This window comes from Medicago sativa, chromosome 7, assembly GCF_051527215.1.
Source record: "Medicago sativa cultivar Bolivia chromosome 7, Bolivia_mono, whole genome shotgun sequence".
Classification (NCBI taxonomy): domain Eukaryota; kingdom Viridiplantae; phylum Streptophyta; class Magnoliopsida; order Fabales; family Fabaceae; genus Medicago; species Medicago sativa.
In genome coordinates, this window is record NC_140755.1 from 71,602,638 (window position 1) to 71,670,049 (window position 67,412).

The 67,412-nt window shown below is 32.9% G+C and overlaps 3 protein-coding genes, 4 long non-coding RNA genes and 1 pseudogene across 7 annotated transcripts; 6 read left to right on the plus strand and 2 right to left on the minus strand.

Annotated features, from left to right (window-relative positions):
• The first annotated feature begins 1,544 nt into the window (after positions 1-1,544).
• Positions 1,545-2,782, plus strand: LOC146908152 (uncharacterized). Its single transcript, XR_015017623.1, has 2 exons — positions 1,545-2,428; positions 2,518-2,782. It is a non-coding gene; the product is annotated as an uncharacterized LOC146908152 (long non-coding RNA).
• Positions 2,783-13,234: 10,452 nt separating this feature from the next.
• On the minus strand, positions 13,235-14,921 carry LOC146908153 (uncharacterized). The gene is made up of 2 exons (XM_085722946.1): positions 14,823-14,921; positions 13,235-14,619 (listed from the first exon to the last, which is right to left on the minus strand). Exon 2 carries the CDS (start codon positions 14,208-14,210, stop codon positions 13,392-13,394), a length of 819 nt encoding a protein of 272 aa, XP_085579072.1. The 5' UTR covers positions 14,211-14,619; positions 14,823-14,921; the 3' UTR covers positions 13,235-13,391.
• Positions 14,922-19,214: 4,293 nt separating this feature from the next.
• On the plus strand, positions 19,215-20,037 carry LOC146908154 (uncharacterized; annotated as a pseudogene).
• Positions 20,038-23,775: 3,738 nt separating this feature from the next.
• Positions 23,776-25,052, plus strand: LOC146908155 (uncharacterized). Its single transcript, XR_015017622.1, has 3 exons — positions 23,776-23,932; positions 24,042-24,727; positions 24,838-25,052. It is a non-coding gene; the product is annotated as an uncharacterized LOC146908155 (long non-coding RNA).
• A 1,055-nt stretch (positions 25,053-26,107) lies between these two features.
• LOC146908156 (uncharacterized) lies at positions 26,108-30,092 on the minus strand. The gene is made up of 2 exons (XM_085722945.1): positions 29,835-30,092; positions 26,108-29,216 (listed from the first exon to the last, which is right to left on the minus strand). Exon 2 carries the CDS (start codon positions 29,206-29,208, stop codon positions 28,156-28,158), a length of 1,053 nt encoding a protein of 350 aa, XP_085579071.1. The 5' UTR covers positions 29,209-29,216; positions 29,835-30,092; the 3' UTR covers positions 26,108-28,155.
• A 6,390-nt stretch (positions 30,093-36,482) lies between these two features.
• Positions 36,483-58,351, plus strand: LOC146908157 (uncharacterized). The gene is made up of 3 exons (XR_015017621.1): positions 36,483-36,642; positions 36,753-38,248; positions 58,051-58,351. It is a non-coding gene; the product is annotated as an uncharacterized LOC146908157 (long non-coding RNA).
• On the plus strand, positions 45,893-47,554 carry LOC146908158 (uncharacterized). Its single transcript, XR_015017620.1, has 6 exons — positions 45,893-46,050; positions 46,250-46,346; positions 46,444-46,490; positions 46,867-46,948; positions 47,052-47,076; positions 47,167-47,554. It is a non-coding gene; the product is annotated as an uncharacterized LOC146908158 (long non-coding RNA).
• Positions 48,985-51,784, plus strand: LOC146908159 (uncharacterized). Its single transcript, XM_085722948.1, has 5 exons — positions 48,985-49,381; positions 49,553-49,877; positions 51,020-51,149; positions 51,190-51,348; positions 51,426-51,784. The coding sequence occupies exons 2-5, from the start codon at positions 49,846-49,848 to the stop codon at positions 51,588-51,590; spliced, it is 486 nt and encodes a 161-aa protein (XP_085579074.1). The 5' UTR covers positions 48,985-49,381; positions 49,553-49,845; the 3' UTR covers positions 51,591-51,784.
• Positions 58,352-67,412: the final 9,061 nt, after the last annotated feature.

Sequence of the window (67,412 nt, forward strand, 5' to 3'; positions counted from 1 at the left end):
TCGATAAGGCTAGGCCACTTTATGACCTTTTTAGTGAAAGAAAAAGGTCAAAAACGAGTAAAATCCATAAATTAACAAGGAAATTCACTTAACCCCCATTTTGGCCTTTTTAAAAAATTCTAAAATAAACCATGGATGTCGTAGATATGCTAGTTAGATTTCCTAGGAACTATTACATGCTTCGATTCGATAAGGCTAGGCCACTTTATGACCTTTTTAGTGAAAGAAAAAGGGTCAAAAACGAGTAAAATCCGTAAATTAACAAGGAAATTCACTTAACCCTCATTTTGTCCATTTTCGAAAATGATAAAATCAACCTTGGAATTCGAATATATGCTTGTTAGATTTCACAGGAACTATTACATGCTTCGATTCGATAAGGCTAGGCCACTTTATGACCTTTTTAGTGAAAGATTATGGAGTCAGTGCCACATTTAATATGGCTAACTCAAGTTCCTACGATCCACTATTGATATTGAATATTTGAATTCATCTTGTACTTACCATATGATACCTTCCTTGGTCATTTGAAAAAAAGAACACACTTGATTTGTTTTTTCTCTCTCAAAAGAAGCTTGCACCACTCTTGTTACAAACAACACTTCCTTATTTTTCTTGTCTCTTTCACGCCATTATTAGTGGATCGTATCAGTGGGAGTTAATGATATGATGATCAAGCAAGCAATTCTTATGATAATGATGCACTTTGAATTATAAGATGAATAGTGGAGAGAAAATCAACGCCAAAATTTGCGTGTAATCTGACCTAGAATGGTCCTCCCCAACCCCTAGGGTTTTTGGTATCACCAAGGAAAAAAAAAATAGTTGCATAAAAATATGAAACGTATGATTGATGTGAATGAGAACGTTGACTAAATGATACCATGACACTTTTTAAATACTCATTTTGTTGAAACACATGAAATGTTATAGTGTGAGTTAAAAAAGAGTCTCATTTCAACTTTCTTAATTATTGCTCATTTATGAGATGAGGTCAAACCATCAATTTTGTAACGGTCAAATAATCTTAGTCGTTGGATCTAAAATTCATCTTTGGCTCCTCACCTATAAATAGAGCTCTCATTTCTCACTTCTACTTACACCAAAAGTTCTCTTGAGTTGTCAAAGAACTTTTATCTCATCTTCTTCATTTAACTTGTGTTGATGAGCTAATATTTTCTTCTCTCTCTTTTTGTGTACAATCAGATTTAAAGAGTGTTCTTAAAATCATAGTCCATTTGAGAAATAATGTTCCTTTGGAATTAAGAATAGTCTTAAGAACATAGTCACTTCGGTAAATTTTGTCCCTTCGAAAATAAGTGTATTCTTAAGATCATAGTCCCTTTCGAGATAAAGTGTCCCTTCGAAAAATAAGAATGATCTTAAGAATATAGTTTATTTTTATTTTTTATGTTTTATGCCTTTGGAGAAGTTATAGGTCAGAGTGGTGGAAACACCATATTAGAGTGGTCTTAGTACCATATAAGAGCGATCTTAGTACCATAATAGAGTGACATTAATATCATATTGGAGTGGTCTTAACATGTTAAATGTATATTTTGTAGTAGTGACACCATATTTGAAAGTGTATTTCTATAACAGATTCTATAGTGCAATATGACTCTGATACAGTTGTAGGTGGACTGTTTCTATAACATATTGGGCGTTTTATGAGTTTGGAGAGAGAGAGAGAGAGAGAGAGAGAGAGAGAGAGAGAGAGATATTATGTGAATAATGAAGAGTTGATGGCGTGTTGGTGGGTGTTTAAGGGAAGTTTGTAATGATTTCTCTAAATCGGCATGCACCACTAAATGGAGGGAAGAGAAAGTGTCTGTTGCATACCTCGTTTCCAATAGTGCAATAGGAGTCTAATACAGTTGTAACTGTGATGTTTTATCCTGCAGCCGTCGTGATTGATAGTCTGCTTGCACAATTTTAGACAGTGCCACGAAACGTCTTAAAGAGGGATACCTAGTTCGCGACTCAGCTTACTAATCTTTTTGGTGACATAAAATATTTTTTTAACTTATTTTACTATTGTTTCAACACTTGCTTTATGTTCTTATGCATTAACATGTTTTCACACCAATGGGGCATTATTATCTGGATAAATTTACCATGGCCCAAAAAAGTAATTTTTCCGTTTACTATCACGAAAGGTTAGAAATGTAATGAAAAGTCAATTAAAAAAGTATTCAATTATTATGATTATAAAATTTATTATATGATCTCCTTTTAAGCGTGTTAAAGAGACAAACACAACTCAATGATATATTACAATATTTTTATGACAACATGTCTTCTACATATCAAATTAAATCTTATTTTTTATGTGCGAGGAAGGAAAAAAATATGGCGGCAACTCAAAAGTTTATTTATGTTTTGAGTCTCTTTCTTTTCATATTTCTTGTCACCAAAATAACTGATGGTAAGTTATCAATTTTCAACCTTCTCAAATTTCATTCTTTGTTTTATGGTTAGTACACAAAAATGTTTCATTATCTTTTTTCATTGCAGCTAGATTATGTAAAACAGACAAAGATTGTAAAGATATAAAAATATACAGGTATATACTCAAGTGTCGTAATGGTGAGTGTCTAAAAATTAAAATATAAACATGTCAAACTAAGAAGAATTGCGTTAGCAAAAGAATTGTACAATAATTATATGTTATCTAAAAAGTATTTCTTTTTTCGAATTTCATGGACCTTATAATTATGATAATGTACTCTAAGATGATGGCCATGAAATAAAATAAAGTAACAAAAAGTTTTATTTATAATTTTTTCTTATCTCATAAATTTGGAGTATCACCATGACATGCAATCTAGACAAGACATATCACACCTTTTCACAAATGTTGTTTATGTTAGTTGATAAGTTCAAATAAGCCAATCTAAACAAACCGAATATGTGAAATCAATAGCACATAACAAACAAATTCAAATTTCAAAAGCTACAAACAACACCAAGTAAAATCACATAAATTGCACAAATCTATGCCAAGCAAAAGGAACCTACGAGAAATATAGAAGTAATACACAATCACTAAACTAGAAAATTTGAAAAACAAGGTGATAAAAATGAAAACTTGAACGAAATTTAGAAACCCAATTTCCACTATATCACACTACAATCTCAATCGCAAGTGTTTTTTTAACCCTAAACATAGAGAGAGTTACTAGAAGAGGGGAAAACGAAAACGGCGATTGAAGAGAGAAGTGAGTGTGTGTTGTTGAGGTTGAGAAGGTGGTTGCGTTGATACCTACATTACGCCTCGACAAATGCTAGCAATTACTTGTTTTTTTTTGTTTGTTGACAGAAGCAATTATTTGTTAAATTAATATTTACTCATCACCACTAACTTTTTATCTTTTTAACTCAAATTAGTTGAACCATCAAATCTCATAGAATTCCGATAAACATGAATACTAACTAAATTTAGAATTAACCGTTTTAAGTTAGAATTGGTTTTGTTTGTAGGAGGCATGTCAATCATCGCAGAACCCCATCAACATGAAAAATTATATAAATTTCTATTTTGTTAATTAATTAATTGATAAAAAAATAAAATTTAATCATCAAACAAATATAATATTACGAGATTATTTCAAACATCTATACTATATATAAAGAAAATAACCCCTTTCACCTCTTTTGGGCCGATTTTTTCTCTTTCCAAAAATGCCCTCAATTTTCAATACAAATAACATATGTAACACACATATAAGAATAAATTTAAATATTTAAAAAATGTAACAAACACGATATGAATATATATGTCTGGTTCTTTTTCCTTTATAATTTAAAAAGTGTAACAAATTAGATGAATATATTTATACTTACTTTTTCATTATCCCAGTTATTCCCTTAAACAACTTTTTCTATAATAAAAGTTGTTGTTGGTGTCATTAAAAAAGAATTTAGATTATATTTTTTTTTGTTATATTGTTGGTTTGTTATAACTTGAAAGCAACAAACATTTATATTTTTAGTTTTTCCTTCATTTTTTTTATATTTTTAGTTTTAATCAAAATCAAAATTTTATCAAAAAAACACCGTGCATAATTTTCAAACGTTAGCCCAATAAAAGAGCGGAAAGACGAGCACGTGAGTGTCCGTCTTTTCGCTAGTTATATATAAAAAAAACGTCTACACATATTATGTAAAAAGACAAATAATATTAAATATATGTATATAAAAATATAAAATGAATTTTATGGTATTTATCAGAGACGGGAGTATGAACCCGGTCCCCACCCCCGCACTAGCTTTCAAGGATAATTCCTGATTCATCCCCACAAGAGAAAAAAAAAAAAAAAATCGTCAAATGAAGTGGTCTCTAGTGGGACAATTCTACCTTAAAAAATAACTTTACGTGTCTAATTTTTTATGGTGTCTAAAATTAATTTTACATATCACAAAAAGGAATTCATCACATGTAGTTATTTATTATTTAAACAACCAATATTAATATATTAATCATTAATTTTTTTTTTGAAGAATACAAAATTATATATATTCACACTAAACCAAGGCGCCTCTTTAGCACAAGGCGTACCAAAGAGGGCGCACAATATACAACTAGTCTGACAACCAAAACATCAAAACAGACAAGCAGCTAGCCGATACCCAAACAAAACAAAGGGTCCGACCGCCACTGCCGACAACCAAAAACAAATGCGGCATTATTAGCATGCAACCACCAATAGGAGTGGAATTTAACCTTCTCAACAACCCTTATTATTGAACTAGATGGTGAGAATCGAACTCGAAACCACCCTTATTATTTCACTCCTTAACTCTTACCCTTAACACACTATCTCGCATGATTGTTGTTATGAAGCTATGAATCTAAAACCGATATCATCGATCAGCATGATTGTTGTTATGAAGCTATGAATCTAAAACCGATATCATCGATCAATAGTAGCCAAGGGTAGCACTTTGGTGCCATTAATGGCACTGTGCCATTAAATATGGGCCATTAATGGCACCAAGATAGATGTGTTGTGTGGCCCAGATGCAATGGCAATGTGTTTGTGTGACCCAGATTTAATGGCACGGTGCCATTAATGGCACCAAAGTGCTACCCGCCAATATATCATTGCAGCTTTCTATTGCAATTGAATACAGAATATTGCTTGCAAAATCCCTGACACCAATGCTACTTGATCTACGAATTCAACCAGATGTAATAAAATAAACCAAAAATGATAATTTCAGCTATTAAACACAAGTAGTGATAAAAAACATAAATGATATAAACCAGTCGACCGAATACATAATTTGAGCCATTCATTCAAACACCAAAGATAAATTTTATCAACTGAAAGTTACTCCTCAATACTACACAAAAGTTACGCCCAACCAAAAAAAATGGTTTATTTCTTAAAAGACGGAGAAATAGAAGCTGATGTACATCATCGTATTCAAGCTGAGTGGTTGAAATGGAGAAGAGTCTCAGGTGTTTTGTGCGATAAGAAAGTACCACTTAAGCTGAAAGGAAAGTTCTATCAGACAGCAGTCAGACCGGCAATGTTGTATGGTACCGAGTGTTGGGCGGTTAAGAGTCAACACGAGAGTAAAGTAAGCGTAGCGGAGATGAGGATGTTGCGTTGGATGAGTGGTAAGACTAGACATGATAGGATTAAGAATGACATCATTAGAGAGAGAGTGGGGGTAGCACCTATAGTAGAAAAGTTTGTAGAAAATAGGTTTAGATGGTTTGGACATGTAGAGAGAAGACCCGTAGATGCCGTTGTAAGAAGAGTAGATCAAATGGAGGAGAGTCAGGTTAAAAGAGGTAGAGGAAGACCTAAGAAAACCATTAGAGAAACCATTAGAAAAGACTTAGAGGTCAATGAGTTGGATCCAAATATGGTTTTTGATAGAACACTATGGCGTCATTTGATCCATGTAGCCGACCCCACTTAGTGGGATAAGGCTTGGTTGTTGTTGTTGTTGTATTTCTTAAAAGACATTTTATCAAAGAGATACAATTAGAGCAAAATTTTTAACCACTAGAAGAAAAACTTAAAATCACCATGGTTTACAAAGTAAAAATCAACAGAGAAGATGAGTGATGCAGGGAAGATGGAAAAGTAGTCAAGGGTAATGACAGAAATATACATTAAAGCTCGGAATCATAGGTCTGAAGTGAACTAACTTTTGAGGTTGGAATTGATTCATCTTCTATCTTAGCCCGACATCAAATTTTTTCACGCAACCAAACGAGCGGTTAGTTGGCCTCGCAATACACATGTTTGAGCTTGTAGCAAGACATCTTTGTGAAGAGAGCAGTGATTTGAGAGATCAAAACATAATCAGCCCACCTCCAAGTTGCCTTGCCTCATTGATCTCAGTAGAGCACCATCTCCAATTCATTTATAATTTAGTGAAGTGCTATTTCATTCAGTCTTTGATTGAAACTTTAGTTTGAAAACATAGCCGAGGTCTTCAATGAAATTATCAAACAACTTTAAAACTGACATTTCAATTAAACAACTTAATATTGAATCAAGACGTTTTGTTTAAAACTGTATAGTTCAATCGAATGACATTCTCAGTCTTAAAGTTTTAGAGCATATAGCAGATAAACCGGAATATTATCAAGTTCTTAACCATATAGCAGATAAACCGGAATTTTATCGAGTGTTTCTTTGGTGCCGTCTGTTATTAGGCTTTGTGTGTACTCTTTTTCCTACTATGCGGGTTAAGTGCACCTTGCACTAGCCTAGCTTAATAATATTTGCCGATTCAAAAAAAAAAAAAAACCATGTTTTATCTTGGTTTTCGGGTGTCAAACATTGATTACGTTCGAACCTTTTTAACCTTTGATATCTCATTTTTTCTTGGGAAGGGAAAAAATAAGCAAAACCCTTGAGAATCGAGGTCCGGGAGTTGTTTTCGCTACGGGAAGGTGTTAGGCACCCATAACGACTATAGTATCCTATAGGAACCGTCTTTATTTTCTACGCGCGCGCTTTATTTTTAAATGCTATTTTGAAAAGTGTTATTTACACCTAAGGGTTTACTAAGTCAAGAATTGGAGGGAGAAGAATGTTTGAATTTTTATTTTATTTGAATTGAAGGAATTTTGATTCCTTGCCTACGTACCCTTTTAAGGGATCAAATCCACCGTAGTTCTCTTCCAAAAAATGTTTTTGTTTTTGTTGGTTGATTTTAGGTTTGAAAATGGAATTTTGAAGAATGGAGATTGAGAGGCCTTAAAGGCATGAGACTTTGAGAAAGTGTGAGGTTGAATTAGTTATTTTGCAAAAAAGGTCAAGTATGATTAATTTTTATTGAAATTTGATTAAGAAAATAAAAGGGAAAATACAATGGGATTTTGATCCCAAGGTTTATTTAGAAAATGATTTGAGTGATATTGTTTATATTTATTTGGAAAATGATTTTTCTAAGTGTAAATCCTAGGCATTCATCTAAACATTCAATCCTAAACATACATCTAAACATGCATATCCTAGCCATACATCTAAAAATATCTATGTGATGTGTGTGCATGTGTCGGTGCTTGTGTCGGTGTACATCATTAGAGTCCATTGTCCTTTACATCATGCCCTAATTTACATTCTATGGTCTTGCAAGAATTTAAAATTGCATGAAGTAAAATACAAAATTCCTAAGTCTTTACATTCTAACTATTGGTAAAATTTAAAGTGCAAGAAACAAGATGAAGGAGGAGATGAAGTATGGAATTCTCATGATGTATGAAACATGAAATGAAATGGTTAGTAGGGCAAGATATAATGGCATGAAAGTTATAAGCAAAAGGAACATTAAACAAAGTGGCAAAAACTAAAAAAGTGACCAAACTCTTAGCAAAGTATGCTTAAAATTTATCATGATAACAAGACAAGTGTATGACCTATAATTCCCATATCATGACAATGTTCAAAGATTCTTATCACAATCAACAAAATGAGAATTATAAGAACACATTCAAGTCAAAGAATCATGCTATATTTTAGGCATATTTGGCATTTAATTTCCACAAACAATATTCACATAACTTGCAACACAAGAAAACAACAAATTGCATTAACCAATACTAGAAAGGAACACAAATCAGAGGCAAACACATCACAAAATTGTACACCAAGTAACAATATCAATTTGACAAAATATCACATCAAAAATATAGCAAGAGTTCACAAGAATTTTAACAAGAAAGACAAACAAATCACAAGTGCTAACATGTATAATCTTAACTCGTTTTTGACACTTATCTATCTTTCACATATGTATATTTTTTTAATATCTTGTTTTGTAATCACTTTTTTAATATGTACTAAATCTATCTTACACGGTTTCGATTCAAATCGTATTTGACTTCCGAAATTCAACACACAGATACTCTATGAACAGAACATGAAGGCGATCATATAAATGACTCATGCGCTGGATTTAGTGATATCCAATATCACGTTTCCTTTTTTTTTTTTTAAAAATGATTTGAAGATTCAAACATTTTAATTAAAATCAATGACTATTCATATGTTATATATGTTCTCTAGAAAACATGTTGTGACAGTCACAAAAGGCCTCGTAATTACTTGACATAGTGGACCAACTTTAATGAGAATTTAATCAACGACAACATCGGTACGAATTAATTGCTCTCTACGAATCCACATATCAGCGATTACAAAACAATCAATAGCAAATTCATGTATCGATTAAAAAACAAGAACTGCTAATCAATTTCAATCATATTAAAACCGAAGCATCAAATCTTGTTGCGGAACAACCATATTTGAATTCAATGATTTAATCAAAACCAAAAGCTCTGATACCACTGAAGGAATTTTAAGAGAGGTTTTTCAAAATTTTATAATCCTCTTAGCAGAACAAATCCCAATGAAACGGATCTTGATTAAATCATTAATCACAAATCAAACAGAACACATGCTTAAACACTTTAAGGATTCATGTGTTTACCTCTTGAAGCGCAGAACCTTTGTAGAAGAAATATTTCTGATCACGAGCAAAGCAAAGCAGCGATGCCTCTACTCAGTCCACACGAACAGAACTTCTCCGATGACCGGTGCTAGCCAATTCCAACGGAGATTCAGAGAGAACAAAGTTTAGAGAGCGGCGTCTAGGGTTTCACAACTTTTGTGAATTAGGTTAAGCAATCACAAAAAGTTAGTAATGCTTCAACACAAGGGTTCTATTTATAGAATCACTTGTGTGGTCAGCAAGACAAGCACTTAAGTACTCCATACCTTACGGTGCACCATATTTCACTTAAACACACCGTACCTTACGGTGGACCGCGTTTCTTTATTTTTCGTAAATTAAATAGTAAATCATATTTAATTATTTAATTACTAATAAGTCTTACTTATTATTTTATAAATAAGTCTTACTTATTCATTTTATAAATAAGTCTTACTTATTTATTTCTCTCATCTATCTGTCCTTTGTGTGTGACCCTATAGGTTCTCATAACGTTGGCAATAGTATTAAATCACATATTTAATATCATAAACAGTGAGCGGTATCTAGCAACACATCACTGCTACCCAAGTGACGAGAATGTCATGTGATCTGACGAAACCTTTCTGTGATAATGATCATGTGTATAATTACCCTTTTGCCCTCATGTCTATATTGAACACAAGGCATAGACCGTGTCATCCTTGTCTAGTTCAATATTGGGCCCGTAGACATTTCTCCTGTTATGTAGGAGGGGCAAATTCCATCTAGGTCACTCATGTCCCTCAGCATGATTCATGGAGTACCCATCAACCAACTTTATAGTCATCCTGTTACGGACAACGTTTGAATGGTGACAAAGCACTCGACTCCAACATCTAGGGTACATAGCGGTTTCAGGTCGAAGGGTGGAATACACCACTATCACTATGAGAATATCTTATGACACTTTTCATAACTTTTACTATGTAGTATTCTCATAGCGGGTCAATCCAATATAAATATTACTCCTAATATTTATATCTATGTGAAGACTTGATAACTCTTTTATCCATGATCTGTGAGATGTGATCATCAGTCTACCCACATAATAGTCTCTATGCTTTAATGATATCCCACTTCTCAATAAAGCTTGACTACGGATACTTTAAGAATAGTTTCCTTATGTTTAACGGGGTCTCACAATTAAGTTATACTTAATGTTCCATTAAACGGACTAACTATTCTAGGGACTTTATTTTTTTGAAACAGAACAAAATCAATAAAGAAATGCCTTATTATTATATATTCACAATATATACTTATATCAATATCATGATACAAAGCCAAACCCAATCAACATAGATTGGCTATTAGGGCTTACTCCAACAGCCCAAAGGTTGAAGCTGGATCTGGATCATCCAAATACCTCAGAGGCGTTGGATTGATCCAACTTCTAAAAACCCTAGATCTAATGGTGGATGCGCTGGTCCAAGGGTGAACCAGACTGGTTCATGTGAACCGGTCCGGTTCACGCCTTATATATGTGCTAAAACCAGTTTTTTCATTATTCATCCCTTTTCTCTTTCTCACGTTCTCTCGTTCTCTCTTCTCTCCCATCTTAGAAACCCTAACGGCGCTGGTGATGCAGAAGAACGGCGATGAACACCTTATAACCTTTAAAGAACGACGGATCCGTCGTCTTCTCTGGTGAGAAAGACGAACCCTGTCCATTCTTTCTTTATTTTTTACAGAAAACGAAGGTTTAATTGGTGTTCTCACTGTTCGTCTTTCTAAACCCTAGATCTACAAGATACGAAGCAAAACGAACATAAATCACATTCTGGAAATAGTTTTTTTGAGGATTTGTACTTACCAGTGTTTTAATCGGAGGAAAAGTTACAGAGGAACAACGGAAACTTCGATTGAACCACTTCGTATTCTTCTGGTAAGCTTCCACTGAAAATGAACCGGTTACTCTCCTTGTTTCCTTCACCGGTGTGATTTTGCCTCGTTTTCACTTCGCTCTTTCTTCTTCTCTTCTTCGATCTTCATCTCGTGATCGCCTTCGGCTTGAATTGCGAGAAGAGAAACCAACACAGTTCGATGATGATGATTCGTAACCAATCTCTGAGAATCTTGCAAATTCGTTGCAATTTTATGATTAATTGTGTTTGTTTATGGTGGAATTGATACGGATTTTTGTGGAATTGAATTTCTGGAAAACTAGGGTTTAGAAAGGGGACGAATCTTGATGCTGATGATTTCCAGAATTTGTTGAATGTTCTTGAGGATTTGTTGATTCTGTGATGTTGTTCTAGTATAGTTGATGAATTCTGGAACTTTTGAAATGTGTTATGTGTTACGGTTATGAAGTTGAAGATGAAGTTGTTGAAGTTCTTGATGATCTTCAACAATATTCATCCATTTTTGTGTTTTTGATCTGAGAGAAGAAGAGAGAGAATTGGTAAATCTGTTTGTGGTGACTTTGATGAGTGTGCAGAAAATGATTGGGGGTTGACCCTTTGACTGTGATGTGTCAGCTTTATAGCTGATGCAGTAATGCCTGGACCAATAGAATGATGCAATGTGGCATTTGGACAAATGAGAGACTGACATGTGTACTGGACTTGTAACAAACTTTGGACCAATCTGCAATTAACTGAAATAAAAGGACTTAAATGCAAAATGACAAAAAGGACTAAAAATGTAATTAAAATAAAATTGGTAAAAAATGTAATTTGGAAATAACGTAAAGTGAAACGATTAAAAATGACAAAACGGACTAAAACGAACCAATTACTTAAATGAGGTACTTTAAAGTAACCTCTCTCTGCCGAAATTTCGTGTGAAATGACCAAAATGCCCCTGGGGACTAAAACGACTCAAAATGACTCGGATGCAATTTTAAAATGGATTTTATCATGAAATTAAAGCAAGAGTTTATTTAAACCAATTGAAAAGACTCAGAGACAATTTTTAGAATTTAAACAGAGTTTTAACACATGAAAAGACTAAAATGCCCCTAGAGGCTAAACTGACTCAAAATGACTTCAAATGCAATTTTTGAAATGGATTTTGACATAGAATTGAAATAAAGACTTATTCAAACCAATTGAAAAGACTCAAACAATTTTTAAAGGACTAAAATACCTTTTTTCATGAATTTTGCAAGTAACATTGAAATAAGGTGCAGAGGAAGGTGCAATTGATCAGAGACATATCAAATGACTTGAAATACAAGGAAAAATGTTTTTGGATGACTTGAAATGCAAGAAAACAAGAATTGAGCTAGTATTTTTAGGTCCAAAATTAGGGTGTAACAAACCAGAGCAAATTATTGAATCTATAAACTTGACAAATTTTTTTCAGTATTTTTGTTGTTTCTAAACAAAGGCAGTGATGCCTTTTTTTATTTAATTAAAATAAAAAGAAGAAAAATTACAAATATTGGGGGGACTAGGCCAAAATCCAAAGTAAACTGTCAAGGGCATGAACAACATCTGTCTCGTTAAAAACCTTACTAGGGAAAAGAGAGCGCAGAGCAAACAAAACTTCAAACCCTAAAAAATTAAACATCAATAGATATGATAGTCAAAAAGCCCTAACCTATTTTGGTTAAATAAATCGGAAACACAAGAAGGGATAAAATCCCACCAAATAAAGCCATGATTCTAAGACCAAAGGGAAGCAATCTTGTCTACACAATGATTTCCTTCTCTGAAGATGTGCGAAATAGTGAAACACATATTCTTAGTTAACTCAACACAACTCAGCCGCCTGTTTTTAACTTCCAAGGAACAAGACCATGATTCTTGAAACCAAGAGTAATAATGTCCAGCACAAAGGTGACAAGCTTAACAATGTCCATTAAGCCAGATACTTGCCCAAAGAATAATCTACCTCATCCACCGGTTTCTTAACTTCCAAGGAACATGACCATGATTCTTGAAAGCAAGAGTAATAATGTCCAATCACAAAGGTCACAAGCTTAACAAAGTCTATTAAGCCGGCTACTTGACCAGAGAATAATCTACCTCATCATGTAAATGTGGAAAACACCAATCTAACCAGTAGAAGTTTGATCTACTAGGAGTTTGAAGACTACCAGAAGGCACAATGTGTTTTCGAAGTTTGTTATCATCCGCCGAATACACATGGCATTATGCAAATAAACAGATGCAATACATAGAATTGCTCTCATATCCCCACCTGCTCGGGTTGCTCAAAGCACGGAAGTTTGTCCACGAGGAATAAAAAAATGCGACATCACCCAAAGTTTCCAACTTGAGGGGTAACCTTGGCGCAACTGGTAAAGTTGTTGTCATGTGACCGTAAGGTCACGGGTTCAAGTCCTGGAAACAGCCTCTTGTGTAAAAACAGGGTAAGGCTGCGTACAATACACCAAATGGTGGGACCCCTTCCCGGACCCTGCATATGCGGGAGCTTCAGTGCACCGGGTTGCCCTTTTTACCCAAAGTTTCCAACTTCTCATAATTCATGGTTGAGAAGTCTATTTTGTACACATCAAATACTTTCTCAGGTACAAAATGAACCACTAGAAGCTGCTCATCACAACTAACCAACCTAAGGCACGAGAAAGTTACGGAGGGAGCATTGTTCAATTCTAGAAATTTTATATTTGTAGAATTTACATTGAGTATCCCTATGTCCGCCTTGTCAGTGATAAGGTGTATAGTGTTATGCAAAACCACAAAGTCCACAACATTCCATGGATTTCCCCCTATGGAATGAGTACGCCAACCAGAATCGCGAGATTGATAGACATGCAAACTTTGATAACTTGTACACGAAACTACTACGACAAACTCTTCAGAACCTTTGGCAAAAGCAAGTAAGGCACGACAGCCAGAACCAGAAAATTTACCTCGAAGCACTGAGGTATCAATTACCTTCTTTCTTCTTCTAAAAGGGTTTATAAGCAAAAGTGTATCATTATCACCGACCATAATTAGATAACCACTAGAAGACCCGGAATAGGAATATCCCCATAAGCTACCCATCTTCAAGCGGTAAGCTCTTTGGTTTGGTATGCTATAGAAAGAATAATCATCCTTAGAATATGAAGAAGTTTGGAAAATTAAAGGTGCTTGGGATGCCAAAATATTTCTGCAGTAAATTTTATAAAATGTCCTCCAGTTCTTGCACACACCGGCAAATTGAAAGAGATCATCAAAATCTAGATTCTTGGAAATTATATCTAGCATTTCCGGAGGAAGTTGACAGACCTGTGCTTCCATTATCATCTTTTCCCCTGTGTATCAATTCGCAACAATTACAACGTTAGGCGATTTCAGAACATAGGCTTTTTTGTATTTGATACCAATGCTTGGTATGATAAAATAACAATTTTAGATTGTAAATCTTTTTTTTTTGGAACAAATTAGATTTGAAAACACTATTTAGAAAAACAACAAAATGGAATTATTGTTTTACGATATACTATTTAGTACATAATAGTGGCGGCTATAGCAGCCCTATAAGGCCATTCCTTAGCAGTATTTGAAAACATCACTATTGTTCTACGATACACTATTTAGTACATAATAATGTGAAATAGCGGTTACAACGCGGTTGATCAGCCGAATTTGAGCAAACCTCTCTTTTCAATCATTCACAATTGATAATATTGTGAACGACAACAGACATAATATACTTGATCAACAAAACAATATTATATTAATAAATTCCATTAAAATTAATACAAAATACTATAAATTAAGAAGAAGAAGAAGAAGAAGAATAAGTAATTATAACAAAAGGGTTGCTCAAAAAACCAAGCTTGATTTAACACAAGTATACACAAAACAACGCACACATGAAAATCGAAATACTAAGTCAATGAAAAAGGGACGTACCTTGTTGTAGTGAAATTGCAATACAAGTTTTGACCTTGAAAGAAAATGATCAATTTGTATAAAAATATTCAGCGATGTTTGTCAACAATATATAAGAGATTATTTGATAAAATTTTATAAAATGGATCTGAATGCTAACATTGGGCTAATGAAATCAATACTGCTAATTTTGGTAAAGGGGATGAGATTAATTAGAAGAAAAAAGAGGCACTCGTGATTTTATCTAATTACTGAACATGCACACATAACAATAGTTACATACACATAAAAATATGCTTTGAAATTCATGGGGAAAGTTTTCCATAAAATAAGTTAAATATTCATAGGGAAGAATTATAATACCGTATTCATCAAGTAGAGCTTCAAAATCATGACGTCCCTCATGTGTGGCATCATCCTTTCTTTCTAAGTCATATTCAAAATCATGCTGGACATTAACTTGACTTGGAGCTTGGTTTAGATGCATTTCTCTAAGTTTTTCATCATCAATCTTTATATTCATCAATTATGAAAAATTGATTTTGGATAATACTGACTTTGAATCTTTTACTTTGATAATAACTTTTACTTTGCTTAGGTTGTTGAATTGGCAATATCTTCTTGCTTAGTTTGGTTTAACAATCATAATATTTTTTTGCAGGCATCAAATGTAGGAAGTGAATCTTCAACACCTAATGACATAACTAGATCATCAGATGCAAGCAATGCACATGGAGAGTCCCAATTTTAGTGTCAACAGTTGTCTAGTCATTTTTATGTTTTGAAACTTGTTATTTTGAGAATAGCTAAAGATGGTGGCAATGGTTTCTGTAACTTTATGTTTGGAGACTTGTTTATTTTGAGAATGGATATCTGTATCAAACTCCACTTGAGTTGAATTATAAATATCAATGACAATGTTCAAAATTTATTTGTCCTTTAATTTTGTTCAAAAAATAGAAATATAAAATTATTTATTCCTATGAAATACTAATATTATAGAAACATTTCATCTTTCTACCAATATACAAATATTATTTCAATTTTTTGAGCATTGTGGCGTTTTTTATGTCAATTGTGGCAGTTCAATTATTAAATATAAGAAGTAAATTGTGGCGGTTAGACCTGCCACAATTTGTGTAGGTCCTGGGAGTAATTTGTGGCGGTTGAAACCGCCGGTATTTTCTGTATGTTACGGCGGTCAAAAATGCCATAAACACCTATTCGTTTTCTCACAATAAAGTATATAATGACGTTTGAAACTGCCGTTTTAAACATTTAAATAACCGCCACTTTAAACCAGGTACAAAACGGCGGCTACCATGGCAGCTACCTAAAAACTGCCGCTTTAAACATTGTGGCAGACAAAATTTCGGCAGTTTTTAAAACGCCAGAATTGAACATAGTGGCGGCTAAAACCGCCGGAACATGCATTTTTTAGCCGCCGGAATAAACGCGTTTTTTTGTAGTGAACACAATCTACCTAACACCTTGTTTCACAACTTTGGTGTAGTACACAATCTACCTAGCTCCTTGCTTCACAGCTTCAGAGTAGTGAACACAGTAACCAGTTCTAGACTTGCATCACAAACGATACAAGAGAAGAACACACAGGGAAGACGACTCAAAACCCTAAAAATCTATTCTTTTACAAATCGATGGTTTTGATACATTACAACTCAACTAAAGGTCCATCTCGATGCATCAAGGTGATACAAAGAGAGGCTCACAAATAAAGCACGAGTTGAAACCCTAAAAGAATCAATCCAATATTGTTGAATTGGTGAATAAAACTAGGGTACAAGTCTTCCTTATATAGCCTTTCAAAGCATGGGTATTTTCGTAATAGGCTAAACATATATTTGTATCAAATATTCTCATCAGAAATATGTTGAAACAAATATTCTTCAGAAAATATATTTCTAAAATCTGTTTTGAAAATATATTTTACAAGTATGGTAACTCCTAAAAAGTAGGAACATTTTTAGGAACTTCCATATACACCACCAAGGAAATCTAAAATATTGTTTATATTTTAGAAACAAATCTTCCAATTTATTCTGGACAATAACGCGCTGTTTGGTGAACAAGAAATAAGGTGTGGTTTCCTTACTGAGATAAGGATTGCGTGAACTAAGCCACATGAACCGGGCACACTGAACTGTGCCAAGATGTTGGAACATTGTATCCAACATACACGAGTATTTGTTTTAGCAACAGTGAAGCCAATATCCAAATACTCAACAGGTATAGGTCAATCCCTTGATCCTAAGTCCTCTTATCTAAATATAATTCTCTAATCCCTTAGGTAAAGCTATAATCATCAAAGGTTTTAAGTCCGTTAATTCAATTATCACGACCTAACAACACTCCATCCCTATATTGTCCGTTAGATCGAACAGTATAACTATTTCTGAGTTACACGCTAGTGTCAATAATCATATAAACTCTTGAATCAATTATATTTGGTCAGAATCATAAAGGCATTAAGAACAAGATATACTGAATAAACTAGATCGACATTCATAAAGCGTAAGAGTTCCAGGTTACTTCAACATGAGCTTGTACCGAATCATCTCTTGACCTAATCACAAAGGATTTAGCTACTCATGGCTAAAGCACAAATAACTAATGATAAAGAAGAATTCATTACATGAAATTGATAACCGACTATGAGTTTTGATGGTCTCCCACCTTTTGCTCAGTGATCCAGCTCCAAAAGTTAGTTTTTCTCTCCAAAATTTCGAACCCCTCAATCAGAAAACAACTTCGCTGTTATAGGGAAAATTTCGATACGCTAAAATCGTACTCCAATGCTGTAAATAAGAGCACGGTTGCTAATAAAATTCAGATCCCAGCTGGAGCGTCTGCCAAATCGTAGCCCGATGATGTTAAATCGGAGCACGATTCTTTCCGAGACAACATGTCTCAAACTTGCTGTAAAATCGTAGCCCGATGCTCATAAATCGGAGCATGATTTCTTCCTTGCTTGCAAACATCAATATAAATCGTAGACTCCGGCTGTCAGCTTTTGATGGTCTTCAGACTCCGCCTTCTTCAGACTCTGACTTGCAACATAAGCTTCCTTTGAAAAATCTTTTGCTCTCATTTGTTTTTCCAGAACCAATACTTTGTTTAAGGACATATAAATTTTAGTCTATGGTCATGCACACTTGAACAAATATTAGCATATCCAATTGAACTTTTAATACATTTTTATCATCAAAACTTAAGGTGGCAATGTTAAACACATTTTGTTCCAACAAATAGCACATAACAAACAAACAGTTTCAAATTTCAAAATATGCAAACAATACCAAAAAGGAAAAGAAACCTACGAGAAATATAGAAGTATTACACAATCATTTAAACTAGAAAATCTGAAAAACATGATGATAGAAATGAAAAATTTGAACGAAATTTAGAAACCTAACTATTAGAATATAAAATATTCATTGTATAATTTATTAATATGTTTTATATTAGTTAGAGATACTTGAGGCACAAGTTAGATATACTTGATGCCCAAGTTAGAAATACTTGAGGCCCAAGACAACATCATTGTTTAAATACACATTAAAGCATAATGAAACACTCACGAGAATGAATTCTATTATGGTATCAGAAAGCTTCGGTACTGATCTCTAATCCTAATGTCGGTCCCCCCTGATCCTAATTTCTCAATCGAAGCTCTTTTCTCTTAACCCTTTCTATTTCTTTCTTTGTTTACGATTTGCGGTTGCAATTATTTTTCTTAACCTTGTGATTTCATCCTTGCCTTGTTACGTGGTTGACTTGCCTTGCTTTGTCCACTTGTGGCTTGTATTGAAACATCACTGTGTGTGTTCACCTACCTAGTTAAATCACACCTTTCTCCCCTTCTTGTTTTGAAGCAATATTGAAACATAATTCCCCTGGTTATTTATATATTATTCCCTTATTGTTTCTCTCTGCAAACAATTTTGAATCATCATGTCTGAAGTTACATCACCCGAAACCACCATCACCACCACCACCACCAATCTACCCATTCATCCTGCCCTAACTGTCAACAATATCACAAATTTCATCAAAATTACTCTAGATATTGAAAAGAGTCAATATAATACATGGTCTGAGTTATTTAAAATTCACGCTCAAGCTTATGAGGTTCTTGACCACATCATCCCTACACCCACCACCGAACTTACCTCTTCCTCTGCCTCTCTCAAAGAAACTGACCCAGCCATATGGAAACGCCTTGATGCCATAGTTCTGCAGCGGATTTATGGTACCATATCCATTGACCTTCTCCATACCATTATTGAGCGTGACTCTACCGCACAAACAACATGGGACCGACTCTTCAACATCTTCTTTGACAACAAAAATTCTCGTGCACTCTATTTAGAGCAAGAATTCTCTCGTGTCACCATGGAGCAATTCTCAGATGCCTCATCATAATGCCAACACATTAAGTCTCTTTCTGATCAATTGTCTAATGTTGGTGCACTAGTTTCCAACGAACATATGGTTCTTCAACTCGTTTTTGGCCTTTCTGATGCTTATGCTACAGTTGGCTCTCAGATTCGTCATTCTGAAATTCTGCCTCCTTTCTACAAGGCTCGATCTATGGTTGTCATGGAAGAAACGACGATGACCAAACGCACGCAGAACAACATTGACAACTCTGCGTTTATTGCTTCTCAGGAGAAAAATTCTCTCAACTCTCCTCCTGCTCGAGCCAGCGGAAACCAACAAAACACCACTAGCAGTCGCGGCGGACGCAGTAGCTCAAGCAACTATCGTGGTGGACGAACTCAAGGTCGTGGTTGAGGTGGACGATCACAAAATCATCAAAACGGGACATGGAATCAGTCGTGGGCATATCCTCCTTGGGTTTCACAGTGGCAGCCATGGGCCACTCCTCCTTGGACAGAGACCACAACAGGCACACATGGCTTCAACACAACCAGCGTACACCCCAACAAACATTCAAGCTGCAATACAGACTTTATCTATGGCTCCTCCTGACGAGCAGTGGTACATGGACACAGGAGCCACATCTCACATGACGGCAAACCGAGGTAATCTTACGTCTTATTCCAATATAAGTAATCATGTTACTGTTGGTAGTGGTCATAATATTCCAGTTATTGGTCATGGCAATGCATTATTACCTAACTCCCAAACTCCCTTAACTTTGAATCATGTCCTACATGCACCTAAGTTAACAAAAAACCTTGTTTCGGTGTGAAAATTTACCATTGACAATGATGTTTCGTTGAATTTGATCCATTTGGTTTTTTTGTGAAGGATTTTCAGACAAGAATGCCCCTAATGAGATGTGATAGCTCGGGTGACCTATATCCCCTTACTACCAGACCGCCGACTCAACTCTCAACACCCTCTTCTTTCATTGCTTTATCCAATAATTTATGGCATAATCGTTTAGGACATCCAGGAGCATCTATTTTCAATTCTCTTCATAGAAATAATTTTATTTTTTGTAAGAAGTCTCAGCACAATTCAGTTTGTCAGTCTTGTCAATTTGGAAAACAAATAAAAATGCCATTTTACAAATCTTTGTCTCACACTTCATTACCATTTGATATTGTGCATAGTGATATTTGGACATCACCAACTCTTAGTTCTGGTGGTCATCGTTACTATATTTTATTTCTCGATGATTTTACAAATTTTTTATGGACTTTTCCTATTGCACACAAATCCCAAGTTTATTCATTTTTGCAATCACATTAAAACACAATTTGAAAGAGATATAAAATGTTTTCAATGTGATAACGGAAAAGAATATGACAATACTTCTTTCCATAATTTCTGTAAACAAAATGGAATGAGCTTTTGGTTTTCTTGTCCTCACACCTCACCTCAAAATGGAAAAGCCGAAAGAAAAATTCGTACTATTAGCAATATCATCCGTACTCTTCTTGCACATGCTTCCCTACCACCTTCTTTTTGTCATCATGCTCTTCATATGGCTACTTATTTGTTAAATATTCTTCCAACTAAACAATTAGCTCTTCAAACACCAACTACAATTCTTTACCAAAAACGTCCTTCCTATTCTCACCTTAAAGTCTTCGGGTGTCTCTATTTCCCATTAATTCCTTCCACCAATAGAAATAAACTCCAACCAAGGTCAACACCATGTGTCTTCTTAGGTTATCCCTCCAATCATAGAGGATATAAGTGTCTTGAATTGTCTAGTCGCAAAATAATAATTTCTAGACACGTTACTTTTGATGAAACTGTCTTTCCCTTCTCTTCTTCACTTGCACCCGCCTCCTCATGCTATAAATTTTTGGATACAAGCAATGATCATTTTCCTTATCACATGTTACCTACCTCGACCACTCATCAATCCATACAACCAATTGCTACACCTAACACACCACAAACCAACACTTCTCCACCACCCATCCCCTCGGCCTCCACCCTACCTCCCTCACCCCATCATATTCAACACCTAACAATACCATTAACAACACAAATCATCCACCAACCCCTATCTCTAACACCACATCCTCTCTTACTATCCCCACAGCCACTTCGTCTCTAGCCAATCCTTCATTATCTCCTCAAATGACCACCCGAGCTCAACATGGCATTTTCAAACCACGACAACTTTTTAATCTCCACACTTCTACTTCACCCATCATTTCTCCCTTGCCAACTAACCTTATAAATGCACTACAAGATCATAACTAGAAAATGGCTATGAAAGACGAATATGATGCTCTTATTGAAAATAAGACGTGGGATTTAGTACCATGTCCAACTAATGCTAATGTCATTCGTAGTTTGTGGATTTTCAGGCATAAGAAGAAAATCAGATGGTTCCTTTGAAAGATACAAAGCTCGCCTAGTTAGGAATGGTTTGAATCAACAAATTGGTGTAGATTGTAGAGACACTTTTAGTCCGGTGGTAAAACCAGCAACTATACGAACAGTCCTCAGTATCGCTATTTCAAAATCTTGGTGTCTACATTAATTGGATGTCAAGAATGCATTCTTACACGGTAACATTAATGAAACTGTTTATATGCATCAACCTCCCGGATTTCGTGATACTCACCATCCTGATTATGTCTGTCTGCTAAAGAAGTCACTATATGGCCTTAAACAAGCCCCACGAGCATGGTACCAACGCTTCACTGAATTTGTTGCGACATTGGGCTTCTCACATAGTGCATGTGATCATTCCTTATTCATCTATCACAATGGTAATGACATAGCATACATTCTCTTATATGTTGATGACATCATCCTCACTGCTTCATCTGATACTCTTCGTCAGTACATCTTATCTCACCTTAGTTGTGAATTTGCCATGAAAGATTTAGGCCCTATCAGTTATTTTCTTGGTATCTCAGTTACTAGACATTCATGTCGTCTATTTCTCTCTCAACATAAATATGCCGAAAAGATAATTGAGAGATCTTTCATGTCATCTTGTAAACCAGTCTCTACCCTTGTAGACACTAAAGCAAAACTCAGTGGTCTCTCAGGTAACCCATATCATAATCCATCTGAATATCGGAGTCTTGCAGGTGCATTGCAATATTTAACTTTCACACGACCTAATATCGCATATGCCATCCAACAAGTGTGTCTATTTATGCATGATCCTCGCACGCAACATATGACTGCCTTGAAGCAAATTATTAGGTACATTAAGGGTACCATTCATCATGGACTACACCTCTCTCCTTCCTTAGTTGATACCCTCATCAGTTATACAGATGCTGATTGGGGCGGGTGCCCAGATACGCGAAGATCTACGTCTGGATATTGTGTCTACCTTGGAAATAATTTGGTCTCTTGGTCTGCAAAACGACAATCAACTTTATCCCGCTCTAGTGCTGAAGTAAAGTATCGTGGTGTTGCTAATGTTGTAGCTGAATCTTGTTGGCTTCGAAACTTACTGTTAGAACTCCAGTGCCCGATCATCAAAGCCACTCTTGTCTACTGTGACAATGTTAGTGCTGTTTACTTGTCAGATAATCCTATCCAACATCAACACACAAAACATATTGAAATGGATATCCATTTTATGCGTGAAAAAGTTGTTAAAGGTCAAGTACGTGTTCTACATGTCTCCTCTCGCTATCAAATAGCTGACATTTTCACCGAGGGCCTTCCGCTTCAATTATTTGATGATTTCAGAGATAGTCTCAACATCCGTCAACCTCCCGTTTCGACTACGGGGGCGTATTAGAATATAAAATATTCATTGTATAATTTATTAACATATTGTATATTAGTTACAGATAATTGAGGCACAAGTTAGATATACTTGATGCCCAAGTTAGAAATACTTGAGGCCTAAGACAACATCATTGTATAAATACACATTAAAGCATAATGAAACACTCACGAGAATGAATTCTATTACTAACTTCCACTACATCACACTACACAATCCCAATCGCAAGTGTATTTACGTGTCTAATTTTATAAAGTGTATCTAAAATTAATTTTATGTATCACAAAAAGGAATTCATCACATGTAGTTATTTATTATTTAACCAACCAATATTAATATATTAATCATTAATTTGTTAGTATTCAACTAGAGGTGAGAATCGAACTCGAAATCCTGTTAACTTATCTTTAACTTATAAATCGCATAAATTACACAAATCTATGCCAAGCAAATGAAATCCTATTAGTCGGCGACATAAAATATTTTTTAACTTATTTTTACTAATGTTCCAACTTATTTTTACTATTGTTCCAACACTTGCTTGATGTTCTTATGCATTAACATGTTTTCACACCAATGGGGTATTATTTTCTGGATAACTTTACCATGTTCCAAAAAAGTAATTTTTCTCTTTACTATCACGAAAGCTTAGAAATGTAATGAAAGGTCAATTAAATAAGTATTCAATTATTATGATTATAAAATTTATTATATGATTTTTTTTAAGTGTGTTAAAGGGACAAACACAACACATTAATATATTACAGTATTTCTATGACAACATGTTTCCTACACTATAAAAGGAGTAAATTAAATCTTATTTTTTATGTACGAGGAAGGAAAAATATGGCGGCAACTCGAAAGTTTATTTATGTTCTGAGTCTCTTTCTTTTCATATTTCTTGTCACCAAAATAACTGATGGTAAGTTATCAATTTTCACCCTTCTCATATTTCATTCTTTGTTTTATGGTTAGTACACAAAATTTGATCATGTTTCAAAAAAAATGTTTCATTCTCTTTTTTGTTGCAGCTACATTATGTAAAACAAACAAAGATTGTAAAGCAGTAGAATTATACAGGGGCTTTGTATTTAAGTGTCGAAAAGGCGAGTGCGTAAAAATTAGGACATAGAAATGTCAAACTGAGAAGAATTGTATTAGCAAAAAATTGTACAATAATTATATGTAGACAATAATTGTATTTTTTTCCTCGAATTTCATGGACCTTATAATTATGATAATGTACTCTAAGATGATGGCCATGAAATAAAATAAAGTAACAAAGAGTTTTATTTATAATTTTTTCTTATCTCATAAATTTCGAGTATCATCATGACATGCAATCTAGATATATCACACCTTTTCAAAAATGTTGTTTATGTCAATAGATAAGTTCAAATAAGCCAATCTAAACAGACCCAATATGTTAAATCATTAGCACATAACAAACAAACAATTTTAAATTTCAAAAGCTGCAAACAATACCAAGAAAAATCTCAAAAATTGCACAAATCTATGCTAAGCAAAAGAAACCTACGAGAAATATAGAAGTAGTACACAATCACTAAACTAGAAAATCTAAAAAACAAGCTGATAAAAATGAGAAAGTTGAACGAAATTTACGTGCAAGGAGGGAAAAGTGTGGTGACAATTCTTAAGTTTATTTATGTTTTGAGTCTCTATCTTTTCATATTTCTTGTCACCAAAATAACTGATGGTAAATTATCAATTTTCACTCTTCTCAAATTTCATTCTTTGTTTTGTGGTTAGTACACAAAATTTTATCATGTTTCAATAACAATGTTTCATTCTCTTTTTTCATTGCAGCTAAATGTAGATCAGACAAAGATTGTCAAGTATCAATATACATGTATATATTTAAGTGTCGTAAAGGCGAGTGTGTAAAAATTAAGATATAGAAATGTCAAATTGAGAAGAATTGCATTAGCAAAAGAATTGTACAATAATTATATGTATCCAATAACTGTATTTTTTTTTTCCGAATTTCATGGCCTTATAATTATAATAATGTTCTCTAGACATATCACATCTTATCAAATTTGTTTTTATATCAGTAGATCAACTCAAATAAGCCAATCTAAACAAGCCCAATATGTTAAATCAATAGCACATAACAAGCAAACAGTTTCAAATTTCAAAAGCTGCAAACAATACCAAGAAAAATCACATAACTTGCACAAATCTATGCCAATCAAAAGAAACATACGAGAAATATAGAAGTAATACACAATCACTAAACTAGAAAATTTGAAAAACATGGTGATAAAAATGAAAAACTTGAATGAAATTTAGAAACCTAACTTCTACTGCATCACACGACAATCTCAATCGCAATTGTATTTTTAAACCTAAACAAAGAGCGTTACCAGAAGAGGGGAAGACGAAAGCATTGATTGAAGAGAGAAGTGAGTGTGTCTTGTTGAGGTAAAGAAGGTAGTTGTGGTGAAACCTACGTTACCCCTTGACAAATGTTAGCAATTACTTTTTTTTTTGTGACAAAAGCAATTATTTGTTAAATTAATATTTACTCATCACCTCAAACTCTTTATCTTTTAACTCAAATTAGTTGAACCATCAAATCTCATAGAATTCAGGTAAACATCAAAACTAAATTTAGAATTAACTGTTTTAAGTTAGAATTTGTTTTGTCGGAGGAGGCATGTCAATCTTCGCAGAAGCCCGTCAACATGAAAAATTATATAAATTTCTATTTTGCTAATTAATCAGTTGATAAAAAAAATAAAATTTAATCATAAAACAAATATAATGTTACGACATTATTTCAAAGATTATATACAAATAAATTTCTAATCATATTACGTACAAAGACAAATAATATTATATATATATATATATATATATATATATATATATATATATAATATTTTATGGTATTTTATCAAAGACGGGAGTATGAACCCGGTCCCCACCCCCACACTAGGTTTCAAGGAGAATTCCTCATTCATCCCCACAAGAGAAAAAAATAAGGATCGCCAAATGAAGTGGTCTCTACATATCTCCATTTACAAATTTGACATCTCAAGGTAGGACAATTCTACCTTAAAAAATAACTTTACGTGTCTAAATTTTTTAGGGGTGTTTAAAATTAATTTTACGTATCACAAAAAGGAATTCCTCACATGTAGTTATTTATTATTTAAGCAACCAATATTAATATATTAATCGTTAATTTGTTAGTATTTAACTAGATGGTGAGAATCGAACACGAAAGTACACCCTATTTCACTCCTTAACTCTTACACCCCAACCATCAACCGAACTTTATAAATTATTGGTCTAGACAATATCCAAATTGGTATCTAAATTATTGATAAAAGAACACACTTGATTTGTTTTTTCTCTCTCAGAAGAAGCTTGCAACACACTCCAAAAAATAATGTAACCATCTTATATCAGCCAACATGGCTTGGGAGACAAAATTAGGAACAAAATCAAAATCCTATTATCTTTATCCAAACTAAGACCAAATGTAGTGAAAGCATCAACCACTTCGTGCGTGTTTTATTCAAAACAACAATCTTGTGAGACATACATAGTGCAAGTTGCTAATCATCCTCTGATTTGCAAATTCTATGTATGCAAGAAATGGTGAAGACTGAAGATATTGTCTCACAGGATTGCTGTTATGAAGCTATGAACCGATATCATTGCAACTTTCTATTGCAATTGAATACACAGAATATTGCTTGCAAAATCCCTGACACCAATGCTACTTGATCTACAAATTCAACCAGATGTGATAAAATAAACCAAAAATGATAATTTCAGTTGCTAAACAGAAGCAGTGATAAAAAACATAAATGATATAAACCAGTCGACAAAATACATAATTTGAGCCATTCATTCAAACACCAAAGATAAATTTTATCAACCGAAAGTTACTCGATCAATGCAACACAAAAGTTATGCCCAACCAAAAAAAAAATGGTTTATTTCTTATAAGACATTTTATCTAAGAGATACAATTAGAGCAAAATTTTTAACCACTAGAAGAAAAACTTAAAATCACCATGGTTTACAAAGCAAAAATCAACAGAGAAGATAAGTGATGCAGGGAAGATGGAAAAGTAGTTAAGGATAATGACAGAAATATGGACTTGTCACCGCAATCGAATTCAACTAATTTCCAGAATCGATTTCAGCTACGGTAAAGCTCGGAATTGATTCACTTCTATGTTAGCCTGACATCAAATTTTTTCAAGCAACCAGACGAGCGCTTATTTGGCCTAGCAATACATGTTTGAGCTTGTAGCAAGACAACTTTAGTGAAGTGCAATTTCATTCACAGTCGAGGTCTTCAGTGAAATTCTCAAACAACTTTAACACTGACATTTCAATTAAACAACTTAATATTGAATCAAGACGTTTTGTTTAAAACTGTATAGTTCAATCGAATGACATTCCGAGTCTTAAAGTTTTAGAGCATATAGCAGATAAACCGGAATATTACCAAGTTCTTAACCATAAAAAATCAATAACAACCAGAGCAAATTATTGAATCTATAAACATGACAATTTTTTTTTCTCAGTATTTTTGTTGTTTCTAAACAAAGGAAGTGATGCCTTTTTTTATTTAATTAAAATAAAAAGAAAAATTACAAATATTGGGGGGACTAGGCCAAAATCCAAAGTAAACTGTCAAGGGCATGAACAACATCTGCCTCGTTAAAAACCTTACTAGGGAAAAAAGAGCGCAGAGCAAACAAAACTTCAAACCCTAAAAAATTAAACATTAATAGATATGATAGTCAAAAAGCCCTAACCTGTTTTGGCTAAATAAATCGGAAACACAAGAAGGGATAAAATCCCACCAAACAAAGCCTTGATTCTAGGACCAAAGGGAAGCAATCTTGTCAGCATAACGATTTCCTTCTCTGAATATGTGCGAAATAGCGAAACACATATTCTAAAGAATAATCTTGAGAGCAAGAGCATGAATAGGGAGCATGACCAGAATAATCTTTGGCCGGATACTTGACCAAAGAATAATCTACCTCATCCGCCTGGTCATAACTTCCAAAGAACATGACCAAGATTCTTGAGAGCAAGAGTAATAATGTCCAATCACAAAGGTCACAAGCTTAACAATGTCTATCAATCCGGCTACTTGACCAGAGAATAATCTACCTCATCATGTAAATGTGGAAAACACCAATCTAACCAGTAGAAGTTTGATCTACTAGGAGTTTGAAGACTACCAGAAGGCACAATGTGTTTTCGAAGTTTGTTATCATCCACCGAATACACATGGCATTCTGCAAATAAACAGATGCAATACATAGAATTGCTCTCATATCCCCACCTGCTCGGGTTGCTCAAAGCACGGAAGTTTGTCCACGACGAATAAAAAAATGCGACATCACCCAAAGTTTCCAGCTTCTCATAATTCATGGTTGAGAAGTCTATTTTGTACACATCCAATACTTTCTCGGGTACAAAATGAACCACTAGAAGCTGTTCATCACAACTAACCAACCTAAGGCACGAGAAAGTTACCGAGGGAGCATTGTTCAATTCTAGAAATTTTATATTTGTAGAATTTACATTGAGCATTCCTATGTCCGCCTTGTCAGTGATAAGGTGTATAATGTTATGCAAAACCACAAAGTGCACAACATTCCATGGATTTCCCCCTATGGAATGAGTACGCCAACCAGAATCGCGAGATTGATAGACATGCAAACTGTGATAACTTGTACACGAAACTACTACGACAAACTCTTCAGAACCTTTGGCAAAAGCAAGTAAGGCACGACAGCCAGAACTAGAAAATTTACCTCGAAGCACTGAGGTATCGATTACCTTCTTTCTTCTTCTAACAGGGTTTATAAGCAAAAGTGTATCATTATCACCCACCATAATTAGATAACCACTAGAAGACCCGGAATAGGAATATCCCCATAAGCTACCCATCTTCAAGCGGTAAGCTCTTTGGTTTGGTATGCTATAGAAAGAATAATCATCCCTAGAATATGAAGAAGTTTGGAAAATTAAAGGTGCTTGGGATGCCAGAAAATTTATGCAGTAAATTTTATAAAATGTCCTCCAGTTCTTGCACACACCAGCAAATTGAAAGAGATCATCGAAATCTAGATTCTTGGAAATTATATCTAGCATTTCCGGAGGAAGTTGACAGTCCTGTGCTTCCATTATCATCTTTTTCCCTGTGTATCAATTCACAACAAATACAACATTAGGCGATTTCAGAACATATTCTTTTCTGTATTTGATACATATGCTTGCTACGATAAAATTGCAATTTTAGATTGTAAATCTTAAACATATAAGTTACGAGAATACTAATGAAACTAAAACCTGAAACGCTATTTAGGAAAACAACATATTGGAATTATTGTTCTATGATATACTATTTAGTACGTCATATAGCGGCAGCTATAGCGGCGCTATAACGCTATTCCATAGCGGTATTTGAGCAAATCACTATTGTTCTACGATACACTATTTAGTACATAATAATGTGAAATAGCAGTTACAACGCGGTTGATCAGCCGAATTCGAGCAAACCTCTCTTTTCAACCATTCAAAATTGATAACATTGTGAAAGACAACAAACATAATATACTTGATCAACAAAACAATATTATATAACTGAATTCCATTAAAATTAATACAAAATACTATAACCTAAGAAGAAGAAGAAGAAGTATAACAAAAGTGTTGCTAAAAAAACCAAGCTTGATTTAACACAAGTATACACAAAACAAGGCACACATGAAAATAATCGAAAATCGTACTACTAAGTCAATGAAAAAGGGACGTACCTTGTTATAGTGAAATTGCAATGGAAGTTTTGACCTTGAAAGAAAATGATCAATTTGTATAAAAATTCAGCGATGTTTGTCAACAATTTATAAGAGAATGAAAACCCCATTTTGGAGAGGAATCGATTTTCAGCAAAAAAAATTGCGTGAAAAATATGCACCGAACCTTGGGGTCCAAGACTTTTGCTTAGGGTACAAGTTTAGACGAGCTTGGTTAAGTTATATAGATTTAGTCTACAGTGTGTGATTGGGCGTTTTTTTTTTCCTCTGACTTTAGTTTACGGAAGAAATTAGGTTTTGACAAACATGTTAAGACCATTATAAAAAACTCTTTTATAAAAAATTAATTTTTTTAACATGTAATGAATTAAATATCAATTTTTTATAGAGACCAAAACATATCACTTTTTTATATGAGGATTAAAAACTGATTATATTTATAAAGACCAAAATCTTAATTAACCGTTTTTTATGTTTATCTGGATTTTGTCCCCACCACATTTGGGCTCATTTTTTTGTTAATGTGGATTACATAATAATATCTTACTATCCACCTATTTTTTTGAAAGGTCATTATCCAAATTATTTTTTTGGTAATCAACCTTGTTAATCACTTAACATTAAATGTCCTCGTGAGCTTAGCTCAGTTGGTTGGACAATGCATAAAAATATTCAAGTTCTGAGGTTTAAATTCCAGCCACTAAAAAAAAAAATCACTTTACATTAAATATTATTTTATTATTTATCTTTGTACATAAAAATATTTTGAATAAAAAAACTACATGAAAATTCGGAGAAAAAAATCAGTAAATTGGAAACGTAAATAACAATGTGTGTTTCTTCCTTCTAATTTTTTATATTTTCTCCTAAATTTTCATGTAATATTTTTTATCAAAATATTTTAATTTTAAAAAATAAATAAAATATTTTTTATCAAAATATTTTAATTTTAAAAAATAAATAATAAAAGAATATTCAATGTTGAGTAATTAATTAGTTGGATAACGAGATAGTATGATGTAATCCATATCAGGAAAAATAAGCTTAAATGTGGTGGCGGCAAAATCATGAAAAATATAAAATAGAGTAGTTAAAATTCCTAGTTTTGAAATAAGGTGGTTAAAATTTTAGTGAAAATATAAAGGTTAAAACTGCATTTAAACCAATAAAATAAAAGCAGAGAACAAGCAAACACTCTTACAATAGAGCCGCCTAGAGCATCAATAAACAACGAAGAAGACAAAGTTGGAGGGGCCAGATCTAAAACCACCAAACACGAATAACTCCCAGCACCCAACCTAGATAGGTCCAAAGATTTTTCATGTCCTGCACGAACAAACAAAGAAGTGCACTTTTAATTATTCAATTTTTTTTTCATTTTTAATTGCAAAATCATTAAAGATTCTTTCACAAACGAGTTAAAAAGAAACACACACTACTAATTCTAAGTAAAATAATTTTTGTACCTAAAAAAATATGGGGCCCTAGGCAGCCGCCACCCTGCCCATGCTCATGGCCAACACTGCATCCAACTTATAATAAGCAACAATGTTGTTTTCCTAGAAGTTATGAAGCAAATCAAGATACCAATCCCTACTCAATAATTTCTTAATCAAAACTGATGAAGTTGTCAAACATATGAAACACATCCAAAGGATCGTGAATCAACTAAATCACATGGAGAACGTCTGAATAGAAAACAACATGACGATGACCAACACAAATCCAAACAATGATACAAAGCAAAAATCTCAACATGGGAATACAAGAGGGGTCATCACTACCATAAAAACCACACAGAAAGAAACCCTCATGATCCCTAATAATACCACCATAATTTGTATCAAGGAGTCTACCAGGAAATATCCTTAGCCAAAAACATGTGTATGAAGTGAATCAGTGTCCTCAAAGGCAGTCCAAACATTACCATGCAAAAGAAAAATTTGAGCTGAAATATTTAGTCAAGAGTCTAGATTACTAAGTGCCCTCAAACAGAAACTTACTTCTCGAACACCAAATCTTCCAATGAATAATTGCTACAACAACACAATGCCTATCAAAAGTATTCAACCAGTCCTTAAGCTCGCCACGTGAGGCAGCAATTGTATCTTATACAAGTTTCAAACCAATTGGGAGAGTAACTCTTACACTAATCTATCATATAGATACTTCCAAATTATTGCTTATAAATTTATTCTAATCTTATTAAAATTAATTTAGTTAAGTTATACCTAAAAGAATAACAATCGGGTAAATGAGATTATCGCACCACACAACTTACTAGTATAGAACGTGTGCTTCACGGAGGCAAACACACACATACAATATTATCTTTGAAGGGTGTTATCCTTTTGGAAAGCATTAAACTTAATATATTACTTTGAAGGAATTTATTTAGTTTGATCCCACCTCACCACGACTTATATATCATATATATCCGCACTCCAATCATTCATGCATGCATAAAAATTATACAAAATAAAAGTGACATGATTATGACCTCCAAACACTACGACTCTCTCAAGACAACGAGAGAATCTAATCTAATCCTAGAAACGACCTTGCTTCTCCAAGCTAGACTTCAAGGACTATATATTCTAATGACATGAATCCTATTTCTTCCTTGTATTGTAATTACATTACATATAACAGGAACTCGTTTTACATACGAGGGAGTGGATGAGAAGATAATGTACATATAGAATTCAAGACAGAGGCACGACACACATACCATATTTCAAAATCCCAACAGATAAAACAATAAGACTAAGGCCATAATCATTCACAAAATAATAACAAACACATTATTATTATTATTATTATTATTATTATTATTATTAACACCTCATAATTAAATAAATTAAATTAAAATTCGACAATATAATTGATCACACTACGCAGAGTTAGCTGGAGGTTCCGCTGCGCGGTCATTTTGACAATTTGACAATCCGACTCTTGGTTTCGTAATTGGCTTTGATAACACTGAAGTAAATCGTTATCATTATAGGCAACATAAATTAAAATTTTCGATTTCCTTTGCTTGGATCATTACGAATTTGACATGATCAATGATAGAATTGTTACCTCTCGAAGTGTAGAAAAGGAAACATAGCAAAGCTACTACTCGTCCACATGAACGGTTCTCCTCTGGTTCCCAGTGCTAGCCAAGCGATCAAAGGTTAAGAGAAAACTAGGATTTGATTTTCGCCTTTAGGGTCTCTCAAAACTTGTATCTTCGACTTCAGGACAAGGGATCTATTTACAGAACTACATGTGTGGTCTGCAAGTCAAGTAATCACTATTGGGCTTCTATAAGCCCATTAACTCATAAGCCTTCGCTAACTAATCAACGTCATTTGCTAAATGCACCCCATCTTATAAGTCTTATTTATATTTCTCGTGTCTGACACTATAGGTTCTTGTAACGTTGACAATAATATGAAATCTTATATTGAATATTAGAAACAATGAGCAGTATCTAGCAACACATCGTTGCTACCCAAGTGACAAGAATGTCAAGTGATATGACGAAACTTTTTCCATGATAACGTTCACGCGTACAGTTACTCCTTTGTCCTCATACTTATATCGAACACAAGGCATATATTGTGTCACCCTTGTATAGCTCAATATTTATATTTCTTGATTCGAAAATATACTTAGTAGCGAATAAGTCCACTATCTTATATTGATTTAATTCGGCATGGCCATGCAGTTTTACAGTCATATTTCATCAAGATGACTAAAGATATATCTCATGTTATAAAGGAGGGACAAATCACATCTAGGACACTCATGTCCCTCAAGATGATTCATCAAATTCCCATAAATCAACGTTATAGTTATCCTGTAACAGATAACGTTTGAATGGAAATAAAGCACTTGAGTCTATATCTAGGGATCATAGTGATTTCAGGTCTAAGAGTGGTATACATCATTATTATTTTGAGAATATCTTGTGATATTTTCATAACATACTATATAGTATTCTCACGGGGGGTCAATCCAGTATAAATATTACCCCTGATATTTACACCTACGTATAGACTTAATATCTCATATTCATGACTAATGAGATGTGGTCATCAGTCTACATACATAATAGTCTCTACGCTTTATTATTATTATCTTGATTTATATTAAAGCTTGAATACATATACTTTTAAGAATAGTTTTCTTTCTGTTAATGTAATTTAATGATTAAGTCACACTTAATGTTGCATTACATGAACTATCTATTTTAGGGATTTTATTAATCTTACAACAAATATATAACAAATGGGCCCTAAAAATTAAACAAAAAATGATAAGTTAAAAACAATAAGCTCAAACGCTACTTAAAATAGTATATGAAAATAAGCTATAAACTCGTGGTGAAAAGACTGTTACAAAACAAGACTTTTTTTGTCAAACGAGCTTATAAGCTATCCGCTATAAGCAATAAGATAACTTCCTGTCCTTGCCAAATAGAGCCTTAGAGTGTATTATACACTTAAAGTGTAAATATGATTGCATAAAATTATTTTACACATATATTCAATTATGTGTTGTCATGTTAATTAATAAAAATGACCGTTTATGTTTTCATATTTAATACATCGTTGGTTATAAGCGTATAATAATTGAACATTGACAATTTTTTTAAACAAAAAATTGTACATTAACAATACATGATAATTATATTGTTAAGTTTAAAATAAATGTATTTTTTTAGTGGAGTAAATAAATATGTGAATTATTTGAGAGAAGTGTTCGAGGGATGCCTTTTTTAATCGAAAAATATTGGAGGGAATTTTGACCTTTAGTGAAATGAAGGCTTTGGAGCCAACACAGAGAGAAAAATTACTTTAGTTTATATCTTTTAGTTAGAGACGGAATTAATTTGGTCTCTAATAATATGTTTATTTATTATAGACGGAATTAGAGACGGAACTCATTTGACACGGAACATTCTGTCTCTAAATGTGGTCTCTGAACAATTGCTGACTTTCTAAAAGTGAAATTTGACCTAATAGAGATGGATTTAGTCACGGAATATGGTTGTGACGGGAAAAATCGTCTCTAAATTCCGTCTCTAATGCTAAAGATAAACTTCCGTCTCCAACAATAAATTTTCGTCTCTAATTCCGTCTCTGTTAGAGATGGAATCAAATCCGTCTCTAAATTCCGTCGGTATTCAAAACTTTTCTAGTAGTGATAATAAAGAATGCCATATATATTTTATTTAATAATAAAAGTCATGATACATAGCATAAATTTAACATAAAATATTGGCCTCTAGGGCTTACACCAACATTTTCGCCATCACCAAGGGAAAAAAAAAGAATAGTTCCATAAAAAATATGAAACATACGATTAATGTGAATGAGAACGTTGACTAAATTATGCGATGACACTATTTAACTACACATTATTTATGGTCTTATGATATAAGACGTTAAAGCCAATTTCATTAACGAAGGTCTGGCAACAAATCAAATGCCAAAACTGCAGAAATACAAGGCGGAGCTTCTTCGATCCATATGCAATCTGAATTCTTAAGAGCATATTTTGCTAAATAATGAGCAGCTTGGTTGGCTTCATGCCTAACATGCAAAAAATTTAAACTACGAAAACTACCCTTAAAACTAATACAATCTCGAATAATAGAGCCAACATAGTTGGGAGATTGTTGGTGATCATTCAACGCTAAAACCACATTAGAAGCATCTGATTCTGCTATAAGATTCAGAAAAGACATGTCTTTTGCAAATTCCATACCCTTCTGCATAGCTAAAGCTTCTGCAACCTCTGAATCTGGTAATGAAAAGATTTGCCAGGAACTAGCACCAACGACAACACCTTCATTATCTCTCACCACAACACCAATACCCCACTTATCACCCTCTACCGGACCTGCTGCATCAACATGAAGCTTATAGAAACCACTAAAAGGCGGTGTCCAATGAACATCAGATATTGGCAAAATTGGACCCCCACTTAGTGTCTCCACCAACACCGTACTAGCACTCTTAAAATTCCCAATAGTTCTTTGTGCCTTTTGAATAGTGACAACCACATCAACCTCAGTCCCCTCAAAACATTTCTTATTTCTAGCACACCATATCTCATAACACAAGGCCAAAACATGAACTATAATATCCTCATTGACATTAATAATATTTTCCTCCAACCACTTATGAAAAGGAACGTACCTGGAATCATGTGAATTAAATACCACACCTAAAGAGGAAGCAAACCATATCTGCTTTGACAAATGACACTCCATAAAGAGGTATGAAATTGTCTCATTATATTCCCCACAAAGAACACACAATGGATCGCTACTTATTCCTTTTTTAAAAAGATCATTTTTTACTGGTAGTTTTTCATGTAGAATCCTCCAAGAAAAGTGAATGTGTCTTGGAATACTTTTTATTTTCCATAATTTTTAGGTCAATTGAAAAAAATATATTGATCCTTCAATATGCATTAACATGTTTTCATACCAATGGTGCATTATTTTCTGGATAACTTTACCATGGCCCAAAAAAGTAATGAAAGGTCAATTGAAAGAGTATTCATTTATTTTAATTATAAAATTTATTATATGATCTCCTTTTAAGTGGGTTAAAGGGACAAACACAACACATTGATATATTTTAATAATATAACATTTTTATGACAACTTGTTTTCTACACTATAAAAAGTTCAAATTAAATCTTATTTTTTAGGTGTGAGGAGGGAAAAATATGGCGGCAACTCGAAAGTTTATTTATGTTTTAAGTCTCTTTCTTTTCATATTTCTTGTCACCAAAATAACTGACGGTAAGTTATCAATTTTCACTCTTCTCAAATTTCATTCTTTGTTTTATGGTTAGTACATAAAATTTTATCATGTTTCAATAACAATGTTTCATTCTCTTTTTTTATTGCAGCTAAATGTAGATCAGACAAAGATTGTCAAGTATCAATGTACAGGTATATATTTAAGTGTCGTAAAGGCGAGTGTGTAAAAATTAAGATATAGAAATGTCAAACTGAGAAGAATTACGTTAGCAAAAGAATTGTACAATAATTATATGTATCCAATAATTGTATCTCATAAGATGATGGCAATGAAATAAAATAAAGTAATAAAAAAATTTATCTATAATTTTTTCTTATCAGATCAATTTGGAGTATCACCATGACGTGCAATCTAGACATATCACACCTTTTCACAAATGTTGTTTATGTCAGTAGATAAGCTCAAATAAACCAATCTAAATAGACCCAATATGATAAATCTATAGAAAATAACAAACAAACAGTTTCAAATTTCGAAAGTTGCGAACAATACCAAGAAAAATCACATAAATTACACAAATCTATGCCAAGCAAAAGAAACCTACGAGAAATATAGAAGTAATACACAATCACCAAACTTGAACGAAAAACTTGACAAATGTTAGAAACCTAACGTCCAATACATTACACTACAATCTCAATCGCAAGTGTATTTCTAACCCTAAACACAGAGAGAGTTACCAGAAGAGGGGAAGACGAAAGCGGTGATTGAAAAGAGAAGTGAGTGTGTGTTGTTGAGGTTGAGAAGGTGGTTGCGGTGAGACCTGCATTACCCCTTGACAAATGTTCGCAATTACTTGTTTTTTATTTTTTTGTTCAAAGAAGCAATTATATGTTAAATTAATATATTTACTCATCACTTCTAACTCTTTATCTTTTAACTCAAATTAGTTGAACTATCAAATATCATAGAATTTTGGTAAACATGAATAATAAATTTAGAATTAACTGTTTTAAGTTAGAATTGGTTAATGTGTACACCCCTTTGTACCACTCTCGAAAATTTAAGTTAACCAAATATCAGTTGCGTGACCACTATTTAGAAGCTAAAAAATATGGTCACAGAACTAAACTGCGCTTGACCACTATTTTTCCACTTGGTTAACCAAATAAATGCTGCAAAAATAGTGGTCATGCAACTTAAAAAATGTGGGCACACAGACCATATATTTTGTTAACTGAAATTTTTCAGAGTGGTACAAATGGGTGTACATTAAGGGTGTCTACATATCATTGCTCATCTTCGCAGAAACTCGTCAACATGAAAAATGATATAAATTTCTATTTTGTCAATTAGTTAGTTGATAAAAAAATATAATTTAATCATAAAACAAATATAATATTGCGACATTATTTCAAACATTATATATAAAAAAATTTCTATATATATCATGCAAAAAGGCAAATAATAATAAATATATGTATATAAAAATATAAAATATATTTTAGGGTATGTATCGGCGACGGGAGTATGATCCCCGGTCCCCATCCCTGCACTAGCTTCAAGGAGAATGAATTCCTCCTCCATCCTCACAAAGAAAAAAAATAAGAATCACCAAATACGAATATAAGTTGACATCTCAAGGTAGGACAATTCAACCACTACACCATTTATTGCCTCTAACAACACTTGAAAAACGTTGCCAGAACTATGAAAATCGTTGCCAAAGACAATAGGGGACGTTTTTCAGGCGTCTCTTATACGAGCGTTGCCTATAGTCTAAGGGGACGCTTTTCTCGCGCTTTTGGCGACACTTTCAATAATTGTCCCTTAAAGTCTTTGGAAAAGAGGACGTTTTTCTGGTGTACTAGAGGCGACGTTTTTTAATTGTAGCCTAAAACTGAAAGTATGAGTACACGAATAAACGTACCCATAGCTTATAAACCACATTTCTGAAGTGTAGCAAAAGGTAATCTTATAATAAAATATCATCACAGTAGCTCTCCCGTCAAGCATATTTCACAATTTAGAAAGTCTATAAAATTTATAATGACAAAACAGACTCAAAATAGTCAAAAAGAAAATAGAGCTAGCTATAATGAATATCACTTATAATTCAAATACAATAAAACATTAAAGTAATGTGTACCATATTATATATTTGTTACAAAATACAACTCAGATACAAGGAGAAGTATGAAAATTATACTCATGTTGGTCTATCCTTATTTTAGCAACTACACGTATGCCGCATACAAACACTGCTTCTACAACCTCGACTTCAAGATGCAGAACTATACTTGCACTTTCAGCGAATCTTAACTGCCCTCAAGCCTGCACCTAAATGGTCATGCTGCTGTTACGCTATCACATACACAAGTGGACTAAACTCAGCTGAAGCATAAAAATGGTCGCTGCAACTAGACCCCCTTCATTAATTCCCCCGACTATAATGTCATTAACGTAGTCCCTGCACATATGCCAAATTGTAAGAAAAAATATTGAACTTGGTTAAAAATTCGACCGTAGCTTCTTATTTGTAAAAAATAACAGTTTTTGAAAACTAAAAATCATCAAATAAAAGGGTAAATAACAATGTATGAGTGCAAGGTGAAATAATTAATATATTCATCATACGTCTATTTTAAAAACACTTAAAACATACCATAAAGACTTTATTCAAAGATATAGAGTAAAAATTAAAAATGGTACAACAAGTTACCCATGCATTTTCCTCCCAATTCCCTTCAATTGCCTAAGTCAAAATAGGTTATAAACTTACACAACTACTCAATTTATGTTTGTCTCTAATGAGTTTGATAAAATGATCATTCAAGTCTCTTTGATTATCTCTCTGCACCCTTTTCGAATATAAATTATACTAAGACTAACATATAAGGTGGTGAAAAGAACACATAATTATATAAATTACAAACGTAAGTATTCTATAGCAAAAATATTTTATTAAAATCACTTGACAAACAAATAATGTGAATGATTGAGGATTCACTTACATGCTAACATAATTATAATACACACCAACTTTTGTTAGCGTATTTTTTATACTTGTTGGGAAGACTCCAACCCTTAAATTCTTTTAGAAAATTGTTGTTGCTTCAACCATTAGAATTAGAGGAGAACTTGAGTTGTTGTCGTCCCTGATACTTTCCTTTTAGTTTGAAACAACTAATCTTATTTATAAGCAATACTTTGTAACAAAAAATACACGGAAATGCTCCTAAGATTTCATGAGGAACAAGACTGTCTTCAACCTAAACCACATCCACAATACACCAGAAAACATAAATAAAACTCACCAATAACAACATGAAAACTCACTAAAAACTCACAAAATCATCACACCATAATTCTTAATCCAAAACTCCCCTCCAAAAACAAAGGCAAACAGAACATTATAAGAGCAGAATAAACAACTCCTCCAAACAGCAAACTAAACACCACTTACCAATTATCCTTGCACAACCAGATCTGTCTCCTCTGACAGGGCCATGAACGACTCCAAAATTTTGGAAAGAACTACTCAGAAATTTAAGAGAATAGATGTAAAATTTAAGTAATCAATTGATTCCATACCGTGAGAATAAATTGAGGCAACCGTCGCAGATGATTTGTGCCTTATCGGCAAAATCAAACTCAAGATTTAGTTTCTTCGTCAACTTCTCAAACTCGAAGCAGGAAAGTGACTCTCAAAGCTACGTTTTCGTTTCTATCATGATTTTGGGCGTGACCGACGAAATCAAAGGGTTTGGAGGCAAATCGATTTGGGTGTGAATACATAGAAAATGAAATTAATTTGGGCGTTAGGTCAACAAAATCTGAAATCGATTTGGGGCATGAGGACAACAGAAACAAAATCGATTTGAGAGGAAGAGCAGCGAACAAGAAACCAAAGGGTTTGGTCGTTTTGAGGGATGAAAGACAAACTGGAAAATGGGTATGGATAGAAGTGAAGAACGCGACGTCGTTTTGTCCTCTCGCGTATATACATTCTGTTCTTTCCTTTCTTAATTTTTAACAATAAATATATAAAACATTGTTTTTAACAATAAATATATAAAGATCTTTTAAAAAAAAATATAGAAAGTTATCTAAAAAAAAACAGTAAATATAGCTCTTTCTAGACTTTTTTTTTTACGGACTCTTTCTAGACTTCTTTAGTTTTTATATTATTCAAATAAAATATAACACTCATTTTACATATTATAAGATATATTATATTATATACTGAATTTTGTAAAAAAAAATAATATTTTATACTTTTTTTTAAGGAAATAATATTTTATACTTAACTACTCTTTTTATATTATATTATATACTAAACGACAAAAAAAAATTATACTTAGATTTTTTCTTAACTTTTTAATTTATTTTTAATAAACCTCTCCATGTAATTTTTATAATATTTTTAATTTTAGTGTGTGTATATATATATGGGCTGGAAATCAGTCGAGTCGAATCGAACCTATCTGAGCTCGACTCGACTCGATAAGAATTAGTTCAGCTTGAAACTCGACACGAGTTCGAAACGAACCTTTTTTAACTGGAGTTCAACTCGTTTAAAGTTCACGAACAACTCGTTTCGGCTCGTTAGGTTCAATTCATTGGCTCAAATTTCATCACATGTAACAAATATATAAGAATAAATTTAAATATTAAAAAAATGTAACAAACACGATATGAATATATTTATGTTTGGTTTTTTTCCTTTATCATTTAAAAAGTGTAACAAACTAGATGAGTATATTTATTCTTACTTTTTTATTATCCCAATTATACCCTTGAATTGTGTCATTCAAAAAATATTCTAGTTTAATTTTTTTTTTGTTATATTGATGTCATTGAAGTAGATAATCACCGTTAGTTTGGTTTGTTATATTTATATTTTTATTTTTAATCAAAATCAAATTTTATAAAACAAATATTGTTCATAATTTTCAAACGTTGGCACAATAAAAAGAGCGGAAAGACACGCACGTCCGTCTTTTCGCTGGTAACCATAAACTATACTCCTATATTATATTATTATTATGTGTTAGATATATTTTATTTTTATTTTTATTTCATTAATTTTTTTACCAAATTTTATAAATGATACCCATAAAATATACTCCTATATTATATTATTATTACTAGCGAAAATACGGACACTCACGTGCCCGTTTTTTTGCTCTTTTTTAATTCGTTAACGTTTGAAAATTATGAACGGTGTTTTTTTAGAAATTTTAATTATAACAAATCAAACTAACCATGATTATCTACTTCAATGAAACCAATAATATTTAAAAAAAATATACTATAAATTCTTATTTTTTTAATGACACCAACAACAATCTGTATTATAGAAAAAATTCAATGAAACCAATAATATAAAAAAAATATAATATAAATTCTTATTTTTTAATGACACCAACAACAATCTTTATTATAGAAAAAATTGTTGCTTAAGGGTATAATTGTGATAAAGAAAAAGTAAGTATAAATACACTCATCTAGTTTGTTACACTTTTTAAATGATAAGGGGAAAAAGTGGACATTTGTGTTTGTTACACTTTTATTTTAATATTTAAATTTATTATTATCTATTTGTTACATGTGTTATTTGTATTGAAAATTAAGGGTATTTTTGGAAAGAAAAATTCATCCCAAAAGTGTTGAAAGGGGTAGTTTTCTTTATATATAGTATAGATTATAGTGTGTTAGATACATAATTTTAAAACAGGATCGGTTGTCGACTCGGTAAGGTCACTAGGTCACAGAGTCGATGGTTCAACCAATGGGTCATTGGTGAACTGCATGACTAAACCAGATAAATCAGATTTATGACTCGATCTCTATAAAAAAACGTGCACTTGTATTAAACTGGGTTGGATTAGATTAATCTGGATCACTCAATCACAGAAAATATAAAAATAAAAACTAATAAAACTTACAAATTGTCAAAACTTATATCAAAATTCACCATTATATGTGAATTTCATACCTACACAAATTCATTATGTATATAAATAAATATTAGCAATTTATTCTAGTTTTAATAAATAGGTTTAGAGAGAAACATTAACAATATGTTATAATTTAAAATAAGAAACATTAACAATATGTTATAATTTTAAAATAAGAGTTAAATTAACTTTTTTTTTTATATAAGAGTTAATTTAACCTTATATGATTGAAGTGGTTAATTTAACCCCTCTCTCTAGAAATTTGATGTTGGTGAAATTTTTATGCAACAATCTAAAATTGTCCCCAAAAGTATCTAAGGGGACAATTAATGGTTGTCACCAAAGAAATGATAGTGTCACACTCCAAAATCGTCCCCAAAAGTATCTAAGGGGACAATTAACGGTTGTCACCAAAGAAATAACAGTGTAACGCTCCAAAATCGTCCTCAAAAGTATTTTAGGGGACGTTTATCAGGGGTTGCGAAAATATATTTGGCAACAGTCATAAATCGTTGCCTTAGAGACTTTTAGGAGACAATTTTTACACGTCCCCTAAAAAAGTGTTGCCAGAGACAATAAATGGTGTAGTGAACCTTAAAAAATAACTTTACGTGTCTAATTTTTTTAGGGGTGTCTAAAATTAATTTTACGTATGACAAAAAGGAAACAGTTTAACGATAAATTGAGCTTGAATAAATTAGAGTTCAATTAAGCCCCTTTTTGTTAAAGAGTGCAAGTTATTATAGTTTGAAATAGATCGTCAAAGACACTAGAAAATTAAAATAGATGGTGAAAATCTAGTTTTCGACAGATGGTACCAAAACACGTTATCTGAAAGTTGGTAGAAGTCAACAACAGTTTTCGCTTCTTTACCTGAAACAATGACAATGTTACGTGAATACCGATGTCAAATAGTGCATATGTTTTTATTCATCTAACTAATAATATCATAGAAAACAAGTGAGATAAGGAAATATATAGCAAACATTAAAATAATCAAAGAAAGATCTTTTCTTAAAGATAAGACAACCACTTAATACAAATGAAAAAAATTATGGTGCTTTTGAAGCTTCTCATTGAGTGTCAAGGATTCTTGATGATTTCTAATCTATCATATACTCCATAATTATGGTAACTACGAAGCACAATCACATTACTCTCATAACATACTTGGCATTAATGGTAATATAGTTTTGACATGAGTAAAATAATGCTCCAATATAAAACTACAACAATTACAAACAACTTTTAGATTGCAAAGATAGTTGTAGTTTATATCACTTTCAAATCATCAAACAACCAGCAAAATTCAAAATGATGAATATGGTTTAGGATAAACATCCACATAATTTCACCTTAAAATTTCAGGAACAATTAATATCTACAATTCTTATCTCATTGTAGAGAGTGACTTGTAGAGAGTGACTCTAAAATTCTCTTATGTATGGTCGTATATAAGTGCAAGTTTAGTGGGGGTGGTTCCTACTTTAAAAGTACGGCACATTCTTCGTCATTTGGCATGTTTAGTTTTGTCATAATACTAGGGTAGGAAACCAAAGTGTTGATTGACTAGCTAATTTTTTTGCCTCTCCTTATATTCCTTTAGGGCTTGCATGCCTAAGATTGTCCATTTAGTTTTGTAGTTTTTTCTTTGGAATTCGGCCCTCTTTTGTACCAAAAAAAAAAAAAACAGATGGCAAGCATAACATGGACCTTGAAAATATGTAACATTTCATATTTATAAATTCATAGAATTTGAGAATATGTCTTAAACACAACCCCACAAAACCAGTTTGTATGGTGACAAATGGCCAATAATTATAAGCATTACTTAGGCTTTATTTCTAGGCTATTTGGGAATAAACACACCTCATCACACCCAACGTAGGGAAGGCATTGAAGGTTTCAATGAAAGAAGCCCAAAGTAGTTGCTATTATAGTGACCAGAGGAAGGGTGCAATTAAGGCGACTTTCTAATATTACCCCTCACGTACACGGCTATGGCTTGGAAGGTTTGGGAGATCCAATGATGGATCCAAGTCCCATTTATACCATCCTTAGATATGGGACATGAAATATAACTCAACCCCACAAAATTTAATTGAAAGGCGAAAGCCAAATGAGCATTACTTAGGGTATGTCTTTAGGCGATTTGAGACTCAACCCCTAGCTAATATACCCAATCTAAAACAACGAAGATTTTGAAGATTACGATGCTTTCAAGCCAAAGTTGCTGACATTAATTTGGCTTTCCAACATTAGTAAATTTCCTTATACGCAAAAATCATGTAATTGTTTCATAGAATTTCAACAATGGAAAACATTGGGGAAACAATAAGTCTTTTAGTTTATAACCAATCAGTCATGGTTCAGCTACAAATTCAACATCGAGACACAATTTATATATTTTTTAAACTTTAATCAAATAGTGAAAAAAAACTCATGAAACAATTTTTTTTTTTTTTTTGACGAATGGAAAACATTGGGGAAACAATAAGTCTTTTAGTTTATAACCAATCAGTCATGGTTCAGCTGCAAATTCAACATCGAGACACAATTTATATTTTTTTTAAACTTTAATCCAATAGTGAAAAAAACTCATGAAACAATATATGAAAACTTTAAGTGAATATTTTCATGCTTCAATTAAAAAAAATATACATAAAACAATAATAAAAGCAAGAACATACATCATAAAATTTAGCAAAATTAAACGACGAAGTATATAAGTATATGAAGCCATACTTGACGATGATAAAGGCAAACCAATGAAATATTAGACCTCTTAGAATCATCTTCGTCGCTCCCTTACTCGAATTCCTTGCGAGCATCTTGTCAACTTGCATCCTTGTGTGCTATAAGATTGTGCTTTAACCCTTAGATCTAGGCAATCAATCCCATATTAAAGGTGCCGAGCGTGCGACCCAAAAAGGGGGATAACAAGATCCCGAGTACTGAAATCTTCAATATCACAAAGGATAGATTGTATAAGAACATAGGAGATATTGTAAAAAAAAAAAGAATAAAAAATTCAATGTAACTGGGGTAGATTAAATGTGTCATTTAATGTATATTTAAGGCGTAGGTGATTCCACTGTAACAAACAAAAACACATATGATAAAAAAAACCAGAGAACATGTGATGAATGAAAGGGTTTAGGTTGAAAACGGCGTATCTATCTATATATAAAAGTTAACCAAAGCTAACATTTTAGCCCTAATTAAACCTAAGCCCTAATGAATAAAATTTCTGTTTTACCCTAACCAAAACAATTAAACGGATAAACATAATAAAATTCCTCTCACGCGTTTCTTCTCCTTTCTCTCACGCGCTTCTTTCAGTTTCACTCTCTTCTCTACTCTTTCTAGGGTTTCTTTACCCCCTTTTTCCCCCAATTCATTTCCACCAATTTCTCCTCTGCCGAACCTCCCCACAAATCCCCAATCCATTCCGCTCTTCACTCTAACGTCGTTGAGAAGAAGGTTATTTTTCAATTAATCGATTAATTTTTTTGCTCCTGAATTACTCTGATCAAAGCTTTATTAATCGTAATCTGAATGCTTAATTGTTTAATTTGAATTAGTTTGCTTAATTTGTTGTTAATTTTGTTAGATTTGTTTGAATTAGGTTAGGGTTAAAAATTTCTGAATTGTAGTTGCGTTTTCTATGTTGTCGTTGCAGTTGGAACATTTGCCAACTATGGTTGCTGGTGTGTGGAGTGATGATAATAACTTGCAGCTTGAATCAACGACTCAGTTTCGAAAGCTGCTATCAATTGGTTCAGAACTAGATTAGATTACTTACTCTAATTTACTGTTTAGTGTTTTTTGAATTAATGAAGTAATTAATTTAGGCATCTTTGATCCATAACTCAGTCACAGTGGCGACCCATTTCGGCGACGATTCAATTTCGACCATTAAGGTATGGTATTTAATGGTTTGTTGTGAAATTGAGAATAGCTGAATCATTTGTTTTTGATCGGTTTGTTGATTTTATAGTTTATGAATTTTCAAATTAGGGGTTAAGATAAGAGTAATAGCATTTGTTTAATTTGATTTTTGGTTATTCGTAATTTGGTGAGTGTTTAAATTGTATTGCTACACTCAATTTATACATGACCTATATGCATCTTTGAACCACCATAATCTAATTTGGTCCTGAGTTGATGATTATGAATTTGTTGGGCCATATCATGGTACCTTTTTGGTCGATATAAACAATATGATACCTTTTTGTATTGGTCTATCATCACTATATTGATCTTACTTTTTCTTGGATCTATATCGTACCATCACAGGAAAATTGCCGGCAAGTGGAAACGGAAGATAGTTGTGCCCATAATTTGTGAAGCTGCACAGATCAAGTTGGGTGCTCTGATGGTTGGCAAAAATGAAATTGTTTACCTTGAATTCTATTGTGAAATTGTTTGATTTGATTCTACTAACAATCTCATTGATGCTATGTTGCTTTGTACCTTTCCAGGTAGTTAACACCAATACAACCAAAGGTATTTTTCCTTTAATCAATTTTATGTTGGATTTTTGTAAATTTGTATTTTTCGTTGAATAAACGTGAATATGTGGTGCCTTCGTTGCAGGATCAGTTTATTAGAAAACTACTAGCTTTGCAGGTTGTTTCATTGTAAAAGCTCATTTATTAAGGTTCTTTTCTAATTGTCATTTTTATGGTATCAACTAGGATTATTATTTCCACTAAAAGACGAATTTCAATCGTAAAAGAGTTCTTATAAAATAGTTTTCATTTTGAGACTATACATGCACGTTATGTATTTTAGGCTTCTTACTTATGGCAGAATATTATGTCATTAGCATGTCTCTTCAAAGTCAAACACGAAATGCATTGTTGGTCCCCTAAAAATGAGTTTCTAAACTTTCAGTTTCATTTACATGTGGCCAAAATACATTATAAATTTATACATAATGCTTATAATGTCATGATCATGTCCATGGTGACATTCCTATGAATCCATTCCTATTTTTTTTTTAAATGTAGGAAGAATAGTGAACTAGAAGAATGTTAGTGGAATCACACTGTCATTTTCTTTTGTTGGTCTTGGTTGTATATGAATAAGCCTAGCATTATATCATTTTGTTAATATCATTGAGGGAATGGTGTTTACAAATTTTGTTCAATGCTTTCTGTTTCTGATTTTGTTATATATTTTGTTTTTGATTCTTTTCCTGATTCCTAATTTTCATAATTAGTGATTTGAGTGTTGTAAAGTTTGGAACTCCTAACGATTGGTACTGTTTTCTTAAATTCAAGTTATTCAGTAAAAATTTGGGGAAGGATTTGACATTTTTAGGTAAGCTTTTTAGGTGATTCATGTGCTTCTCTTGCAGATTTCATGATTTTACACAAGTTTGATTGTGTTATTTATTTGCAGGATGTTGATGGTTCTTTTGAAGTAATATTCAAATTTAGATAATATAGGTGATGGTTCTAATAGTTTTTATTATTAATGTTTTAGTTTCATGTACTCTAGGTGATGAGTTTTGTAAATAAATCTACTAGCATTGGTGTGTAGTGATTTTGATTTCTTTCTTTTTTCTTATTTATTACACAACAAAGATATCTAGGAACTTTAATCCTTTAGTCCTCTCCATGGATGTGAGAACATTTTGGTGGACAACAAAGATATCTAGGAAGAAGAACTCCAGAACATGAGGTGATTTTGATTCATGAATTTGTGTCTCAAAATGGAATTGCAAGTGCATATTTATCCTACCATGTTCATATTTCCCTCTCTTTGTGGATATTAGTTGATGTACTTTCACTGAGTCATTTTCTTTTGATGTACTTTTAATTTGAATCCCAGTTAGGAAATAAGGGCTCTGTGTCATTATTTCTCCACAGTTCTGATTGTAGCCTTCTGTTTATTTATTTTATTATTAATATCTATCTTTTTATTGTTTTTTGTAGAGATTGAGATGAGTAAAAAATAAAAAACATCATTTGAGTTTTATTTATCATTACCAACTTTGTTTCAAAGTTCGAGGTCCTATATACACTCTCATAAGGTACTATTTCACTATTTTTCTTTACTTTTATAGATAGATATAAATGAACTTCATGTGTACAATCCCAAAATTCAATTCGGTTTGTATATTGCAGGTGCAATTTATGGAAACAGTCACTCGTGGAGACCTGTAGCTTGGTCAATATTCACCTAATTTGGAGAGAGTATGCTTAGAGGCACTTGCAATATGAAAGTAAATACTTAATATATGTTGAATTGCAATTTACATTTGTTATCATCACTATATTTATCTTTACTTTTAATAGCAGGTTGAAGAGTCTAGGATCTTGATGGTGGTTGCAATTGTGGAAACCAAACACTGTTGTTCAAGCCTCATTCAACAAAGAGTGGTACACTTTTTTTTTTATTGAAATCAGAGTGAGAGCAATTTCTTTGTTTAATTTTTGTATATTTGTGATCAGATTTGTTTTTGAATTGCCTTACTTAAACGAGCTCTTTCCAAATTGAATTAGTGACTATCTTCTCTTTTTGCCCTTGCTCTTTACTTTTCATTGTTGGTTTTGAAGTGAGCTTATCTGAGTTTAAACATTAATAGTTATAATAACTACCATCAATGTGTGACTATGTTTTATTAGCAAATTCCACTTTTTTTTCCTCGAACTGGCATTTTGTTTTTTCACTTTCTCTGTATGCAGGTTTTCTGAGAGACACAAATTGCCTAGCTTCTGTTTGAGGCATAAATTGAAGGGAGCTCCCTGTTATTTTCGTTTCCGTCTGTTAAAGTCAGCTAAGTTGAATTCTGAACCTTCAGGTACATACTCTACTCTAATCTACCTTTTTTTGTTGTTCATGTAGCTATTATCATTTTAAAGATTGAAGTTTTATGCTGAAAACTAATTGAAATCAAAGTCTTCAAATTCATGAGCAGTAGCTAGCATATTCTTTGAATTCAATATATTCAGAACCGTATCTTTATTAACAGGAAAACACAGAGAGGTTCCCGAAGAACATTACACACAACAAAACCTCGGTCGATGCTTCTACACGGTTATTGGAATTGAAAGTTATATAAAACAAAGCTTCATTTTGTGTCATTGCTTTACGACATTCACTGAATTGAGGACTGACTTAAGTGTCATTGCTTTACGACATTCACTGAATTGAGGACTGACTTAATAGAGAGTTGATTCAATCTGTACGAAATGTGACTGATATGACGTTGTTAAGCAAAACAAATCCAATTTCTTCACCTACAACATATTCTTGAAATCCAACATGTCAACGCAGACGTCATTTTTGTGTTTCAGGTCAAATCTTGATCTCCCTCCTCTCTTCAATTTCGTTCTCATTTTATCGCAAATTCACATTGTCTTCTAACTTATCAATGCGATTTTATATATTTATTTTGAATTTCTTCACAAATTGTTGATTAAAAGTATAATGTGGGTTGCATTTTCATAAGGTGATTTTCTGTTTTTGTCAGTGTTTAGTGTTAGAATAGATGTCTTAAGCTGAGCCAAATTCTTCTATTTTATAATTTTTGATGATATTGTTGTCTTATCTGCTGTTCATAGTAATATGCAATTAGTTTTTATCTGCTACGTTGTGAGGAAAATAAAATTGGATATTTTTGTTCTCTAATTAGAAATTAGATTGATTAAGTTATCTGCAACTTATATTATAATACCTGCATTTACATCCTCTGCCTAAACTTTAACTATATAAATGCTTTTCTAAATGAGTTGCTAGCATCATTGATTTATATGTGTCTTCCAAGTTATAACCCACACAATGAAGATAGAAATTTGTACAGCGATTAAGCTTGAGTTTGTTGATTGTACTGCATAATTGTAGACATGCCTTCTAAGCTCTTATTACTTGAAATCTGAATTTATTTGTCCTCACCACCCTGCTGTTGTTGCTGTGTAATTCTTTGATGCTTCTTTATCTATTATCATTTTAAAAAGAAGAATGGAAAAAAGAAGAAATTCATTGACATTGCTCTTGAGGTTTTACAGTAAATCTTAGTATTCTGTCTCTTTTATATTTCAGTTGTATTATTGCACTATCCTTTAATTTTCTCTCCTTCATTTCCCATGGACTTTGTTGGTGTATGCATGTTTACCTTTATAATCTGACATTTGATTACATACAAAAACAATTGAATAAACTGCTCTCTATGGAGTGATTTTGTTGAAAAAATAGAGTCATATTTTGCAACACATGACATGTCTTCACCATTTGTTATAATCCTTCAGTTTGGCAAGTTAAGGAAGTATTTAGGTGCCATTTTGGTTCTAAGGTTATTTTAAATGCAGATTTACCTGAGGTTGATGCATGTAAGAGTGGGTAAGATTAACTATGGTATACAGTTTAGTATTCTTACCTGGATTATAGATTATCATGTGCGCATAATTTAATCTTCATGCTAAACTACTGTATAAAATAGGATGAACAATGGAGAAATTGAATTGACTCAAACTATTAATCAGAAGTTTGTACAGAACATTGTAGCATTGACTGAGTATTTGGTTAAAACAAAGCTGATGACAATTGAAAATCTGATCGGTTCAACCGAGGTATTTCTTACAACTTGGCTTTTAATTATTTCTTATATAGGCATGTTGCGGATCAGTGTTGGCGACCATTTGTGAGATTGAAACAGGTGCTGAATGGTATTTTCGATCATGTACTGAATGTGCATCATTGGTTACTATTGTTGCTGGTGTTGATCGTAATGATGTTACTCAGGGCAAAGTTAATGATGATTCTGTCTTGGTAAATTTCTACAAATAGCCTTACACATACTGAGTATAAAAACGACCACATGGTAATTTTGATTTCCCCGTTTGCAGGAAGCAACAGAGAATGCATATTCGTGCAGCCAAGATGAAGTGGTGGAAACTCCTACGAGCAAACCAAGTCTAAAGAGGTCATCCAACAGTGCCAATTCAAGTGACAATGTCTGTAGGAAGATGGAGATGCTTCTGCTAATAAGCCAGCCAAATTTGTCTGTGTGAAAATTGAAAGTGTTGAATGAAGATGAAAGTTAACGGATAAAATAATGCTTAGCAACATAGATTGTGGTGGTGTTGTACTTGATTTGGTGCTAGACTATTGTTTGGATTTTTTTGTTTCATTTTGTTTAATGTTTTTGAAACCTATCATTTGCACTGTGTTAAGTTGCGATTTATCCCATGGTTATTATTATGAATCCTGATAATTGTGTGTTTTGGTTAATGTCAGTGGTAATTTTAGTTTTCATTTTTTAATGAAATTTTTTTTATAAAAAATATACACTAGGTTAATTAGTCAATATAGGCGATTTATCCCACTATTATATTGCTTTATTAGTCAATATACACACTGGCTTCGTATAGACTCATGTTTGCCATCAATCACAAATGATATTATGTCTTTGATTTTTTTAAAAGTTACAAAATGAATTGCAGGAAAGACATAAGTAAATGCAACAAATGTGTGAGAGAATAGTACAAGTCTATGAGATAAGTACATGCTCACTTATCTATGAAGAATTTTTCCAGAAGTTTAACTCTACAAATTTAATTTCAACGCTTGAAAACATTTTAGAATGATTTTTAATAGCACGGGTCAAAAGTCCATAGTTACTTAAAGAGTCAACTATTGTAGTCATTTGTTCTGCGCCCCTAAACCCTATTTACAAGCCAATTCTTAAGTCAAACAAAATGCCCTATCAAAAATATTAATTTCATTTTATTCATATTAATCTTTATCCTGCGCCCCTACACCCTATTTACAAGCCAATTCTTAAGTCAAACAAAAATGCCCTATATCAAAAATATTAATTTCATTTTATTCATATTAATATTTATCTCAAAATGTTGGCCAAAATTTTATTCCACTTCAACTGCATCCTTTTGATCCTTTTGTTCTGCGCCCCCCTCCCTATTTACATGCCAATTCTTAAGTCAAACAAAGTGCCCCTACATGCCAATGTCGCAATATCACGGGTTACTTCGAGGGGTGGTTTAAAGATATTGATTAATGACGAGAACGGCGATGATACCGATTTTGCATCAAATGTGGTCTACAGGGAAGTTTTCTGTAATGTGTAGGATTGTTTTGTGTACTATTCATTTTCTTACTTATTGAAACTATTTGCATGTCAACGAACTTCAGTTTCCCTTTTAAAATTATATGTTATGTCAAAGTAACAGAAACTACGTACTAGAATTATGGAACAATAACAAAGTCTATTGTAATTGACATTATGGTTTGATTTACGACAATTTTTACATTCAAGCGAACTACATTGTTTTATTTTTACGGTGAATATTAGCTTCTTAAAATGACCCGTGCGGTAGCACGGGTCGATGGTCTAGTACAAAGATAATGGAAATGAGAAGAGAGAAAAGGGTTAGGGTTGTGCAAAAAACCCAAATTACCCTTTCAAAGTGTTCAAATTTTTAGGTCTAAGTCGTGATTTAATATGAGTTGGACCCGATAACCGGAGCACACGAACCAGGAACCCGCATACCCACATGGAGCGGCAGTGAACTATAAGTGGGCTTGGATTGGCATTTACGTTGTGGTTTAGTGGGCTTGGATTGGCATTCACGTTGCCGTTTTTCACTAACATATTCTGCTCCTCCCGAACCACGAGGAGATTGACTACCTAACCTCTTATACTGAGGACATAAGCATACTTTTGTAAAATGATATGAAAAACACGTCAAAACATGATTCTCATTGGCTACCTCATCCCCAAATAAAAAAATTAAAAAATTATAAATAGGCATGGCAATAATACACATATATGCGGGTACCCGCCCAAACCAAACCCAATTTTACGGGTTTTCCCCGCTTTGACTGGGTTTGGCTATGGGCTTGGGTTTTTCTCGAATTCAAAACACGGGTACGAGATGGGTAAGGGGGATATAGGTACCCACCCCGAACCCATACCCAAACCCGTCCCGAATGTAGAAAATTAATTTATTACCCTTTTTATATAAAATATAAACTCAAACCCTAAATCATTTCACTCACACAGTTAAACTCTCGGTCTTTTAGATGACACTCATTTATCATAATTCTCTTTTTTCTCCTTACATATCACACACTTTTGGTCTCTCTCCTCTCCATCACCATAGCCATCAATCGTCATCATCTCTTTACTGGATATTGCATTACAACAGTGCACTCAGAGTTAAAAATACTTTTATTTTTTATTAAAAAAACTATACATTGTGGGGATGGGGCGGGGATACCCGAACCCATCGGGGGCGGGGATGAGATTCGATTTCTCATCCCCGTTGGGTATGGGTAGGGTAACAGGTAAGTATATAGGAGTAGGGTATGGGGACGGGGAAGGTAAAACTCATCCCCACTCTGCCCCATTGCCATGCCTAATTATAAACAAAAATGAATTTATTTAATTTAAAAGAAAATAGTTAATGTTGTTGTACCAAATCTAGTGTTACTAGCTCAGTTGGTAGGATAATGCATAATATATGCAAGGTCCTGGTTTCGAACCCTGACCATAAAAAAAAAGGCATATAATGTAAAATAGTGGTTTGATGAAATTCCACTTTGCAACAATACTAATCGCATATATTTTACTATTTTGCATTATTTGTTGACATAATTAACAAATTTGATAACATTTATCATATAAAAATTCAATATTTAAGTATCAAATTACATTAAGATGCTCTCTACAAAGAATCCATACCATTAACAACTAATTATATTTTAATACGTTAACAATGCAGGAATCACACATATGACACAAACCTAGATACAATATGAAACCTACAAGAGGACATAAACAATCTAAAAAGGAAAAGATGCAACACATTCAAATATTAATGAAAACAGAAAACTTAAAGTAGTCATTGCCATTCCTATTAGCATAAATCTTTTGAAACCTTCAATTGATGGAAAAGTAGCAACAACAACAACAACAAAACAGACCTAAATCAAAGTGTAGAGCAACACCACAAGCACAATCAAAGCAACAAAGATAAGAAAGCAAGAAAGAAAACAAACACACCAAGATGGTAACCCAGTTCGGTCATATATGACCTACTCTGGGGGAGAGAGCAGCCCTCCAAGCCACTAAGATGAAAGTGATACAAATGAGTTACAAGAAATTAGCTTAGAAGCTCACAAAAGAAGAAGACCTAATTTCTACCCATTTTCATGTCACCCACACTCACAATGAATCCTAAGAGAAAACACAAAAGGAAGCTTTTTGATCCTTCCAATGGTGAAATCTCACTACCCAAGGTGTTTACAATGTTTCCCAACCCAAGAGAACCTCACTACAAAGACACTCAACCCTAAAGTTACCTCCTTTCAAGCTCTCCTTCAAAATTTGCAAAGAAAGACTTATATAGCAGTCTTCAGCTGTCAAAATCGTGTCACGGTTGACCAAATTGTGACTCGGTTGATGCGTATGACCCACGGTACGACCAACCTTATCCTGAAAACGTGCCAAGCATGCCAAAAACGTGTCACGATTACCCAAAACCGTGTCACAATTGGACACTCATAGAAATATGCTCACGACATTGCAAAATCGTGTCATGGTTCGATTTGGAACCTTCATCCATTCACAAATTTGAAGCCAATATTCAACATTATACTTTCATTGGTGGAAGTTGGCATGATTCATGTCTGAATATGCTTGTACCCAATTTTTCCTTCGCCTCACAGCTGCATTCTTCTAATTCCTGAAGGTATACCCTTAGAATCATGCTCCCACCCAGTTCTCTTGTAAGACAGAAAATTCTTCACTTCCTCCATTTCCCCTTCAGTCAAATTTCTCCATTTCTTGTGAAAATCACACTTCATGTCTTCCAAAGGATTGCTGGTTAGACAGAAGTGGTAATTGATGGATCTGGAAGAGAAAGGGCCGGGCATCCCCCTTACCACTGCTGCATCTTGCTCATATGTGATGATGAAGGAATAAAATTCATGAAGCATTTGTGAAACAGCGTTGTTTTAGCCAGCGTGAGATTCATGAACTATGAATTTAGTCCTTGCATCAATTTCTTACTAGTTTGGCTCGTTTATAATTTTAATTTGATTTGAAGACGTTTAGTCCCTACGATCTATACCAATTTTGTAATGGATAAACTGGAAATGGTGTATATTACATGGAATCCAACGGTTCCAACCCAAATGCACAATAGCTCAACTCCCTTGCGAGTTGTGAAAAGATTTAAAATGACTGAACGAGCAATGCATGTTTCTAGGATTTGGCATATATATTGTTTAATTTATGACTGTAGAAAGACTTTGGCATTAAAGAATTGTGAAAATGTATTGCTGAATGAAAATCTATTACAGTATATTATTTGAAGTTCACATGTAAATCATAATTATGTTTGGCAAACATAAATAGGATCATGTTTCAGGCAATGAAATTCAAGGGAATATATAAAGGAAATTTCTATAAAAACATACAGTCTCATATGAACTTGAGATAGAGACTTCTAACCTTTGTATCAATGAAATGACATGGAGAAAAGGGTGAATAAACAAACAAATCTATAAAGGAAAAGACTGGCATTCAACATAAACACTTGAGATTCTAATGTTGTCATCAATGAAATGGCATAGTGATCATGATGTTGAATTAACCACAAACTTATCAATATTATAATAAATGCAGCGTAATGCTTATACTAGCAACTTAACCCACGGGGTTGACTTAGTGGTGAAGACTTGGGATGTAAGAGTGTGCTCCCCACGGGGTTGACTTAGTGGTGAAGTTAAAGTTTAGCCTTGTACAAATAATGAGACGGAAAATATCATCTTTGAATTGAATCGAGAAGGAAAATATGACAAAAACACAATGAAAGTTTGATCAATTATGTTAGTGTTCCTTCCTTTCATCGTGTCAAATGAACTCTCATTATAACTGACCAGTGTTTTTTTTTGGGAAAAAATCATTGTTTATTATTTAAATTGATAGAGTATATCAAATTTGAACACGTGCAAGCTCATTCTATTTCTTTCAACAAAGAGACCTGTGGCAACATTTTCAAAAATAACCTCTGATCTTGTTCTTTTTAAGAGAAGCTTACAACATGAGTATACCAAAATTTTGTCTCGGGAGAAGATGATATGGTTACATGAATACCAAGTTCTTCCACACTCAAGTTGCTATTAGAAGGAGAAGGAATAAAATTTATGATCTTATGGTGAACAACACTTGCTATACGGATGCTAGTATGCTCAAAAGGGAAACCTCTTTTTTATTCATGGATCTCTTTTAATCTAATGATCCTCTCTCGGAGTTTGCAGCTGTAAACTATTCCTTCCACAAGGACTATTTTGCAAAATCAGCTCCTCGTGCCTGTTTCGATGGAAGAGGTAAAAAGTGCTATTTTCTCTATGCATTCGTACAAGGCCCCAGGTTCTCACGGTTTCAACCAATATTTTTCAAAACTTATTAAGACATTAGAATGTCTTAATAAGTGCTATTTTCCATTGATAATATTGATCCTACTCTTGCCGAGTCTTGCGGGTTTTAGACCAATTAGAATGTGCAACATTTTTCACAAGACTAATTCCAAGGTGCTTTTCTAGCGTATCAAACCTTGCTTAGATTAGTTCATTGACCCTCTTCTGAGCTCTTTTATTCCTAACAGAGATAGTTCTTACAATGCAATTATTGCACAAGAAGAAAGTAAGAAAGGCCTTTTAATGTTTAAAGTTTACTTCAAGAAACCTTATGATAGAGTGCATTGATATTTTCTAATTAGGATGACTCTTTCAGAATTTGGTTTCCCTTCTATTATTATAAATCTTATCATGTGTTGCATTTCCTATTCTTCTCTATCTCTTTTTTTTTTGAACAATATTCTTCTCTATCTCTTAAGGCTTTGTTTGCGAGTTTGGAGGGGAAGGGAGGGGAAGGCTTGGGAAAAAATGAATGAGCAAGTGGAAGAAATAGAGGAAAATGGGAGGGGAGGGCTTTGGGGGGTTAACTTTTCTTCATAATAATAAACCCTCTTCATTTGGGGGAACTAAAAAATTGTATTGGAGAAGGGTTTTGGGGGGTTTTGGAGGGTTTATATGAATTCTTCAAATTTAATCTATGTTGTTATCTTATTTTAAAAATTAAAAATATAGTAATCATATGCATTAATTTATCATTCTCTAAAAAACTACTCTTTTAAATTTTTTGAAAGATTTCTTCATTTTCCCTCATATTTTCCACCTCTCAAAGCCTTCCTTTCCCCTCCCCTCCAAACTTGCAAACAAAGCCTAAGTGGAAGGAATATTGAAAAACTTGATATCTTCAAACGTAAGAGGGGCCTAAGGCAATGAGATCCTTTCTCCACTAGTTTTTGTGTTGTGCATGAAGAAACTTGATATGATTCATAATCAAAGTTACTAGTAACGTGTGGAGGGAGGTTAAGATTTCTAATGGTAGTTCTATTTTTTCTCATCTACTTTTTTCTAATGATCATCTTCTCTTTACAGAAGCTAAGTGTTCTCAAGTGAAGCTAGTTCGGAATGTGTTACAACTATTAATATCCATAAGCTGAAATTGTAGGATTTAAAGACCTGTGATGGAAGAAGCATGATAGTGGATCATTTTAAGAGGATTTGGCTCTGGTCTGGTTTGGAAAGTTTCTGGATTTATTGTTTATTTGTTAGCTTGGTGTGATGAGCACTGGTTTAGGTGCTGTTTAGTATTTTGGAGCAAAAGCTTGTAACAAATTTGAACCCAACATAAGTTTCTGAGCAACCACATTATTCAAAAGAGCATGATTATTGATAATACATACGTCCATTTGCTTAGTCTTCATAAGTGTTTTGGGGGTTGCTAACCTTAACATAAACCATTAAACAAAATCATTAAATATTTACTTTGAAACTAAGAAAATAGAGTGAAAATTGTACAATGTTAGAAGAAATTGAACTAAAAGCAAACTTTTAGTGAAGTTCTATTTCACGCAGTGATTGTTTGAAACATTAGTTTAAAGTATACAAGGCCTTCAAATGAAATTCTTAAATAACTGAGTCAAGACATTATGTTTTTGTATTTTGAGGCATAGACATTTTCTGTAAAACTATATAGTTTAGATGTGGAAAACACCATTCCAACTGGTAGTAGGTTCAACACTATCAGAAGGCACAATGCATATTTCACAGTTTGTTATTATCCCCCAATACACTTGAGATTCTGTAAGGAAACAAATGGAATACATAGAATTGCTCCAATATCCACACGTTTCCGGGTTTCTCAATGCAGTTTCTCAATATGATCAACCAAGTTGCTTGGGCTCCAGTGGCAAGGAGCTCCTTCCAAGGACGTACCCGAGGAATACCGGGTTCGATTCCCAGGGGGAACAATGCTTGGCCAGTGCGCATGCCTCTACGCATGAGCCGGATTAGTCGTCCACCTTTGGTGGGTCGGAAACCGGTGTGAAAGCCGAAAAAAAAACACATATGATAAAAAAAAAAGAGAACATGTGATGAATTAAAGGGTTTAGGGTGGAAAACGACGTTATACAAAGAGATAGATAATGGAGAGGAGAAGAGAGAAAGGGCTAGGGTTGTGGAGAATACCCAAATTACTCTTAAAATGTTCAAATTCTAAGGGCAAAATCGTGATTTTCTTGGAGAAAGAACCGGGAACCGAAGCACACGAACGGGGAACCCGTTTTCCCACCAGGAGAGCGACAGTTAACCAGAAGTGGGCTTGTATTCGCAATCCCGTTGCAGTTTTTCACCGACCCTGCCTCCTCCCGGACCATGCAGCGATTGACTACCTAGCTTTATATACTGAGGACATAAACAAATTTTTGTAAAATGATATGATAAACATGTCGAAACATGTTCCCCAAAGAAGATTTCAAAATTAGAAACAAAAATGCTTTTATTTAATTTATAAAAAAAAAGAAGTTAATGTTGTTGTACCAAATATAGTGTTACCACCCATCACAAATCTCGTAATACAATGGTTTGATCAAATTCCACTTTGCAACAGTGTTATAGGCCATAGCGTCGTTGTTTGACAACATTTTATACTAAATAGCGTATCATAGAAAAATTGTGATTTTTCAAATTCCGCCGACCAAATCTTACTCAATTTTTGTTACTTTAATTTGAACTCTAAATATTAATTAAATTTTTTAATTTGAAACAACAATGTTGACTAAAGGTAATACCGTGAAAAAAGGGACATCTCATTAAAAAAAGTTATTTTGAATACGGTCAAAGTAGTCAAGACAAAAGCACTAAAAAACGTACATCTCAACAAAAAAAAAAAAGGAACTACCTTTTAAAAATAAAGAAATAAAATAATAATCTATTGTTTAATTTATGACAGTAGAAAACACTTGAAAGTAGCATTAAAGAATTGTTAAAATGTGTACCAAAAAAAAAAAAAAGAATTGTTAAAATGTATTGATGAATGAAAATCTATTACAGTATAATATTTGATGTTCACATGTAAATCATAATTATATTTGACAAACATAATAATGATTTACAGGTGAACTTCAAATGATATACCATTTAATTTAAGGAGAATGTTAACCAGTGTCCCAGGGGCATTGGTTAAGCACCAAAAGAAGCAAGTTTTTGTTAAAAAGTAATGTAATTATTACTTGATGAAAAGTGACAGTTTATAGTTCCAAGACAGAAAATTCTATTTTTGAATTCCTTAACCAGTGCCCCGGGGGCACTGGTTAACAAGACCCTTAATTTAAATAACATAAGAAAGAGGGAAACTGAAGTTTAGAAATTGACACCACCTATGTTTAATTTATGTCAGTAGAAAAGTACTTGAAAGTAGCATTAAACAATTGTGAAAATGTATTGCTGAATGAAAATCTATTACAATATATCATTTGAAGTTCACTTTTAAAACATCAGTATCTTTGAAAAAACACAAATAGGATTATGTTTCAACCAAATGAACTTCAAGGGCATAAATAAAGGGATTTTCTCTAAAAATACAGGCTCATAGGAACTTGAGATTCAAATTTATCACCTAATCACAAGCTAAAATAACTGATACCACATACAACATGATGGTTGACAAGGGCAATCAAAACTCCAATACTTTTAGTATACTAATTGATGCACTGTGCAAGGACGGAAAGAGGAAACAAGCCATGAATGTGTTGGCTATGATGATGAAAAAAGGTGTAAAACTCGATGTTGTTACTTATGGTGCTTTAATGCATGGGTATTGCTTAGTTAATCAAGTGAACAAAGTCATAAATATATTCAACACTATGGTCCAAGAGGGAGTGGTTCCAAATGTTTGGTGCTACAATGTCATTATTAATGGATTGTGCAAGAAGAAAAGGGTGGATGAAGCCATGAATCTCTTTAGAGAGATGAATAGAAAAAAAATATTCTTCCTGATGTGGTATAGGGCAACCAGTCAATGTAATCACTTATAATTCTTTATTGCATGCTTTATACAAAAATCATCAACTCGACAAGGCAATTGCATTGGTTAAGGAAATTAAAGACCAAGGTTGTCATATAACAGTTTGGACGTATAATGTTATGATAAATGAACTTTGTAAGAAGGGTTTGTTTGATGAAGCAGTTGCCTTGTTATCAAGAATGGAAGAAAATGATTGCATTCCTGATGTTGTAAGTTATGAAACAATTATTTATGCTCTCTTTGAAAAAGGTGATCAGAGAGATAAGGCAAAGAAACTTCTATGTGCAATGATTGTCAGAGGTCTTTTTAAAAAAGTAAAAAAAAAAAAAAAGATAGATGAATTCTAATTACTCATTGTTACTTTAATTTCAATTTCAATGACTGCCATCTTGTAAGTTATTAGATTCATTTTAATACTAAAAAGCATAACGATCCTTTTTCTTTCTATTATGTTGCCAAGACACTTCTGCTAATTTTTGTCAAGACACTTCTGCTAATTTTTAACTACTTTTCCTTTGATGGTGAACTCTGTTTGTGAGGTGTCTGAGTGAAGGTTTTGGACTCTAGGTATTGTTTTTGCTTTTGGTGGTGAGTTTGGTTGCCCTTTTGGTGCCTAATTTTGCTGATTTTCTGCCACTTCATGATAGCAGTGTCTGTAGTGTTCTTTGCTTTGTCTCATTGTATGGTCTACAAGGAGGAGTTAGGTTTGAGTGCATGGTTTCACATGAGGCAATTTTTGAAACTCACTGATTGTGCTCTCATTTGTGAAACCATTTTATTATTCTCAGAAAAAACTTGAAGTTTATCAACACCCATATTTAAGATCATTCATAATTTTGAAGGGACATTATACTGAAAAAGGGACTATGATCTTAAATTATTATTTATTCTGAAGGATATAAAAATATCGAAGGGACTATAAACTTAAGACCACTCTTAATTCCGAAGGGACATTAAACCGAAAAGGGACTATAGTCTTAAGAACACTCTTAATTCCAAAGGGACAAAAAAAGGAGATGAAGAGAAGAAAGACTCGTCAACACAAGTCAAGAAAGGGAGAAGAGAGAAAGAGTTCCCGGCAACTCAATGAAACTATTTGGTGTGTTTTTTGAACTAGGTGAGCTCTCCTTTTATAGGGAGAGTTTGTAACTAATTTGGAGAAACTTAAGAACTAAGTAAACTTAAAAATTAAGCAACCCACAGATCAGCTCAAGTAACAAACTAATCGGATAAGTTCAAAAAGAAACAAACCCACAAGATTAGCTGAAACAAACTAATGAAGGAAAGATAGGAAATTCAGTTGGATTCTCAATCTTATCACAACAAACATAACCTAAAATTATGGGAAGTGATATCCATGAATCTATACTATATATAAAGAAAACTACCCCTTTCAGCACACTTTTGGGTTGGGATTTTCTTTCCAAAAATACCCTTAATTTTTAATTTTAATTTTAAATACAAATAACACATGTAACAAATAGATAAGAATAAATTTAATTTAAGGAGAAAACTTACGCACAATTCCTTATGAACTGTTCTTATTGTTAGCCAATTATAAAATAACACGTGGATTACTAATCCATGTCACTAATCGTCCCCGTTAACCCTCTTTTACCTCCGTTAACCACAGATCAAACTCACAAAAACTAGCACAAAAGAAAAACTCATGTTACTTTTTTATCAGCCGATTTTATGTTGTACATCTGTGTTGTTCCCCTCAATACAACCGACAAAGATTGTCAAGTATTTTCATATCCCTTTCACAAAAAACATTATTTCCTTATTATTTTGTTACTTCCACAAAAAACAGTATTTTCATATTATTTTATTATTTTATTAATATAAGTTACTCTTCCTTAGCCTTTGATCAATTGTAACAAACGTGAGCAAAAAATAATGGTAAAGATTGGACTTTAAATTCTCTAAAAAAAACCATTAGTAACAAACGTGAGCAAAAAATAATGTTAAAGATTGGACTTTAAAGCCTCTAAAAAAAGATTAGTAACAAATGTGAGCAAAAAATAATGTTAAAGATTGGACTTTAAATCCTCTAAAAAAAGATTAGTGACAAACGCGAGCAAAAAATATTGTTAAAGATTGAACTTTAAATCCTCTAAAAAAAGATTAGTAACAATTGTGACCAAAAAATAATGTTAAAGATTGGACTTTAAATCCTTTAAAAAAATATTAGTAACAAACCTGAGCAAAAAATAATAATGTTAAAGATTGAACTTTAAATACTCTAAAAAAAATATTAGTAACAAACGTGAACAAAAAATAATGTTAAAGATTGGACTTTAAATCTTCTGATAAAAAGATTAGTAACAAACGTGAGTAAAATATAATGTTAAAGATTGGACTTTAAATCCTCTAAAAAAATATTAGTAACAAACGTGAGCAAAAAATAATGTTAACGATTGGACTTTAAATCCTCTAAAAAAAGATTAGGACTCAAAATATTCTAGAAAAAGATTTGTTAGCACTATATTAAATATTAATAAGTAGGGTTCTCTCAATTAATAGTTCGTCCCCGCATTGTTTAGTCTTTCTCAACCTCTCTAAACCCTCTGCATCAGAATTCATAATTAACCTGTTTACTTTTTTCTTTTTCTTTCATGTTACAACTAATCAAAGTCGATTAATTTTATGGATTATATATTTGACTTTGTTGGTTTATAGCGATTATGATTCAAATTGTTTACGATTAATTTTAAGAATTATTTGACTTTGCTGGTTTATAATTGCTTATACAAACTATGATTGCGTGGCTTTTTTTTTTTATATAAAGAGAACCATGATTTTTTTTAATTATTAAATAAAGGGAAAATAAGCAATAACATCCTTTGCCGTTAAGCTCCTTCCATTGCCGTTTAAAGGAATAAAAGCATTGCTAAACAATTCTGCATGAATACAATTGATAAACTGCTCCCATGACCCCCATCAAATATCCAACCAAATACAGTGAAATCAAAGTGTTAAAACCATTTAAACAATTCAAAATTGTTAAACGATAATCACACTCATGTTACCAACAATTAAAAACAGAAACACTAGAAAGTTTAAAACTACCATCTTTTGTTTTTGGTTACATTCAAACCACCATCTGAGATGCCATAAAAAGAGAGGACCGCTAAGAGGTATGGATACGAACACCAACACCAGATAAAACACAAATACTGACACGCCAAAACGTTGATAATTTGAGAAAATCACATAATTAGGGTAATTATATTTGTGGATGCGGATGCAACACGTGTTCAGACACATCTAATATGAGGATGAGGAGTGTGTGTGATTCATAGGCGAGGAGTAATATCATAATTCATATATGTCGAAAGAGCCATAATTACACCTACAAACGGTGATGTTCAAAAATTGAATGACATAATTATCAATTAGTTTCCAGGAGAATAACATAATTTGTTGTCATTTAACGAGGTTGAAGGGGATACTCATAACTTATTTCAACAGAAATTCCTAAACTCAATTGTTCAAGGAAATATCCCACCACATATTTTAAAGGTAAAAAAAGGTACCTTTGATGTTGTTGCGAAACATAGACCCTAGATATGACATGTGTAATGGAACACGATTGTTATGTCGTGGTTTATTTAAGAATATGTTGGATGTGGAAATCCTAACATGAAGCAATGCTGGAAAAGAGCATTCTTTCTTACCCAGAATTAAATTAAAAACAAACGCGAATTCACGACTTCATGTGCTTAGTAGAAAACAGTTTCCCGTAAGTTTTGTTATTACCATAAATAAGTCACAAGGGCAGACCATTCCCAATGTCAGAATCTATCTTCCACGACATGTTTTCAGCTATGGTGAATTATATGTAGCTTTATCAAGAGGAGTTTCTCGAAATTCAACCAAAGTTATCATTAAAGAAGGAAAAATAGAAGGAGAAGATGGAGATTTTACGAAAAATGTAGTTTTTAAAGATATTCTTTTATCGCAATCATAACAATGTTTCTTTTACATAACATGTCATTTATACATTTATTTATGATGTTTCATTTACACAACACACACATTTATGTTATGATGTTACTAATTACTATTAGAATAAACAATAAATGAGCATTTTTTCCCTTAATTTTATATGGATGCAAACTAAAATATGTTGAGTTTAAAAATTATTTTGTTATATGCCTTGACTATATTTTGATTATAAGTTAATATATCAATAATTTCCATAATATTTAAAATTTTTAAAAATTTAATTAAAATTATACAAACAAACATAATAAAATAATCACATGCGTTAGCGCGGTAGAAAGAGCGGACAGACGGGCACGATAGTGTCCGTCTTTCCGCTAGTAAAGAATAATAATTATTATTTTCATCATTATCAGGTATTTAAAATTAAATACCACTATTTAAACACTACTAATGTGTGTTCTATTTTATGTGGGACCCCCACACTCTATTTTTTGAATTCACACAACATTAGATCAAAGTTTAATTACTTAGTGTTTAATCTTCCAACCTTCCAATTTCTTTCCATCTTCACACCAATGTTCCAACACAAACTGATTTTGATTTTTGTTCGGTTTTATTTTTGAACTGGACCTTAAACAGTCCTAATTTGAGTACCAAAAAGTCCCTTGCAACATTTTGATACAGTTCCAATCTTGTTGCCAATTAATTAGAAAGCTCACGAATAAATTTTGATAACAATTTTCCAAAGTTTTGCTGAAATAAATATGCTTATTGTGTGCACACCTTAATACAAATTGAAATGAACTTTACCATACAAGCTGATGAAGAACATGCACTCCCAATTATTCTCTTTTCGCCAGCTAGTGCATGCTCCTTCTTGTCAGCTCTTCATTTTCGTACGCTGATTGAGAAAGGTCTAATTCCACTTAAAGGTAACCATTTCTGATCATTCTTTCTCCTATATAATATATACATGTGAAGGGATAAAGTTACTTCACGAGTAATTCTGCTTATATTTGTAGATATGTGATCTGACAGTAAACATTTACTTATATTTTTTAAAATGCTTATTATACGTTCATTTCAGGTTTATACTGTTAAAGTATCCAATAGTTTAAAATATTTATGGTAATTTGTTGAGTTGATTTTCTCAATAAGATCTTTTAGTTTGGCAGTAGGATTGATAAAGTTTATGGTAACTCTACTCAAAATTACACTTGAAGTGACTTGATCTCTACTCTCTCTTTCTTTGTATATGTATATATATGAAGGCTCAAGCTATTGACTTCTATAATTTTGACAAGCAGATGAGAGTTATCTGACAAACGGATATTTGGACACGAAAGTAGATTGTATTCCAGGATTGCAGAACTTTCGGCTGAAGGACCTTCTCGACTTTATAAGGATAACAAATTCAAACCATGTCATGGTAGAATTTTTCATTGAAGCGGCTGATAGATTTCAAAGAGCATCTGCTACTGTTTTTAATACTTATAATTCACTTGAGAGTGATGTAATGAATGCTCTCTCTTATATGTTCCCTTCTTTATATGCCATTGGACCTTTACCTTCATTATTAAATCAAACTCAACATAATCACTTGGAATCTTTAGGTTCCAATCTTTGGAAAGAAGATACCAAGTGTCTGGAATGGCTTGAATCCAAGGAACTCGGGTCTGTTGTTTATGTGAATTTTAGCAGAATTACATAGTTGCTTTGGAGTCATAATTGTAATGCTGCCAAAATTCACATAAACAACAAACTCGGGTACCTTGGATTCGAGCCATTCAAGACACTTGGTATCTTCTTTCCGGAGATGGAACTTAAAGATACCTAGTGATTAATTATGTTGAGTTTAATTTAATAGTGAAGGTATAGGTCCAATGGTATATAAAGAAGGGAACATAGAATATAGTGCATTCATTATATCACTCTCAAGTTCATCATAAGTACTAAAAACAATTGCAGATGCTCTGTGAAATCTATGAGCCGCTTAAATGAAAAATTCTACCATGACATGCTTTGAATCTGTTGTCCTTATAAAGTCGAGAAGGTCGTCCTTCAGCCAAAAGTTCTGCAATCCAGAAATACAATCTACTTTGGTGTCCAGATATCCGATTGTCAAATAACTATCATCGGCTTGTCAAAATTATAGAAGTCAATATCTTGAGGCTTCATATATATACATATACAAAGAAAGAGAGAGTAGAGATCAAGTCATTTCAAGAGTAATTTTGAGTAGAGTTACCATAAATTTTATTAATCCAACTGCCAAACTAAAAGATCTTATTGAGAAAATAAACTCAACAAATTACCATAAATTTTTTAAACTATTGGATACTTAACAGTATAAACCTGAAATGAACGTAGAATAAAACCAACAACAACAACAACCAAGCCTTATCCCACTAAGTGGGGTCGGCTACATGGATCAAATGACGCCATAGTGTTCTATCAAAAACCATATTTGGATCCAATCATT

Bases quoted from the DNA above. Each gene is read 5' to 3' on its own strand.
- LOC146908153 (XM_085722946.1), bottom strand. From the start codon at position 14,210: ATGATAATGGAAGCACAGGTCTGTCAACTTCCTCCGGAAATGCTAGAT.
- LOC146908156 (XM_085722945.1), bottom strand. From the start codon at position 29,208: ATGATAATGGAAGCACAGGACTGTCAACTTCCTCCGGAAATGCTAGAT.
- LOC146908159 (XM_085722948.1), top strand. From the start codon at position 49,846: ATGTCAACGCAGACGTCATTTTTGTGTTTCAG. The intron at 49,878-51,019 runs GTCAAATCTTGA...TGTATAAAATAG, and splicing joins ACGTCATTTTTGTGTTTCAG to GATGAACAATGGAGAAATTG. The intron at 51,349-51,425 runs GTAAATTTCTAC...CCCCGTTTGCAG, and splicing joins TTAATGATGATTCTGTCTTG to GAAGCAACAGAGAATGCATA.